Genomic DNA, 72,089 nt, shown 5'->3' with positions numbered 1-72,089 from the left:
TTTCAAATTTTTATTCTTCAAGCCTACATATTTGTTCCTCAAAATAGTAATTCTGATGACGATTACAAATCTGCCAAAGAGAGACGAGTTTGTTGATACCGTCACTGTGCAATGTTTGACTTTGTTGGCGGAGCCTCTGCTTGCGCTGCTTCATCCCTATCAAAGTGAAATGCTCGAAGTTTTGAAAACGGATAAACATCTGATGTGGCCCATTCGGGGCTTTCTGGTGGATGATCGATGACAGTGAACCCAAGGCGTCGGATTGTTGCAGATGTGTGTGGTTTGGCATTGACACGTTGAAGGAGAGGGTGGTCCGTGTATGGACGATCTCTTCGAATTCGAAAATCGATTACAGCACGCTGTTTCTCACGTACCGCCATAGTTGCGTTACACACTGCCACGTTACACACTACAATTCGAGGACCTCTGGCGGCAGAGGGCTGCAAATAGGTAGACTAAAGCATGAAGATGTAGAATGTTAATAATGCTTGTTTTATTTAAATAGCTTTGACAGTTTTCACAAAAATTCGGCGTTACTTTTCAGCACGCCTTTGGCTCATATGGCTCTGAGCACTATGGGACTTAACATCTGTGATGTCATCAGTCCCCTAGACTTAGAACTACTTAAACCTAACTAACCTAAGGACATCACACACATCCATGCCCGAGGTAGGATTCGAACCTGCGACCGTAGCAGCAGGGCGGCTCCGGACTTAAGCGCTTAGAACCGCTCGGTCACAGCGGCCGGCTGCACGCCTTTGCACAGTGCTACTTCTGCACGTTGCGTGTTACAATTTACAATACATTCGTACCTGTTAATGGGTGTGCTCCACGTGTCGTGCTCGCATTTGGATGCAATACTACAGTCGCCTCTGCAATGAGTAAGGAATTTTTTTTAGTGCTCGCAGATCATCTCGTAAATCTTGACAAAACTGTGCAATTCGCTACCCAAGTTCTTCAACCGTATCAACGGGAGTGCTACACACTTCATTTTTGAGATGATCCCAGACAGAAAAAACCAGCGCATTGGGGTCAGTTGATATTGGTGGCCAAGGTACAGACGCTGACCGAGATATCCATCAAGGACCACATCGGGGAGTTGGATATCGTCTTACATCGGCAGCAAAATGTGTTAGTACCCAACCATGTATCTATCATATTCTCCAACTAAGCGACGTGAATGCAATTAGATGTAGATTTCAAATATGTTGGTGCTAACTATTTTATACTGAAGTCAGTAACCATACACTGAGAATGATCTCGAAAGCGCCTCCTTTATTGAATATTGAACAATATTTACCGGAATGGGTTTGCTTCTATTGAATACTTCCATCATTGTCAGTTTTCGCTGTTAGTTAAGATATGAAGGGCTTTTTCAGTAGTGGTACAAGTACATTTTTGTTCATTGTGAGATAGAGAGTCCTAAAGTTAAATGAGAGGTGAAAAATCTGCAGTTGAGATATCCAAGCATATGGCTTCTTGCTAGAGATGAACCTCTCTTTCTGTTTGTTTGGATCATTAATTGCAGAAGCATCATAGGCAGAAAAGTGGAGGTAAGGGACTTGTACCACTATTGAAATAAGCCCTTCATATATTCCCTGTATGTTTTATCTAAATTGTGTCATTTTAAATATGAATTTGTGCCACTGACCTTTGGCGGAGACGACGAGCCAGCTCGCTCCTCTGACGGTCGGAAAAGTGATCGAAATCGCCGGTGACTGGAGCGGAGACTCGCACGGCACACACGTACAGGCGCAGGTGCGCTCGCTAGAGCGGCTGGCTGGAGGCCAGGCGAGCGACTGAGCTCCGGCAGCAGACAACGCGACACGGCACAGCAGCTCAATTACACAAAGGATACACGTCAAGGCAGACAAATGGAACCTGAAAATAGGAGGCCGCCAGACGGACAGTCGCCGGTGACAGGTAAAATATTGTGTACCATCAGCGTCAAAATAATTGCACCAGGCGGTCGCCGAGATCTGGGGCCGCTCCACTGACTGCGTCTGCCGGAACGCAGCGGGCCGACGCTGTGTCATCCCGCGTCTCCTCTGCTTCTGCTTCGTCGTCTAAACTGCAGCATCACTGAAAAAAGAAGATGTAGTAAACATCAGATCGATGACAATCGAAAAGTTTCGTACTAGACAATCAAAGAGTTTCATACTGAAACACGAATGCAAAATGAGGGAAAACATAAAATACCTAAAGTCTCTAGACTGTTCGAAAGAAAGAAAGTCGTAGAGTATTACGAGGATCATTCCAAAAGAAATGCACACTATTTTTGTAAAAATACAGTTTTCATTCTGCATGTGTGAAAGTTTTACAGTGTGTAGATACATCCTTCCCGCTTGTTTTCAATCTTAGTTCAACATGTTCCCGTGAGTGGCGCCGTCACAGCATGTCTTCCAGACGGCTGCTACACTTGACGTTCGTCAGAAACAACATGCTGTCATAGAATTCCTGTGCTGTGAAAACGAGACAGTGGGAGACATCCACCAGAGGTTGAAAAAAGTGTATGGAGATGCTGCTGTCGATCGCAGTTAGTCGGTGGGCAAGCAGGTTACGTGATGAAAGCGGGCTCGGCAATATTGAGGATTGTACTCGCAGCGGCAGGCCTCGTACTGCACACACTCCAGACAATGTGCAGAGAGTTAACGAATTGGTGACTGCTGACAGACGCATCACAGTGAACGAATTGTCACGCTACGTTGGGATAGGGGAAGGAAGTGTATGCAGAATACTGAAAGTGTTGGCGTTAAAAAAGGTTTGTGCCGGGTGGGTTCCCAGGATGTTGACAGTGGCTCACAAAACTCGGATGGACAACACTGAAACACCCGCCTTACAGTCTTGACCTGGCTCCATGTGACTATCATCTCTTTGGGAAACTGAAAGACTCTCTTCGTGGAACAAGGTTTGAAGATGATGACTCCCTTGTGCACGCTGCCAAACAGTGGCTCCAACAGGTTGATCCAGAATTTTACCGTACGGGTATACAGGCGCTGGTTCCAAGATGGCGTAAGGCAATGAGAGGGATGGAAATTATGTGGAAAAAAGAAAATATTGTTCCTAAAGGATGTATTTACACACTGTAAAACTTTCAAACATGTAGAATAAAAGAGGGGTTTAAAAAAAAATAGTGTGCATTTCTTTCGGAGTGACCCTCGTACAATGAATTTTCACTCTGAGGAGGAGGGTGCGCTGATTTGAAAGTTCCTGGCAGATTATGTTGTGCCGGACTGGGAATCGAACACAGAACCTTTGCTTTTCTGGGGAAAATGCTCTACCGATTGAGCTATCCAGACTCGATTCACAATACGCCTACACAGACCGGTCCAGGTCACAGTTTGATCCAGCGGGAAATTTCAAATCAGCTCAAACGCCGCCGCAGACTGAAAATTCGTTCTGGAACATAGGCTGGCGTTAAGCCAATTCTCCGCAATATCCTTTCGTCCAAGAGTTCATACTCCCGCGAAGTATGCAGGAGAACGTATGTGACGTTTGAAAAGGATGAGAGAAGTACTAGCGACAGTAAAACTGTGAGGGTGGGTCGAGAATCGTGCCTGAATAGCCAAGTCGATAGAGCATTCTCCCACGAAAGGCAATGGTTCCGCGTTCGAGCCCCGTTTCGAAAAACAATTTTAATATAGGAGGAAGTTCCAGTGGTATGATATTGATGGCTGACAGGTGCCAAGAGGTAGGTTCTGCCGCCTATTCGGAAAGAGTTTCTTCCTCTGCGCCCAATGGTCCATTTCTTCGCATTGTCCGTGTATGTGTCTCTGTTGAACGTACATCTACATCTACATGGATACTCTGCAAATCACATTTAAGTGCCTGGCAGAGGGTACATCGAACAACCTTCACAACTCTCCATTATTCCAATCCCGTATAGCGCGCGGAAAGAATGAACACCTATATCTTTCTGTACGAGCTCTGATTTCCCTTATTTTATCTTGGTGATCGTTCCTCCCTATGCAGGTCGGTGTCAACAAAATATTTTCGCATTCCGAGAAGAAAGCTGGTGATTGGAATTTCGTGAGAAGATTCCGACGAAACGAAAAATGATGTCCAGCCCAAATTCTGTGTCATTTCTGTGACACTCTCTCCCATATTTCGCGATAATACAAAACGTGCTGCCTTTCTTTGAACTTTCTCGATGTACTCCGTCAGTCCTATCTGGTAAGGATCCCACACCGTGGAGCAGTATTCTAAAAGAGGACGGACAAGCGTAGTGCAGGCAGTCTCCTTAGTAGATCTGTTGCGTTTTCTAAGTGTCCTGCCAATAAAACGCAATCTTTGGTTAGCCTTCCCCACAACATTTTCTATGTGTTTCTTCCAATTTAAGTTGTTCGTAATTGTAATACCTAGGTATTTAGTTGTATTTACGGTTTTTAGTTTAGACTGATTTATCGTGTAACCGAAGTTTAACGAGTTCCTTTTAACACTCATGTGGATGACCTCACACTTTTCGTTATTTAGGGTCAACTGCCACTTTTCGCACCATTCAGATATCTTTTGTAAATCGTTTTGCAGTTCTTTTTTTTATTTTCTGATGACTTAATAAGTCGATAAATGCAGCGTCATCTGCAAACAACCGAAGACGGCTGCTCAGATTGTCTCCCAAATCGTAGGTAACTGTAATGGACGTATGTACTGTGTTGACTTGTTTGCGTTGTGTGATGAGAGGGGGGGGATATGAGAAGCACAGTGCCAGCACATAGCTTACGCCTGCCGAATAGCACCAAGAAGCTTAAAATTCCACCGGACAAATGGATTACCATTAACAGCCTCCCATATCCTCATTCTATTATATCATGCGCACAGGTTTAGAATTTAAACCACGGCATTAGCGCAAAGTCTGGTGATCGGGAACTTTATATCACCAACTCACTTTTCCCCGTTCGCCAGATATTGGTGGAGAAAATTTCTCTCATCACCCCGAATTCGCACCTTTCGGGTTAAAGTAATGCAGAGGGCAGAGGATCGTAAACTGGCTACTTTTAGAGAAGGGACTAATGGTCGTATATTAATGATTAGTTGTCTGTAGCTGAGCGGTAAAGGCGTTGACTGCCATGCTGAGGATTTGGGTTCAACTCCCACTTGGTGGAAGGGATGTTTCCTCGTTGGGGGACAGGAACGGAATGTATTCAGTCTCGTGACACCAGGTGGAGAGCTACTTGAGCGAAAAGCAGCTGAAAGTTAACAACGGCTGGGAGAGCGATGTGTTGCTGCTAACTGCATCAACATGACGTCTTCTCGTAGAGGATGATACTGTGATCAGCCAGCATTACGTGATCTACTGGGCGTTATCATGGAGCTACTTCACGTTTAAAGTCATAAACGACTTGCACCTTATGGGGTCAACTTCAGCTCATATTAACTGTTCGAAGTGACGATTGCTGATCTCTTAGCTTGGGTTATAAGAAAATCGTTGACAGAACAGAGCTCTGAGATCGCAATATTTATAGTGTGGCCATACGGGCACCCTGACGATCCAAGATGTTGATGGAGTGATCGAGTTCTAACTACCTGGACGTGGAAAAAAAATTGTTTCAAATGGCTCTGAGCAGTATGGGACTTGACATCTGAGGTCATCAGTCCCCTAGAACTTAGAACTACTTAAACCTAACTAACCTAAGGACATCACACACATCGATGCCCGAGGCAGGATTCGAACCTGCGACCGTAGCAGTCGCACGGTTCCGGACTGAAGAGCCTAGAATCGCTCGGCCACTGTGGCCGTCCCTGGACGTGGAGTAAGAGAGAGAGTGGCCAATGAAGTATTGAAATGAGGACCTCCAAGTGTCATTGTGTGACAAGATCGGACAGATCCCCACCCAAAATGTGTTTTATCTAGCTACAAGATTCAGACATATGCATAATAAATGTATTTATCGAAGTCAGTTGATCAATGGACACGATGCCTGCAGATACGAAAGAAGTTAAACGCACCTGAATGATGGAATTATTTTAAAGAGAGAGATCTTGACGCTTCTGTGGATCCTTTAGCATGGGAAAAAAGATATTGTGGAATAGTTATGAAAGCTGCTGTTGGCTAATTCGATTTTCGTGACGAAGAACCTAAGCTGATCCGACGTATGGACAAGCCCATGGCAAACTTTGCAGGATGCCAGGAGTGCGATTCCCCCCGTGAATAAAACTTCAGCTCAAGTCTTCATAAGAGACGTCCACTATGCTCATAAATCGCTCAGAGCTTTGCTGCAGAGCGCAGTGACTGTTCAGTGGGAGTCATTAACGCTAATACAGGCAGCAGCAGCTCCCGCCTTCTGCCGCCGCCCGGACATCTTGTCCTACAGCGCACAGCGTAAGCTGCCCAGCCCACTGACCGACCGATTATCACCTGACAACGACCTGGACTTCAGCAATCCCCTTATCGTCCATCCGCCAGTGTACCGTGTATCTAAGCGTAACCAGAACAAAGACCTGCAAGTGACACTAAAAATTCTCATTAATATAATGGTCGTAATGGTCAACGGCCTTGCCGCAGTGGATATACCGGTTCCCGTGAGATCACCGAAGTTAAGGGCTGTCGGGCGTGGCCGGCACTTGGATGGGTGACCATCCAGGCCGCCATGCGCTGTTGCCATTTTTCGGGGTGCACTCAACCTCGTGATGCCAATTGAGGAGCTACTCGACCGAATAGTCGCGGCTTCGGGCAAGAACACCATCTCACGACCGGGAGAGCAGTGTGCTGACCCCACGCCCCTTCTATCCTCATCCTCCGCCGAGGATGACACGGCGGTCGGATGGCCCCGGTAGGCCACTCGTGGCCTGAAGACGTAGTGCTTATTATTATTATTATGGCCGTAATACTGTTATCTTATTTCATTCACAGTAGTAGTAAAAAATTATTAGTTTTGTAATTGTTTTTTCCAAAGCGTAAATGATATTAGCTGTCCACGATCGAAAAATAATGTTTTGTGGTAAACAAAACTGTTGAGATGTACTCTTTACTTTCCTGCAGGTGGTGCGCCTAATCCATTTATTTATTAAAATATTATGGTGCTGCATAAGTTCGTAACGTTTTTGTTTTTCATGTTGGTAATCCGTTTGCTGTTGGTTTATTCATCGATGGTCATTTTTATTTGTAGTTCACTGTTGCTATTTGAATTTACGTATTGTCTTTTTGTCATGTTAAAATAATGAGTGGAGCTGTGGAAGCTAGAAAACAGAGTACCAAGTGCATCAATCGGAACATTTCTTACATATTGTTCTTTTTTAGTTCAATAGAGGAGAGACAGCAGCGGAGGCAGTCAGAAACATTTGTGCCGTGTATAGGGATAGTGCCATTGAACATATCGCGGCAAGAAGATGGTTTTCTCGTTTTAAGGAGGACTGTTTTGATATTAGTGACTCTCCACGTTCAGGAAGACCTTTAAGATCGCTTAAACGCATTAATCCACAACGATCCTCGTCATTGCATTCGAGAACTGGCAAATACTGTGAACTCTAATCATTCCTCCATCGTGCGACGTTTGCATGCAATGGGGAACTTTCAAAAATCATATACTTATGTGGAGATGGTGTCTGTTCTTTCGGACATGTCCGAAAGAACAGACACCATTAATGACCTGCAGCCATCTAGAACGAAATTAGAATTAATTTAATACCTTCAGCTGCTGACGAGCGTTGATATATATCAACGGGGACAGGTGGAAATGTGTGCCCCGACTGGGACTCGAACCCGGGATCTGCTGCTTACATGGCAGACGCTATATCCATCTGAGCCATCGAGGGCACAGAGGATAGAGCAGGGAATATCTCGCGCACGCCTCCCACGAGACCCACATTCTCACCTTGTATGTCCACACACTACATTCGTAGTGTCCCACCCCAACACACTCATTACTCGTGGAAGACATTCTTACCAAGTCCCGTGAGAGTTCAGGGAATATGTATGCATCCGCACAGAAGAAGTAGGTCATGGCCAGTATTGCCAGAGCTATATACTTATATGAATTTGGTGTCTGTTCTTTCGGACTTGTCCGAAAGACAGACACCATTGATGACCTGCAGCCGTCTGGAACGAAATTAGAATTAATTTAATACCTTCAGCTGCTGACGGGGATAGGTGAAAATGTGTGCCCCGACCGGGACTCGAACCATATCCATATAAGTATATAGTTCTGGCAACACCGGCCATGACCTTCTTCTGTGCGGATGCACACATATTCCCCGAACTCTTACGGGACTTGGTGAGAATGTCTTCCATGAATAATGAGTGTGTTGGGGTGGGACACTATGAATGTAGTGTGTGGACATATAAGGTGAGAATGTGGGTCTTGCGGGAGGCGTGCGCGAGGTAGTCCCTGCAGTCGCGCTATCCTCTGTACCCTCGGTGGTTCAGATAGATAGAGCGTCTGTCATGTAAGCAGGATATCCCGGTCGGGGCACACATTTTCACCTGTCCCCGTTGATATACACTCCTGGAAATGGAAAAAAGAACACATTGACACCGGTGTGTCAGACCCACCATACTTGCTCCGGACACTGCGAGAGGGCTGTACAAGCAATGATCACACGCACGGCACAGCGGACACACCAGGAACCGCGGTGTTGGCCGTCGAATGGCGCTAGCTGCGCAGCATTTGTGCACCGCCGCCGTCAGTGTCAGCCAGTTTGCCGTGGCATACGGAGCTCCATCGCAGTCTTTAACACTGGTAGCATGCCGCGACAGCGTGGACGTGAACCGTATGTGCAGTTGACGGACTTTGAGCGAGGGCGTATAGTGGGCATGCGGGAGGCCGGGTGGACGTACCGCCGAATTGCTCAACACGTGGGGCGTGAGGTCTCCACAGTACATCGATGTTGTCGCCAGTGGTCGGCGGAAGGTGCACGTGCCCGTCGACCTGGGACCGGACCGCAGCGACGCACGGATGCACGCCAAGACCGTAGGATCCTACGCAGTGCCGTAGGGGACCGCACCGCCACTTCCCAGCAAATTAGGGACACTGTTGCTCCTGAGGTATCGGCGAGGACCATTCGCAACCGTCTCCATGAAGCTGGGCTACGGTCCCGCACACCGTTAGGCCTTCTTCCGCTCACGCCCCAACATCGTGCAGCCCGCCTCCAATGGTGTCGCGACAGGCGTGAATGGAGAGACGAATGGAGACGTGTCGTCTTCAGCGATGAGAGTCGCTTCTGCCTTGGTGCCAAAGATGGTCGTATGCGTGTTTGGCGCCGTGCAGGTGAGCGCCACAATCAGGACTGCATACGACCGAGGCACACAGGGCCAACACCCGGCATCATGGTGTGGGGAGCGATCTCCTTCACTGGCCGTACACCACTGGTGATCGTCGAGGGGACACTGAATAGTGCACGGTACATCCAAAACGTCATCGAACCCATCGTTCTACCATTCCTAGACCGGCAAGGGAACTTGCTGTTCCAACAGGACAATGCACGTCCGCATGTATCCCGTGCCACCCAACGTGCTCTAGAAGGTGTAAGTCAACTACCCTGGCCAGCAAGATCTCCGGATCTGTAACCCATTGAGCATGTTTGGGACTGGATGAAGCGTCGTCTCACGCGGTCTGCACGTCCAGCACGAACGCTGGTCCAATTGAGGCGCCAGGTGGAAATGGCATGGCAAGCCGTTCCACAGGACTACATCCAGCATCTCTACGATCGTCTCCATGGGAGAATAGCAGCCTTCATTGCTGCGAAAGGTGGATATACACTGTACTAGTGCCGACATTGTGCATGCTCTGTTGCCTGTGTCTATGTGCCTGTGGTTCTGTCAGTGTGATCATGTGATGTATCTGACCCCAGGAATGTGTCAATGAAGTTTCCCCTTCCTGGGACAATGAGTTCACGGTGTTCTTATTTCAGTTTCCAGGAGTGTATATCAACGCCCGTCAGCAACTGCAGGTATTAAATTAATTCTAATTTCTTCAAAAATTGGTTGTATAGGTACTACATGATCTAAGCCAAATCATAAAAATCAGTTGGGGCCATACGTGCATCTCTGCTTGTGCGTCATCACTTGGCTTGTGAACAATACCGACCATTCCTATCCTATATCGTTATTGCTGACGAGAAATGGTCTCTTCATGCTAACACAAAGAAAAGAAAGGATGATTGAGCACAAACACCTGCGAGCATCCACAAATGATTATGTTATACACCTGGAGTGGTGGAACAGTGACGGTGTGGTGTTCTACGAATTGCTTCCCCAAGGTGTAACCATCACTGCTGACATTTATTGTCAACAACCGCGACGTGTTGCAGATGCTGTCCAAGAACAACGACCAGGAAGACGGCGCGAAGTGATGTAACTCCATGATAACGTCCGCCCGCATTCTGTATATACAGGAATTGGGTTCGGAAATCATTCCGCACCCACCTTATTCACCTGATCTTGCGCCCTCAGATTTTCACATTTTGCGCTCTCTATCGAATGACCTTCATGGAAATTCCTTTCCGGATAAAAATGCACTGTAAACATGGCTCATCGAGTTCTTCGCCTCAAAACCATGTGATTTCTACAGTCGTGGAATCGAAATGTTACTCCAGCGTTGGCACATGGTTGTAAACAGTGAAGGAGAAAACATTATTGATGACTAAAGTCTTTGTTTTGTGTATCTGTTGTGCTTATCAAACTGATGAAAAAGCGCTACGCCGACCGCGGTGGCCACGCGGTTTAGGCGCTGCAGTCCGGAACCGCGCGACTGCTACGGTCGCAGGTTCGAATCCTGCCTCGGGCATGGATATGTGTGATGTCCTTAGGTTAGTTAGGTTTAAGTAGTTCTAAGTTCTAGGGGACTGATGACCTCAGATGTTAAGTCCCATAGCGCTCAGAGCCATTTGAACCATTTTTGAAAAAGCGCTACGAACCTATCCACCAAACCAATTACTGGAACTGCAGCACTCAAGTACTTTCAGGCCTATCTCATAATTGTTGTGGTCTTCAGTCCGCCGATTTGTTTGATGCAGCTGGCTATGCTAGTCTATTCTCTGCATGCCTCTCCATCTCTGCATAGCTACTGTGACCTATATCTATGAGAATCTGCTTACTGTTTTCAAGACTTAGTCTTCTGTACAGTTTTTACCCCCCCCCCCCCCCAAAAAAAAAAAATAACGAAGCTGACGGTTCATTGATGCCTCAGAATGATCCTATCAATCAATCTCTTCTTTTAGTCAAGTTATGTCATAAATTTCTGTTTTTAATACTGTGTTACAAGGCTACACTCCATACAAATACCTTCAGAAAAGATTTCCAACATTCACTGTCATAAAATTTCTCTTTTCACAAGCGCTTTTCTTGCTATTGTCTGTTTCCATTTCACATACTCTCAACTTCTACTATTGTCAATTACTTTGCTGCCCAAATACCAGAACTCATCTGCTACTTTTAGTACCTCATTTCCTAATCTAATTGGACTACATTCCACTGCCCTTTTTTGATATTCGTCTTGCAACCTCTTTGAATACACGACCCATTCCGTTTAAGTACTGTTGCAATTCCTTGCCGTCTCTGACAGCATCATAATGTAATCGACGTTTTTATTTCTTCTCCGTGTACTTTAACTCCTTTTCCAATTTTTTTTTATTAATTCGTTTTACTGCTTGCTCAATTCGCAGGTTGAGTAACATCAGGGGCAGCCTACAACCCTGCCGCATTCTCTTGTCAGCTACTCCTTCCGCTTCGGTCCATTAAGTCTTATAAGTGCCTCTATTTCCTGTATAATCATCTACACACATCAAAAAAAGGTTTGCATCATCCCAGTTCCCAGAACTCCTGAAGATACAAGTTGACTGTGGATATTGTATCACAGACACAGTCCCTTTGACTATTCAGAGATGTCACTAAACCCGCCCAAAGATGTAAACAACCATGCGTGAGCGGCCGATCAGTTCCAGTCATTCCACCAGGAAGGAGGTACACGGCTCGTGTTATCTGTAGTTCAACTAGACGCTCAATACCACGGTTCGATCGCGTCAGCATTGTTACTTTGTGCCAGGAAGGGCTCTCAGTTAGGGAAGTGTCCAGTCGCCTCGGGGTGAACCAAAGCGATGTTGTTTGGACGTGGAGGAGATACAGAGAGACGGTAACTGTCGATGACATGCCTCGCTCATGTCGTCCAAGGACTACTACTGCAGTGGATGACCGCTACTTACGGATTATGGCTCAGAGGAACCCTAACAGCAACGCCACCATGTTGAATAATGCTTTTCGTTCAGCGACAGGACGTCGTGTTACGACTGAAACTGTGCGCAATAGGCCGCATAATGCGCAACTTCACTCCCGATGTCAGTGGCGAGGTCCAGCTTTGCACGCACGACACCATGCAATAGGCCGCATGATGCGCAACTTCACTCCCGATGTCAGTGGCGAGGTCCAGCTTTGCACGCACGACACCATGCAGCGCAGTACAGTTGGGCCCAACAACATGCCTAATAGACCGCTCAGGATTGGCATCACTTTCTCTTCACCGATGAGTGTCGCATATGCCTTCAACCAGACAATCGTTGGAGGCAACCCGGTCAGGCTGAATCCTTTGATTCACTGGCCAGCGAGTGCAGCAAGGTGGAGGTTTCCTGCTGTTTTGGGGTAGCATTATGTGCGGCCAACGTACACAGCTGGCGGTCATGGAAGGCGCCGTAACGGCTGTACGACACGTTAATGCCACCATACCGGCAGCATTTTGGCGAAGCATTCCTCTTCATGGACGACAATTCGCGCACCCATCGTGCACATGTTGTGAATGACTTCCTTCAGGATAACCACATCGCTCGTCTAGAGTGGCCATCATGTTCTCCAGACAAAAAACCTGTCGAACATGCCTGGGATGGATTGAAAAGGGCTGTTTATGAACGACGTGACCCATCAACCACTCTGAGGGATCTACGGCGAATCGCCGCTGAGGAGGGGACAATCTGGACCAACAGCCCTTGATGAACTTGTGGATAGTATGCCACGACGAATACACACATGCATCAATGTAAGAGGACGAGCTATTAGAGCTACCGGTGTATACAGCAGTCTGGACCACAACCTCAGAAGGTCTCGCTGTAAGGTGTACAAGATGCAATGTGTGGTTTTCATGAGCAATAAAAAGGGCGGAAATGATGTTTATGTTTATCTCTATTCCAATATTCTGTCCAGGTTCCGGAACTCAGGAACCGAGGTGATGGAAAACTTCTTTTGATGTGCGTATTTTACGCCTACTACCAGAGTGTAATTCTGGGCCGGCCGCTGTGGCCAGCGGTTCTAGGCGCTTCAGTCCGGAACCGCGCTGCTGCTACGGTCATAGGTTCGAATCCTGCCTCGGGCATGGATGCGTGTGATGTCTTTAGGTTAGTGACGTTTAAGTAGTTCTAAGATCTAGGGGACTGATGACCTCAGATGTTAAGTCCCATAGTGCTCAGAGCCATTTGAACCATTTTGTAATTCTGGCAATATTTTGAAAAACTGTTTCTGTATCTACAAATTCTGTGAACATAGGATTTCCTTTCTTCAGTCTGTCTTTTAAAATAATGCACAGTGCCAGTATGGACTCGTGTCTTCATTCCTTTAACCGGGCTCCAAACTGATCCGCCCAGAGATCGACTTTTAACAGTTTTCCCGTTTTTCTGCAAATAATTCGTGTTATTGTTTTGAAAATATGACTTATTGAACTGATTATTCGGTAATATTCACACCTGTTAAGACATATCTTGTTTGGAATAGGAATTATTAGGTTCTTTTGGAGTCTCAGGGTATTTTGCCACTCTGATATATCTTTCAATACCAGCTAGAATATTTTGACGATGCTGCCTCTCCCTAGGATCTCAAAACTCTGGGGAATATAAACTACTCCACGAGTGTTGTTTCGACTTGGGTCTTTCAGAACTGTCACATTCTTCTCGCAATCTCACACGTCCCATCTCATTTCATTTACTTCCTCTTTGGTTACCATTCAATATCATTTTCTTCAGGATTGTAATCTTATGTAGATCATATACGTATTCCTACCACCATTCAACCTTTCTTTCTTTGCCAAACGTCTTGCCATCGCATAGTCACACATTCTTCTACAGCCTTTCATTTCTCTTCTAGTCATTCCTAATTTGCCAGTTTGCACTTTCCTTCAGTCTCTTTTTCAGACAACTGTGTTCCATTTTGCCTGCTTCATTTGCTGACTTTTTATAGTTTTTCTTTACGTTAATTAGATTCAGTATCTGATGCATTATTCCTCAGGGCCTTAACGAAAACCCCCATTAAAAAGTATTTCAGCTCATTGCTTGCACACTTTGCATATGGTAGTGGCGTAATTGCCGCACCATTAGTAGTTCCACACTATATTCTTGGAAGTGTGCATTTCACAGGCTAGTTGATGGGTGCTTCTTGATGGATCTTCTCCTACTCAATTCAACACTATCTCATCAAATTATAATGAGGGATCAATTCCTTGTCGAGTAATTTGCCTGATTTCCTGTGGCTTGAACGACTCAAAGTTTCTGTTCACAGTGGCAAATCTTTACCATTTAAATGAGGTGATACTTTCTGCAAAATGTTTCACCATACAGTCGTTAGCCAAATCGAGGGTTACATAAGGGTCCAACAAATAATAAATGTATATCAATACATTCATGTAATAAGCAGTGTTCTGATTTCCACAACCAGTCAGGCACTGTTTACCAGTGATAAACACCATGGAAGTAGTAGGGCAATGTATGTCCTGGTGCATTTTGCTAGTGCAGATTGCTTACATCAGGAGCAAGCATACGTTCAGGGGCAAACCTATTGTTCTGCCCCATATCAGTCCTTAACCTATTGTTCTCTCATGACTGACAGTTCCTTAACCTGTTATTATATATCACTTCGTATTAAACTGATGTCAAATTAATTAATTAGTCACCTCCATCTCCTGATGATGTTAAGGGGATTTCCCCAGCTGGCACATGAGTCCCTTCCCTCCCCTCCCTTCCCCTACTCATCCCTACCTATGGAAATGCAAAGAAATTGAAGTTTTATCAGAGATTCAAAAAATAGTGGGAAATTATAATTTATTGGCAAGAACATCAAATTTTGTGTGTTAACTGTGAGCTTCAGGGACCAAGTGACCTAGTTCACACCACCACCACCACCACCAGCAGAGGCTGCTGTTGACCCTCCCCCACTCCCCTCTCTCTCCTGACCCCTCCACATCTAGAAATTGTTGGCAAAAGGACTCAGTCTGTGCTGGACTTCTGGGTAGGACAGATGAAATTCTTTATTTTGTATGTAGTGCAGTATATTGTTTATTTAAACACTTTGAGATGCCATTGATCAAGCATTAGACAGTAGCTCCATCCAGTTTCGTCAATAACTGTTACATGTGGAGTGGATATTCTTGTTATTAGTTTGGCACTGGAGAGTTCCTCCAGCTAGTCTAGCTAATAGGCCTATATGGGTAGGATAGGTAATAATGATCAGACAGCAAGCTATCACTGAAGTACTGCAGAGTAGCCTCCTGCTGATCTACAGGTGAATAGCTGCTGCTGGGAGGAACAAAAATACGTGTAATAATCGTATTATTTTTTTTAAGAGTGACCCACTGTTCCACTGAGCATCTAACATCCTGCCTCTAGATGCAGGACTCTTGTAGCAACATCATTTGGGAATGAAACAAACTTACACCTATTTACGAGTTGCGCAAAACCATCCTAGGCAACAGGAACATGGAAAATATATCGTATGATATTTTTACAAATGTAGTGCTTATTAACTTACCTGAACGCGGAGCCTCAAGACGCAGAAAAAAATTCACCTGTCACCTCCTGTCTAGTCCAGCACCATCTACCGAGTGCATTGTGTATCTCAAGAGACAGCCAGCTGGGAAACTGCAGCTCGCGATGGCCTTCTTAAGCCTCTACTTAGGGCCACTCTTACCGCTGACCGTGGCACAATGCAGTGCAACTCAGACCGACTGCAGCTCCACCCCTGACATAGACTCCTCAGTTTAAGAAATCGGAAACAAGGATGTTCTTTTGTCAATACACCTCGAATTTCTCCAGTGGAATGCAGATTCTTCGCTTTCATGCAAGTTATTTTCGAGAATAGATGAAATCAGACCACACATGCGTTTTCACATCCCTGAAGTAACTTTACTTGTTTTGAAAATCCTGTACAACACTGTGGCATAGGCTATTTTTCGTCTAAGTATTTTCTCATCGTGTAGAAAAATATATTTGATTACTTGTGATGTCCTGGATCAAAGGACTAGAATATTAAACTCATTTTTGGCTCATGATGGACTGATAAGAGCCTGCTCTACCTCTGTAACAGGATGCCTCCTCATTTTCGAACTCTCTTTAATTGAACAAATGTCTTATCACATATGAAGTCTCCCAAGGTAACAGCACAGAGAAGTTGTAAATATCAGGTTTATACTATGTATCACTTTATACATTTGATAACATAGCTGCTTCTATTACGATGACCATCTCTCCCTGTGTAGATGGGAGATTGAAATTCCATTAAAAGATCTCGCCACAACAGAGAAACGCCTGATTACCGCTACAACTCCTGAATCATACCCATGGTACTCTCGCCCTCGCCTCCACCCACCCAGCAGCACGACATTGATAGTCTAATTTATTACTTTGACCGTGAAAGTCCCTTCGCATGGTGAGTAATTTTTTCCAGAAATCGGATTACACTCGTCAGATAACCTTTACAGAGGCTTCCGTGACGTCTCTGGAAGCTTCGCACAGGCTAGGTTGTCACTTCCTCTAATACCGATATGGGTGTTAACCGTCATCAAATAACTGAACACGTCCAATGCTAACTCTCTTCTGTTTCTCAGTTGTCTTGTCACGCTAGTATAAGTTAATCACTTAGAATCCCAATATACTGCTACCGAACTAATACTGCTGAGAACTATCAGTCTATCGGGCAGTAGGATGTTGCACTCTCTTCTCCACCCCCGTGCAATGTACATTTCGAATGAGGACCACAAAAATAAGATAAGCATAATAAGATAAGCATATAGATGTAAATGTAAATTTAGTCTACCTATTAAGATGTCAGTCCATCCATTTGTAGGCACACAAATTTCACAGAAGAATATTGTCTCTTATTTATTGAGAAAACAAATGCCGGAACATCTGCTGCTGATTCTCTCCATGCAGAAATCTTCGTATTACTCTTATTTTCTCATTGCAGTCACTTAACGACACGTACGTGAGAGGTTGTAATATATTTGCCCACAATACTTAGAAGTATAGAGCTCACCTTTCAGCTCCCCTTTCGACAGAGTATCGCTGTCGTATTCTCACTAATCTTCCAGTCTTCGATATATAACATTTGAATCCATCTGATTTTGTTGAGTAGGGAATGTCCTCAGCCAATTAAAGACCCCTGATAACTCTCTCGAAATCCCATCACGTTCTGAAAGCACTGCTCCATTAGTTAGAAAACGATGGATAGATAGCTACCACAACAAGAAAAATAACACACTAACATACAACAGGAAATTTATAAACATGCAGAATATAAACTGCTTGCACAAAGAAGTTCAGAAGCATTACACCTAAAATTCATCGACATCGAATGACAGTCTATAAACATAACTCTGTACATGTCGTAATATGCTTCATTGTATTCCTATGATTATCACACCAGAAATATGACCGTGTTATGGTGCCTGAGTCTTCATCGGCAGCACAGTCTCTCTCTCTCTCTCTCTCTCTCTCTCTCCTCGTTATCTTTGTAACATCCAACGGAGTAAATTTACGAACTATAAAAACTTCGCTAATGTCACCTGACAGAGAGCTCAATAAGATTTTACCACGTCTGTCTCTTCCAATATAACGAGAAACAAATACCGTCTGCGTCGATCATATGTGGTGATGCCATAAAATATACGTGCAATGGAAAATGCATCTTATGAGGAAACCGACAAATGCATAGCAACGGTGTTTAACATGTGAAATTACACAGCCGGCCGGTGTGGCCGAGCGGTTCTAGGCGCTGCAGTCTGGAACCGCGTGACCGCTACGGTCGCAGGTTCGAATCCTGCCTTGGGCGTGGATGTGTGTGATGTCCTTAGGTCAGTTAGGTTTAAGTAGTTCTACGTTCTAGGGGACTGATGACCTCAGATGTTAAGTCCCATAGTGCTCAGAACCATTTGAGCCATTTAGTCAAAGAAGTGATATGCCACACATACAGGGTTTCCAGTGCCTCACAAACCTCTGTGAGTGACTTAGAAAAGGAGTGTCATACATTTTATGTAAATCACTTGTGCTATAAATTCTGAAGTATTGTTCCGGTGTTTGGTATCCACACCAAAAGGATATCGGAAAGAGAGAAATGATCGTGGAAAAACACATTCCAAGGGCTGCACGGTTATGTGCTGTGCGATTCTGGCCTGTTAGTCATGTGGAATACATCGCTGTTAATATTCGAATGTAAGAAATATATTTCCAGTGCATGACATATATTCTCCTTGCAAGTTTCTCTCCGATAAACTATGATGACAAACTAAGGTGATAAAACAACTACCTTTGACACCAAAGAAAACGTCGCTTCTTTGTAACACTAACACTACATAGGTTCCCAGAGGTGTATGATGCCTCTTGTTTACGAAGTTCAAGCCCGATTATGGATAGGAAATTATGATTTGTTCACAACAGCCCTGTGTAATGATCATCGGTAGCCGAAAATGCATACGAAGAAACAGAGACACCATGCGAGGAAATTAAGACCGCGATTGGTAGCTAGAGGGGATGTAACAGTTTTATCACAGTTTACCACCGATCCTGGTAACCTTCATCTTGCACACAAAAGTCGTTGTCTGATGTTAGGTCGTATTGCTCATGTGCGGGATAATGTTGCTATTTCGCCTTGATACCACGTCTCTAGAATGCCTCCTCTTGCCACTGTTAAGGTATGTATATGTAAAATCATTCTACTCTCCTCCTCCAAAACACGCAGTTTTGTTGATTTCGCTCAGTGTTTATTTCATGGTATTTTTCTCTCTAATTTTACGTATTTGCAGTCGATTTCCGTAATTTTATTAGATTTTGTTGATTTTACACGTATTTAATCGTATGTCACTCAGTTTTTACGTGTTTCACATAAAGTTTTCGTGATTATACCAGTTTATCGTCGAATTGTACCGATTTAATGCCATTTTCATACTTTTTCGATAGTTTTCCCTACGTATATAGCCATATTGCTGACATACACTTGTGTTGTTTGATTTTCTAATAGAATATTTACGTGTCTTATACACCAACCTTCTAAAATATCCTAAGACTTGCCGTCTACCCGATGACCTACATTCATGCAGTTTGGATAGGATTATCATGAAAAGTATAGTAGCACTCACTTCGTACTTATATGACACTCAACGAGTGGTGCAGACGATGGCTGTATTGGAAATTCAATGTGTGGAAGCAATTTAAGATCTTTCAATATCGAACTTTATCCTATGAATGCAGAATACTTTGTGACTCCCATCCACATAGGGAAAGATGGGCAATCGTAATCGTGAATTTCGAACTGTGATGGATGTGTTGGAAATATGCATATAATCTAACTGCATCGGTATAGGACACATCTGATATACTTTGGTGTAAATGTCCAAGAATTAGCAATGAGAGGACATGTGCAGTCATCTATCTACATTCGTAATTTACTATGTGGTACTCGCAAAGTAGTTGAGGCGTAGTTTAGCACTGACACAGAAATTGGGGAGCATGCAGCCGTGTCATTTATCGATGTTAAAATTAGGGAAAAACTGGTAAAATAACTAAAATTGATCGCACTATCAACTATGGTACTTATTACAGTACATTATTCCATATCGACGTGTCTTCTCCATCCCATCCTTCCACTGGTACGCTGTTGATTACCACATGATGATTGACTGTCACCACTTGTTTGAAATTGAGAGAGTCTTGGTGGGAGAAACACCTTCTGGGATTGGCTGGCACCGAAATAGTGACTACATACATGACTGCAATATGAGGAATCAACGCACTTTGTCTCTTTCAACCGGAACACCGGGACATATGTTACCCCATCACCATGAAAGATGAGATTAAACATAGAGGTCACTACCTTCAGACAGCTGTTTGGAAGTGCCCCACAATGTCCCAAAACTCTTCCCATTTCCATATGTTGCGATGCCTTCCACTTATTGTTAATAAGAAACACCGCCTGTGTCTTTTACTTCAACCATATTGCGTGTTATGGAGGGCAGCATAGTTCACACCATGCAATGCCCAGCTTTCTGTGGGAGACAATGTGGAGGTCTGACACAGACCTCAAAGTCATGGAAGAGGAACAAAATGTATGGCTGTGTTCAGAACTGTAGTCATATATTGCTTCGATGTGTTACACCGAAAAGCGGTTTATCAAATTGCTTTTGAAACAAGAATACAGGAACCCTCTCCTTGTGTTTGATAGTCGATGTAGTCTTCCTCCAGTACACGCAACTAAACTTTACACAGGTACGTGGAAGTGACTTGATCGCTGCTCACCTGCTCCAATGAACTGATACATGTACATTTAATGGGATCACCACATACGGTCGATGTCAACATGCAGACGGTATTTGTTCCCGATATATCGGAAGATAGAGATGTGGTAAAATCTTATTGAGGTCTCTACCAGGTGACGTTAGCGAAGTTTATATCCGAGGGTTGGGACTTAAACAGTGGCAAATTTCACAACCGATACAAAAGAGTTGCATGTTTGCACCTGTTACTGTCCTTCAAAGTAGTGACCAGCGTGCAAACCCAACCAAGGGACAGTCACGGACCGACCAACCGCTTGCTTGCCACGACGGAGTGCACGAGAATTCAAGGCCCAAAAAAATTACAAGTATCATTATCCCCAAACAAACGCGTATGTGAACTGAGCTGCCAAAATTACATACCATGTTGGGCAGCAACAACAGGTAAGGAAAAGACACTGCCTAAAAACTACGTTAGCGCCCAGGGCAGGTAACCAGAACACTAACGGCCACAAGGCAGAAAATTCCGCTGGTGCACTTGACTATGGATAAATTAATTTGATCAATTCCACCTGACGGCGGCTATCTCGAACACTTCACCCGTTGTTGCTGACAGCCACAACAGCAACGCCGGAACTAACAACGAAATGCTCAAAATCACTCAATCTTGACGTCCTGGGTCGGTGAACCACGAAGCTCGTAGTGATCGGACAGCTCCACACACACTCTCCGACACTCTGCAGGGACTGCCAGCGGACCCAGCCGACTGCACCGCGCAAAGATATCTTCCCTGGTCCGCAGTAACCGACCGACTCCCGCAGAATGCCGACAACATCTAAAATAGTCGTCAGTGGAAATAAAGCCAACTACACACACAATCTGACAAACACATGCACAAAGACCTGAACGATATGCAACAATAACTAAGCACGCACGAAGACCAATCGGGAGTCGATGCACACAAACACAGCCCACTCATGAACGACCGGCGAGCCAAAACGCGTCGTCCGGTAGGACGACCGACCGTCGATCCACCAAGACCGTGGCCCGGCTCAAGTGATGCGCGGCGGCAATGGTCGGGTGAGGCACGTTGACGCAGACCTCACAGCTCCAACCCGACTGCACTAGTGCCGCATTGCAACTCCGCGACTTGCATGTTCGGACTGCGCTCCAGATGCGTTCCTAGTGACTGGCAGACCCGAACTCCCTTACGACAGACTACGACCGGGAAGTAATAGCAGTCGAGCAAGGATACTATGAGAGGGGATATATCGATGGCTAGCGCCGGTCACGGTCAGGCAAAGCAGCAGCTCAGTGACAGTAGTAATTTAAATTAACGTAGTGAGGGGGAAGTACGTAAAAACAGGGTGTAAAATACATGATGGCGGGAACACGAGCCGCGCACGGCTCAACAATGTTACAACATTACCATTTGCAAGAATTTAAAATGTTAACTATGTAATTCTGACAACAGTTACGTAAAAGCTAGTCCTATGAATAATTTGTTTGTCTTTAATGCAGTGGTTTCTGTTTCCTTTTGTACACTTGGGTTATTACTCTTTGCTGATTCTTCATTCTTTCTGTCCTACGTCAAAAAAAACGTGTGTGAAATCTTATGGGACTTAACTGCTAAGGTCATCAGTCCCTATGCTTACACACTATTTAACCTAAATTATCCTAGGGACAAACACACACACTCATGCCCGAGGGAGGACTCGAACCTCCTCCGGGACCAGCCGCACAGTCCATGACTGCAGCGCCCTAGACCGCTCGGCTGTCCTACGTCAGAATTTATCTATACTCTCCACAAGTCACTATACAGTGCATAGCGAAAGACACACAATGTACCACTACTAGTTAATTCGTGTCCTATTCCATTCGTATATGTCTATATGCCATTTTATGCGTCGCAATCTCTTTCATCTTTTTCTTGTGGTCTCTGCATTACACATACGATTGTATCAGAAGAACCGTCGCAGTCTTCCTCGAACATCTGACCTCTAAGTGTTTCGCGAGAGCAATATCGCATTTCTTCGCAAGTTAACTATATAAATCCATCTAGTATCTCTGGTACACTTCAGAACGTGCTATTCACACCTGTTTCGATCCTAACATCAGGCATTCCTACTTGATAAGGACTCCTAACATCGGAGAAAATGTCGCACTAGCGTACTGTAAGCGGTTACCTTTACAGTTGCACTGCGCTTTCTCAGATCCCTTCTAACAAGCTTAATTCTTCAGTTCGTCCCATTCAATAGACCTTTAAATATTTAATGTCTGTGACGGACTACTCCAGAAATTTACCACTAATCTCATAGTAGTGTATAATCACTCTTTCTCTTTGTAATGTCCATTATCTTGCGTTTATCCTTATTTAAAGGGACCTCCCATTAATTAGACGAAATGGAAATTTTGTCCAAGTCTTTTTGCATTTCCTTAGGATCATCCGGGGATGATGTCATCCTGTAGACAACAGTAACATAAGTTAACAATATGCTAGTGCTCCAGAACCTATATGATAGATCGTTTATGTACATTGAGAACACTGATCCTATTAATCTTCCCGACATACCGGATTTTACCTTTGTTTCTTTTGAGCATTCGACGACCACTATTACGTGCTGAGTTCTTTTACTCAGAAATCCTTCGAGCCACTAGCATATCTGTGAGCAAACTCCGTACGATGCAAAAGCTCCACAATGACTTGAAACTATACAGTACGTCCCGTTTAGGTTTGTGGGTACCTCTGATGAACTTCTGAATCAGAATATTTCTATGACACAGAACCACCCCTCAGTTACACCACTGTAAAATTAAATGCAGCAGAATCTAAACGCGAATGACAAAAGTATTTGGTCCCGAGCAGTGAAACTGAAGTTAACATGATGTACAATGAAATGAATACCCCTAGCTGCATACAGGCGTTGATGTAAGTCAACGGGGACAGTTGAAAATGTGTGCCCCGCCCGAGACTCGAAGCCGGGATCTCCTGCTTACATGGCAGACGCTCTATCCATCTTTTTTCCATTTTGTTCGATATAGTTCGTTGCGTTTGGTCTGGGCGGACGTCACAAAACATCCGTTCAAGTTGATCGTTGATTCCTTGACTCAGTTTTTTTTTATTAGAGAGAGCACACAGTCCTCTGACCGAACACGTTTTTTTTAATGCAATGATCTTTATTGAACAAGCTAACAGAACATATATATAGTACATATATATAGTTAAGGCTCACCGGCCATTTGACCATCTTCTTCTGTGCGGATGCACAAACAGTGCCCGAACTCTTGCGGGAATCGGCATAAAGCTGCGAGTAATGAGTATAATGGGCAGGGGCACTATGAATATAGTGCGGGACAATAAGTTGGGAATGTGGGAATCACGGGAGGCGTGACAGAGATAAGTCCCTGCAGTCGCACTATCCTCTGTGTCCTCGGTGGCTCAGATGAATAGAGCGTCTGCCATGTAAGCAGGAGATTCCGGATTCGAGTCCCTGTCGGGGCACACATTTTCAACTGTCCCCGTTGACTTATATCAACGCCTGTATGCAGCTGCGGGTATTCATTTCATTGTAATTTCATTATAACAAGCTGCATGGTCACCGATGGTATCTGTTCTTTCAGACATGTCCATTTTCATATATATTAACATGATGTATTCTACTCCAAGATTACTCTTATGATTGCCTGCATAGGTTAATGAAATTAATAAAAGTGACCAAAGTAATGCTGTCTAATTCAGTAACAGATGACATTCACGGTAACGACATATTTATTTCCAAAAGATTTGAATGATATGGGCCATACATCAACGTAACCCATCGATTGCACTCATGCTCCCGTTTAGTAAAATGAAGAGTGTACTGATGAACAGTTGGCAAAGTTGGAAAGAGAATGGAAAATTGACTCTAACTCTGACATTAAATGGTTCAAATGGCTCTGAGCACTATGGGACTTAACTGAGGTCATCAGTCTCCTAGAACTTAGAACTACTTAAACCGAAGGACATCACACATATCCATGCCCGAGGCAGGATTCGAACCTGCGACCGTAGCGGTCGCTTGGTTCCAGACTGTAGCGCCTAGAACCGCTCGGCCACCCCGGCCGGCTAACTCTGACATTAATTACGAATATCGCGATCTGAGTTTAACTCGTATGACAGCGATTTTGAACTGCTAATCGGAAAGCTACGACAATATGCCTAAATCGGACAGCGATTACTGCTATTGTAAGAGCACACTGCAGTTGGTGTGATTCACCGTAAAGATTCCTAATGCCAATGCTGCGACCTGCTTACCACATGCATGTACCTGTCTAGAATGTAGTGACCCATGCTCCTCTGCATCAGCTCAGACAATGGCCCTCCATCTCCTTCTCTCGACGCGCCCTGCGACTGAATCGGCCTCTCCTCGTTTGCAGGCACCACCCGAACCTACTGTCCGACACTCCTTCCTTCTTCATGGCCGTCCTTGGCTTCCTCACTCTCCACTCGAGTCTTCAAGACACTCCAACTGGAGTACACGCCATAAAACTAAATCACAATCAAAAACGTAGATTTCTCGTCCGACAATCGCATGTCTCTCTACATACCGTACAGCCTCCCTCCACAAGATGGGCAAAATCCATTCCTCCAGTGCTAGTGCATCTCATGGCATCGAATATGCGTCCATCGGTACGCTTTACGATGTCGCAATCAAATTATTTTGCACGCACGGGAAGCAACGCGGCTTTGATGCCAATGTGACCCCGACAAACGGCAACAACTATGCCGACGACATGGTGTTGGGCGTCCAGCAGTGCCGGGTCGTTTCAGCCACTGAGGCAAAATGTTTTCACAAGCCTAACAGATACTGATCTCGCAGGAAGGACCACAGGAAACATCCTGGGGACACCTGCTGAGTCGGAGGAGTGCACAGTCCTTGGCCGAATACTCTGTCCATCGAGAGTCGGCAAAAGCAGTGGTAAAGAGCTCTGCCGTTGGCCGCCAGGACAGTGCGTTGTAGCCCACTACGAGCTCTCCTCTGTCTTTAGCTCGTGGACGCCTTGCCATGTCCTCCTTCCTTGCTTTCCGCTAAGTGGAGCGCCGGCCAAAGTCTCCCCTCGGGCAATATTCTTGCTCCTGCGTCGCTCCTAGGTCTCCGAACCAACAAAATGGCCCAGCACCAGCTGTACTGTCCGATGTAACATGCGATAAGTTCCACCACCTCTAATTCCTTCATGGAACTAGGTATCACTGAATTTAGTGTGACAACCACTGCCAACTTTTAGACAAAGAGCCTTCCTGACATAATGAAAATACCCTAGTAATAAGTGTTTCTCAGACCAAATAAAGTTGGATGATGGGGAGTCTAAAGCACTTGCTGCCTTCAGTTCTATTAACCACTTCGACGATTTTAAAAAGATCTTCAGCAGAATGTGGATGGCTGGTGTCAGAAGCGTTCTGTCATATGCTCACTATCCAATACTCTAAGACAGAATTAGAGAGATTTATTTTCCAAGACCCTTCAGATCATGGTTGCCCATAGGATATCACTCGGATAGAGCCACGCCAACTGCTTGTTTGACATTCTCAATCATCTGTAAGTCTATCTTCTTTTCATCTGGGATCAGGCTAAAAAGGTACTAGCTTGGTATGTACAGTGATCAGCCAGAACACTCTGACCGTCTACTCAATAGACGATATGTCTATCTATGGCATGGATAACAGCGGTGACGCGTCATGGCGTGGAAGCAGCGGAGCCTTAGTAAGTAGCTGGAGGGAATTGGCACCACATCTGCACACTCAAGTCACCTGATTAGCGTAAGTTACGGGGAGAGAGGCGATGAGCTCTGACGTCATGTTCAATCACACCCAAGAGAAGTTCGATTGGGTTCAGATCTGGAGAATAGGGGGGGGGGGGGAGGGGGGGCAGCACATCAGTTGTAGCTCGCCGCTGTGTTCCTCGAGCCACTTCATCACACTCCTGGCCTTGCGATAGGGCGCGTTATCTTGTTGGCAAATGCCACTTCCACTGGGAAACATGATGGTCATGAAGAGGTGTATGTTGTCTGCAGCCAGTGTAAGATATTCCTTGGCCATCATGGGGCCTTGCACGTGCTCCACTAGACCCATAGATGCTCACGTGGATGTTCCCCACAGAATGATAGAGCCACTGCCAACTTGTCTCCATCCCACACTATAGGTGACAAGGAGCTGCTGGCGTGGAAGATGACAGTTCGAGCCCTCCCACCACCATGGTGAAGAAGGTATCGGCATTCATCAGATCATGCAATGCTTTGCCACTGCGCGAACATCCAGTCTCGATCGTCAAGTGCCAATTTCAGTCGTAGTTGCTAATGTCGTGGTGTTAACATTGGCGCAGGCATAGGTCGTCAGCTGCGGAGGCCCATCGTTAGGAGTAATCGGTTCACTGTGTGTCCACACACACACACACACACACACACACACACACACACACACTCGTTTACTCCGCAAAGCATTTAAGTCTGATTTTAGTTCAGCCACAGTTCGCCACCTCTCCTGTTGTACCTGTCTGCCCAGCGTACGACGTCTACCTCTATTGAAGGGTGGCCACCCAACCCCACGACTTTTGGACGTGCTTTCACTTTGGCTTCGCCACGTGCTGAAGATACTCACCACAGCACTCCTCGAACACCCGACAAGTCGCGCAGATCTCGAAATGCCCATGCCAAGCCTCCGAGCCATCACAATCTGCTTTCGGTCTAACTCAGATAGATCGCGTGCCCCCATTTTACACACGGACAGCACATCCACTGGTATTAGACGCACTGTGCGTGAGTCTAACAGTTATTCCTCACCAGCTGGTGGTGCTATCACCTGAACTGGCATATGTCGATTCTAGGTCGGTAGTCATAATGTACTGAGTGGTCAGTGTGTATGCACTATACAACATTCATTCAACAAGAGTTAAAACCTAGACCGGTTTATATCAATAGTAGTTGGGTAGTCATAATGTCATAATGTTCTGTCTGGTCAGTGTGTATTCACTATACAACATTCATTAAACAAGAGTTAACAATGACCTTGGGAAGGATGCAGCAATGCAGTGCCCACCTAGGATGATCTCGGATGAGAGATAAACATGCCGACTGTTAATTTATTGCCGGCCGCTGTGGCTCAACGGTTCTAGGTGCTTAAGTCCGGAACCGCGGCCGGCCGGTGTGACCGAGCGGTTCTAGGCGCTACAGTCTGGAACCGCGCGATCGCTACGGTCGCAGGTTCGAATCCTGCCTCGTGCATGGGTGTGTGTGATGTCCTTAGGTTAGTTAGGTTTAAGTAGTTCTAAGTTCTATGGGACTGATGACCTCAGCAGTTAAGTCCCATAGTGCTCAGAGCCATTTGAACCAACGTCATGCTGGCGGTACTTCTATTAATTTCTTTCTTTTTTTTGGGGGGGGGGGGAGGGGGGCGGAGTTCTATAAATCATTCTGGTTACCATCAACATGAAGAAGGATATTTATGTCAACATCCTAGGTGACCAAGTGTTTCTATTTCCTCCACATCTTCATGATGAACATGTTTATGGACACTCCCATCTTCCATTAGCTATTTTCAGAGGACTATAATTCTCGTTTCACGATGAAATGTGGCCTCTTGATAGACAAAGTACTACAATGGAACAATCCTCAGCTGAACGACATTAATAAATACGATTAACTCGAAGTTTCGCATGCGTATTTTTATCGGGTCAATAAGGCATATTTTAACAGCGATATAATTTTAAGTGCATCCTACAGCTGGCATTATGGTCTTACATAAGTAACCTGTCGTAATTTAAAAAAATAAGAGATATCATTATTGGTTCCCATCGGTGAAAGAGGCAAAAGATAATTACATTTCAGGGCAACATGTTTTGGTTGCCTTCTGTCATTGTGAATTACTCTTGGCCGTAAAAATTTAATAAAATTCTTACACTAAAATAATTTGGGAATCATAGAAATCGGACTTTGATATTGACTAAGATATATCCTTTCTCTGTTAAGAGAACGATGAAAACTACTAGGAATGTTTTTTACCTTGATTTAAATTCCATATTTATCCACAAATGGGAATATTAATTAAAATGTTCAATCGTAATTTTTTAAATAAAAGCAACTTGTTTTATTATTATTTATAATCGCACGAAAATAAATAAATATCTGATACAGGTATACGGAATGCCGAATTGTTAGGTAAAAATTGTATACAGGGTGAAAAGTATTTAAACCGACAAATTCTGGGAGGTTGTAGGAGACATCAAAACAAATATTTTTCCCTAAAGTCATTTTTTCCTATGAGGAGTATTTAAGCCGGTAGAGGAAGATTTCTCTGGTGGCAAATTAATTAAACCAACAAATACTTTTCCATTTTCTTATGACCAAGAGACAACAACTAGGTAGCAGATACGGCCCAATTAAACAGTCCCCAACAACACCGACCCACACATTAACGAAGAACCGCACTTGATGAACGCTAGTAACTGCGGCATGTGAGTTATCCTCACTCGAAACATGCGAATTGTGCATGTTGAAGACTCCATCGCCCCCGAACGTTGCTTCATGGGTCAACAACACAGAGGGTGGAAATGTAGGATGCATTTCACACTGTTCCAGATACCACTGCGAAAACTGTGCTCTGGGTGGATAATCAACTGGTTCCAGGTTGTGGAGACGCTGTAAGTGACATGAACGTAACAATTGCTCTCGAAGAACTGTTCATAGTTTCGTCTGATTCGTTCCCATGTTACGTGCAATTGCACCAGTGTTGATTGAAGGATCCCGCTCCACATGCTGCGAGACAGCTTCCTCAACTTGCAGCGTTCTTACCGTGCGACGGCGTCCCTGTCCAGGTAATCTGCAAAATGAGCCGGTCTCATGCAAACGTTGGTACACAGCAGCAAAGGTAGTATGATGCGGGATACGGCTATTAGGATATTGTTGTTGATAAATCCGCTGTGCAGCTCGTCCGTTGTGGTGCGCTACATAGTACACACCAACCATATCAGTGTACTCACTCCAGGTGTATCGCTACATTAGTAAACAGAGACAATGCACTACTACACTGGTGGACAGCAGTTACCTACAACTGAAGAGCGTAATACGCCCTCTAATAACTGAAGATCGTAATGCGGCCTCTAACAACTGAAGAGCGTAATAAGGCCTCCACCGGTTTAAATAATCCTCATAGGAAAAATTGACATTAGGGAAAAATATTTGTTTTGATGTCCCCTACAACCTCCCAGAGTTTGTCGGCTTAAATACTTTTCACCCTGTATATCATTAATAAAAAATGGCTCTGAGCACTATGGGACTCAACATCTTAGGTCATAAGTCCCCTAGAACTTAGAACTACTTAAACCTAACTAACCTAAGGACATCACATACACCCATGCCCGAGGCAGGATTCGAACCTGCGACCGTAGCAGTCTATATCATTAATACTGTGCATTTTATTGTCTGTGTGATGTGCTGGATTTTTATACCGAATTTTAGTTTACTGGTAGAACTCGTATTAAAATGTCATTAGTAATCAGAAATAAAATTAGGTTATCTTTATTAAAAATCTGACGTGATTGTAGTTATCATTTAAATTTGGTAATAAATACAGACTTTAAACAAAAGTAAGAAACGGAGCCACTAGCAAAAATCAGACCAGTGACCGTACGATTGATGGACTAATACGCTACACTCAGCTATTACCAGATGCGTTAAATTGTGTGGAAAACTTTGTACCAAACACTGGTGGGAAATCCAATCTTTTAAGGTCTTTTTGAGCTTTTTTAAGAATATCATTGTGTTGCTTTAGGAAATCGATGTCCAGGCACTGCCCTTCAAAACTCTGCGACGGTCCAGTCCACGATGTCGATCGCGACGTGCGACGCGGCCAGCGGAGCTCGGTGGCCCGTCCCGCGGCCGCCAGACGGGCGCCACTGACCTCGCGCACCACCGGCCGAACCGCCTGCCGACTGTTTTGAGCGGCCCGCGGCCCGGACCGGGAACAATGAGCGGCCGATCCCATCTGCAGGCGGAGAGCGCCCGGAGCCGCAGCTTCGGACGCCGCCATTCATACGCCAATCACACGCGCCGCGCCGCGGTAAATTACCGCCGCAACGCAACAAAACTGTTTCTTGGGTCGGCGGGCGTCCGACTGCGTGGAAACGCGCTTTGTTGCACCACTACCTGTAGCTGCGCTGGCAGAGGCTTATTTATATCTTTCCAGCTGGCCCCACTCGCAGCCAGTACCAACAAAAACTGACCGGTGAGATATTTACGATACGATGACGGCTGCTTGTCATGACCTATCAATGCGCTGTCCCGTGTGTGAGCTAAAGTGTCAATGAAAAGTGTAACATCGTCACTAGGATGTAATGATTGCAATACTATACTAATTTACAAAATATTTCGTCTTAATGAAAAACTTTTTTTGTCAATGTATTTCCACAGAAGTATACAAACAGAAAAAAAGGATACGCATCCGATCTCTTGGAGACAGAGACTCCGCCAACGCCTTCGCATGCAACTGTATTAGATGGCCACTGGTTGGGCTCGCAGACACTAAACTACATCTTCTCAGAGGTCATGAAATACGATGATCCAGACTAATACATGTAAGTACGTACATGAAATAGCAGGTGTGATATGTAGGCCTATAAAAGTAGAACACAAAAATATCCAATAGGTTTATAATGTAGCCTTGAAACATACAAGTAACAGAACAGATTAAAGGCGGATACAGTGGAAACAGCAACTGTAGCAGCATTAACTATTATGCGCCATCTGGGAAATATGAATAGCTGAAACGTCAGCGCATCTGAATGACACGTCTCAATCAAGGAACTGCTCACAACGTCTAGTGGCTTTTACTTGTGGGCCACCAAACACCGTGATACTAGCTCAGGAGCTACTTGGTTGAGAAGCAGCGGATTCGACGTCAGAAATACCGACAACGGCCGGGAGAGCGGTGTCCTGACACCATGGTCCTCCACATTGCATCCAAGTGACGCAATATGATGACACGGCACATAGCCAGAAACACATGTTACAACGATATTAATAAAAATATGTAAAGGTTTTTTTAAATTACCGCTACCAGTCACAAACTTTGTCAACTATTGTATTACATATTTATTCAGCGACATGTTTAGAGGGTTATACCTTATCTTCAGGCTAAATGGCATTACAAAAACAACTTTACAATGAAGTCCTACTGATATTACATAGTCTTTTCGTAAATGCTCTGATCATCCTGTGGAAGAAGAGAAAACTTAGTAAGAGGCGACGTCAATTTGCAGCCTTGACTGATGTTTGCACGAAAATGTTTTGTAATGGTGACTCACTTTGTTCTTCTGGCGTGGCAGTCTCGTTGTGATGCGTTGTGGTGTTTCCATTTCCGTGGCTCTGTTGAAAACACGGCAACGCATCACAACGAGACTGCCACGCCAGAAGAACAAAGTGAGTGACCATTACAAAACATTTTCGTGCAAACATCAGTCAAGGCTGCAAATTGACATCGCCTCTTACTAAGTTTTCTCTTCTTCTACAGGATGACCACAGCATTTACGAAAAGACTATGTAACATCAGTAGGACATTATTGTAAAGTTGTTTTTGTAATGCCATTTAGCCTGAAAATGAGGTATTCCCTCGAAACATGTCGCTAAGTAAATAAGTAATACAATAGTTGGCAAAGTTTCTGACTGGTAGCGGTAATTTAAAAAAAAACCTTTAAATATTTCTTGAGACAGTCACGGTCGAAAAATAGTCAAAATGGCTTCAAATTCTTTAATAAAAATTCTTTGCTATCGAGACAGTAAATTTGTATTGATGAAGTGTGACTTAATCACTGTCAAATGTACAGTGACCCAATGTTTAAGAACTTGTGGAATCGAAAACAGTCTTTGATCGCCAGATTTTATCTTCGGTTTGAGCCCATTTCATACCATGCGTTCATATAACAGAGGCCTCTGTCTTCTTAAAAAAAATGGTTCAAATGGCTCTGAGCACTATGGGACTTAACAGCTATGGTCATCAGTCCCCTATAATTAGAACTACTTAAACCTAACTAACCTAAGGACATCACACAACACCCAGCCATCACGAGGCAGAGAAAATCCCTGACTCCGCCGGGAATCGAACCCGGGAACCCGGGCGTGGGAAGCGAAACGCTACCGCACGACCACGAGCTGCGGGCTGTCTTCTTAAACTACTAAAAAAAAGAACCCTTACAGTACCGTGATACAAATGACCCAATGTCAGCATTTACGGTGGCCATTGACATAAATGTAACCACCCGTCAAAAGCGCTGAACACTGCAAGGTGTCCAAAAAAAGTCAGTGACTCTCTGGAAGGCACCGAGAGGGATGTGAAGCCAGTGCTGAGGCCAGCTGCGCCAAGTTACTCACTTGAGTAGCTGCACGTCTATTCGCCTCTACACATTTCCGCAGCCATCGTTCAACTCTGTCATCTATGGTCTGTGGCCCACCACAGTTGCCACGGCACCGCTGCATGGTATCCCTCAACCACGGCGGCATGCTAGCAGTTCACAAATTTAGCCGTTTTGGAAATGTTTCCACCCTTGGCCCGAAGGCCAATCATCATGCACTTTTGGACGTCAGATAAATCGCTTATTTTCTGCATTATGACAGCGACTGCATGTTTTTTGTGCCATTTGACACGCTTTATTTACCCTCCACTGCGAGTGCTGCCAATTGTCCTCTATGAGTTGTTTACTGGACGCTGACGTCGAACATAAGCGGTTATCAAATTAATGTGACTAGACCAAATGGCTAGGTCTGTTTCCTTCGCCATTCGTCCCCAATCTGAGCTTGTGCTCCTTCTGTGATCTCATCATCGACGAGGTGTACAACTCAAACCTTGCTGTCTCTTGAGGCGACACCCATCAGTAACTACTTCTTTACCGGAACATTCAAAAATCATAGTCACATCAGGCTCCTCTTCATAATACGCAAGAAATTCAGTAAAATATCACTAACTGTATTAAAAAAAGAATGAACTGCTCATGTAGCTTACTGCACAGGGTACATCGGCTAGCCTGAGTGCTGTTTTTAGACATCTTCCTATAGCCATTTAAAATGGCTTGTCCTCAAGCTTTGCCTTAGGAAATACTACACGCAAACAGTTAAAATACGATACCACATCGAACAAAGTTTGCACGGGTCACAGAGAAATGGCCCAAATGGCCACGATGTGGATACGAAAGGCAACCGGCCACGAAGCTAAATAAAATAAATTTGCCAAATTATGACAATAGTAGACCCCACACTACGTGTTAAAGGCTAAGACAGAAAGGGAGACCACAGAAAAACGATATTATAGAATGAAGCAAAGATAAATTTAAATAAAACACATTATTGTGCTAGTCACTCGTTTATTTTCCCACCATGCATTTCGATAGTTCACACCATCATCTTCAGGTGTTCATTCTTGATATGAGTGAATCATAGGCGGATTTTCACAGCGGCAGACTAAGTGCAAGCCAGGCTACGTTTCGTCTTTTGCAGATGATAAAACTGGTTTTTCAGAAAACACATTGTTAAAGTGTTAAAGAAATGAATTTGTAAATGTAATGTGTACTTACAAGGGAAGCAGGGTCGAAGGGATGCTGCATGCTGTCACTTGCTGCATGTACTCTTCACTGTACTTTATGTTTACACTGTCACTTAAGTGATGTTATATATGCTCAAGACACGCTTGTTTACGATGAGTACAAAGATAATTGAAAGGTGCAGTTGCTGGAACTTGGCTATTTGTGTAATTTGCATCACAATACAATTTTTATATGGTTTAAATGGCTCTAAGCACTATGGGACTTAACATCTGAGGTCATCAGCCCCCTACACTTAGAACTACTTAAACCTAACTAACCTAAGGACCTTACACACATCCATGCCCGAGGCAGGATTCGAACCTGCGACCATAGCAGCGGCGCGATTCCAGACTGAAGCGCCTAGAACCGCTAGGGCACAGCGGCCGGCTCAATTTTTAAAATGGTTATATACACATTGCACGTTTTTCTTGCAATGAAAAAAATGTGGATGTCTTAATCATCGTATTTCATGGTCTTTCAAAAGCATATGTGCCTAAGCAGGACAGAATGTTATTGATGGCCGGCCGGGTTGGCCGAGCGGTTCTAGGCGCTACAGTCTGGAACCGTGCGATCGCTACGGTCGCAGGTTCGAATCCTGCCTCGGGAATGGATGTGTGTGATGTCCTTAGGTTAGTTAGGTTTAAGTAGTTCTAAGTTCTAGGGGACTGATGACCACAGAAGCTAAGTCCCATAGTGCTCAGAGCCATTTGAACCATTTTTATTATTAATGGGAAGAGCAAAACCAATATTGTTTAGTGAATTGTTACTGCGTTTAAACTTCTTGTTAATTATGAATGTAATATGGACTTACAAAACACAAACTAATAAACTAACAACTTAATGTTGCAGGTGCCAGATTTTAGTTGTTTATATTGTAGTGTTAACAAAAATTTGCATTATATACTTGTTTATAAGCTCTTTCTTGTTTTATAAGGGCCCTCATGAGCTCATCATTCGTTTGCTGGGTACGGATTTTGCGACCTCGGGGTACCTGAGCTAGAGACCGGTAAGCACTGCCAGTCTTTTGTCGCTCTGGGCATGCTTCGGCGACCACCGTACGGCGTGTCACAGGAAATGAGGATCTTGACCGCCTGAATCGCGAGAGTGGTAAAAACCTCTATATACAAAATTCCCTAGTCTCAAATGAGCTGCGCGCCGGTGAGATGCATGGCTCTCGAGGGGGAACAGTCATTAGCGGGCAGTCTCTAGAGAAACTGCCGAACCTAAGGTTGTGCAAGGCTTACCTAGGCACGCAGGGCTCTGTCTAGGTGGACGTTTATTTTCCTACGTGTTCGTGGGACCGAGATGGAACTCTCGAAATACACTCCTCCTCCTTCCAGCAGAAAGGGCGGGCTGCTGGTAGGTAACAACCAAACAAGAGGGCTCATCTAGCCAGTCCTCCAGACACAGAGTCTTTCATCTTGAGTAATAGAACACAAAGTGGTGTCCAAAATGTGTTTCTCATAGTTAAACAGAAAGGGGGGAGCTTTGAGAAAGTTTCACGTTTCTACGTACAAAAAGGTTTAGAGGGCATAGCTGGAGCTTTAAAATCCGTCAAGCGCTTGCGAACCGGGACCCTATTGGTGGAGACCCGTAAGTCCCAACAAGTGAAGAACGTACAGAAAGCTGAATGCTTCGGAGAGTATGCAACAGAATGTGAACTGCACAACATTTTGAGCTACAGCAACGATGTTGTGACTTCAGGCATCTGGTTGACATTCCCCGAGAAGCACTGAAAGCTAAGTGGTCCCAGGAAGGAACTGTTGACGTACAAAACATAATGTAAAGGATGGCTGGCGATCTAGTGAAATCAAACTTGTTTTTACTAACATCCAGCAAAACGAAACTTCCAGATCCCGTTAAGGCCAGTTTCCTAAACCTTATTATGCAGCCTTGTTTTCCCAAGCCAATGTGCTGTTTTACGTGGCAGCGCCTTGGGTAAACCACCTTAGGTTGTGTCACAGAGTGATGTACTTCTCGCAAGTGAGAGACTGTTTGTTTACTCTTTGGACAATGTATCTTTGACTTGTTGTATTGTATGATCTGTGACTATGTAATAAAGTGTTGTTGGACTGCTAATCGCTGCTCTATTGTGATTCACGACATATTTTGGTGCCGAAACCCGGGACTGACTTTGCCGGAGACAATTTCCACGATTGCCGTTGTGAAACACGAATTCTGGACGCACGTCACGCGGCAATACTACGACGGGGTTTACTGCAGCGATTTGTTACACCACGCAACAAGCACTTCGACGACAACCGCCATCATACACAGCTAAGTTCAACTGAATTATCACGCAACATGTTTTGTAGTGCCATTTGTAAAGGCAACTGATTACATTATTGCCGCTGTGTACTGCTATTGTAGCTGTTCGATTAGCGCTTTAACGAATTATCAGATCCTACGCTACGCCTACATATTGTTTATGACTAGTGCTGCCATCTAGCGACCATCAATTGAACTACTTCGACTAGCGATCCAAAGATAACGACTTACTAGGACCAGCTGATCGCTAGCCGACACTGCTTTAAACTTTGGAGTAATCGGACGGAATGGACGTGCCAGACCATAAACCAGAAGCGCAATTACACTCTCTAAAGAGAAAACGTATGAGAGAAAGAGCAAACATTACGCGACTCGTGGCGGAAGTTGCAAGGTTGCCCGACACATCAGAAATCGCGGATTATAAATATTACAATGACAGATTGGGAAGCGTTCTGGACCGCCTCGTTAAATTAGATGAGGATATTCACGAGTTGTTAGACGATGGCGAATACGAAGAAGATGTTCCTAAATGCGAAGATTATATAGACACCGCGAAACTCACAATTTCCCGATTGTCTCACGAAATAGAGAAACAGCTTGCGAAATCGGTAGCAGACATAAAGATTCCCGACAATCCGCCGGCACAATCTGTAACAATGAGTGTTCCCACAGCTTCAGTAAAACTTCCGCCGATCAAACTTGAGCCTTTTTCAGGCGATATTGAAACATGGGCGCGATTCTGGGAGCAGTTTGAGCAGTCGGTTGACAAAGATCCGACGGTAACTACAATCAATAAACACATTTTTCTTCGCGGCTATCTCTCCGGAGAACCAAAGCATTTAGTGGACGGTATTGCGGTGACGGCCGAGACGTACGCAGAAACGAAGAGGATTCTCCGAGCGCGTTATGGCAACAAGGATCGAATAATTCAAGCCCACTTAGATTATCTCGAAGCCATAAAACCAATTAAGCTGTCCACCCCAGAGGAACTTAATTCAACATTCATTGAATGCCAGCGACGTATTCAAGCTCTTCGGGCACTTGGGGAAGACGTGAACGGATACGGCCGAGTCCTCGCGCCGAAAATTTTACGCGCTTTTCCGGATGACATATGCCGCCGCTGGATAATTCACGCCAAGCGTACAGGAATATCCGAAGGGGACATTTTGCAACTGATGGAGTTTCTGAACGAGGAAGTCGTCGGGGTGCTTACCACGCAGAAGATACGCGGTGAATTTTCAAGCACTTCTAGTAACCTTCCCACAGCGTCCACACTTCATGTACACGCGAAATCTAAAAGATCGACTCCGAAGGATACCAGCATAAAGGAACCATTCTGCGTCTTTTGTGAATCTGACGGTCATTGGGCGCAAGACTGTAAGAAGATCTTACGCGTTAATGATCGAATAGATAAATTGAAACTAGCAAACAGATGCTTTCTTTGTCTTCAACGTGGCCATAAAGTGTCAAATTGCAAAAGGAAAGAAAAGGCTCGGTGTGTTAACTGTAAAAGACTGCATCATAAGTCCATTTGTGAGAAACGAAAGGATATTAGGGGTCCTGCGGGTGAGACAAACGTTACCTCCGTGGGAAAGGTATCTGTCGCCCCTCACGGATATACGTACCTTCAGACAGCTCAAGTATGCGTCTCAGGACCTACAGGATTGAGCAGGACAACGCGATGTCTACTGGACGCAGGTAGTCAGTCCAGCTTCATAGCAAAATCGCTGATTGATGATCTGAAACTGCAAACGGTAGACCGACAAGAACTAACCGTTTGTTCCTTTGAATCAAACCCTACACGCCCACGCCACCGCAGGCTTGTTCAGTTTAATATGAAGGGGCTTTGGCAGGATTCTTCAGTGCCACTTACTGCCTTCGAAAGTACTCACGTTATTTCTCACCAGCCTTCAGTTCCACAACATATAAAGAGTTTACCAGATGCCCGTAAGATTACGCTAGCAGATCCGAAAACCGATTCAACAGAAGATCTTCCCGTGGAGATTCTTATAGGAGGCGATTTTTATTGGAAGATAGTGAAGCACAATTCGCCCATACGCATCTCTGAAACCTTAGTGTTAGTTCCTTCTCTGTTTGGCTGGATACTTAGTGGTAACAAGTCACAAGCCTGTGTGCATGCAACCGTGGTAAATTTTGCTCAGACTGACCGATCTCCTCTGCACTCTGACAATGATTTCAGACGCTTTTGGGACTTGGAAACTATAGGGATTACTGCCGATCAGGATCTACCTGTGAACAACAAGGATACGAGACTTCTTGAAGAGTTTAGAGCATCTTTCTCTATAAAGGATCATCGAGCAGTCGTTACACTTCCCAAAATGCAACATAAAGTGCTTTCGAGTAACAGACCTATCGCGGAAAAACGATTCAAGCACCTCAGGGAAAGATTTCAACGTCAAGAGACATTTAAGCAAATGTATTTCGATCTTATGCTAGACTACATTACGAAGGGGCAAGTAGAGGTCGCTCCCACCCCACTCTCAGGAAAGGAGCTATTTTATCTCCCTCATCATGCAGTGAGGAAGGAGAAATACGGAACCACTAAGTGGAGAATAGTCTTTGACGCCTCATCTCACGAAAACAATGCACCTTCTCTGAATGAGGTATTAGAAGCAGGACCGAACCTATTACCAGAGATTCTGGAAATTTTACTGCGTTTCAGATTATATTCTACGGCTATCGTCGCGGACATCACACAAGCTTTCCTTCAATTAACCTTGAGCGAAAAGGACAAAGACTTGACCAGATTTTTCTGGTTCAAGATTAGCCAGGATCAAACAGGAAATCTTCAAACGACGGACGAACTAACAGAATACCGTTTTAACAGACTCCCATTCGGCCTGACCTGCAGCCCATTTTTACTTTCTGCAACACTAAGAGAACTTGCCGACAAGTGTATGACAGCATTTCCCACCGTAGCGCCACTTATAAACAAGACTGCATACATGGACGATTTTGTGATCTCAGTAGAAGGTGATAAGTTGGGGATAACTATATACTATGAACTTGTAACCCTAATGAAATTGATCAGTCTCCCCTTATCAAAATGGGCTACCAACTGTGAACAACTCCACACTATCTGGAGGGCAGAAGGGCGAGAACTCCACACCCAGACTCAAGTTTTAGGTGTAGACTGGAACACCGCAGGTGACTACTTCTGTATCGATCCTAGCGAAATCATCAGAAGGTCGTCAGAAGAGCCAGCCACCAAACGACTCCTTTTACAATGTACGGCTAAATTCTATGACCCACTCGGACTGTTTTCCCCAGTTTCTCTTGTTGGGAAATTGCTATTCCAGGACACATGGTGCCGAGGAATTGGCTGGGATGAACTTATGCCCTGGGGCTTAGGGGCACGATGGCGCGCTTGGATATCTAGCTTACCTTCATTGTCACATATACGTGTCCCTAGATGGATTGCTACAGCTCATGGAAGAGACTCTCAGCTGCACGTATTCTGTGACGCCTCGGAAAAGGCATATGGAGCAGCTTTGTACATTCGTACTGTCTTAGATGATGACGTCGTAACCCATTTAGTCTGTAGCAAGAACAGACTTGCTCCTATTAAGAAGGTGACATTGCCTCGACTCGAACTTTTAGCGGCAGTAGTTGGGACCAGACTATTGTGTTACTTTTGCCGTGCAACAGACTTTAAAATTGCCCATGCGATATTGTGGACGGATTCTACAATAACACTAAGTTGGATTCGCTGTGATCCTAACAGATGGAAGACCTTTGTTTGTAATCGGGTAACTGAGATTCAAACACACACGACTCCCACGCAATGGAAACACTGCCCAGGACCAGACAATCCTGCTGACCACCTCTCACGTGGACTCCTCGGCTACCAAATGAATTCTCTGGATATTTGGTGGCATGGGCCGCCTTGGCTTACACGCCCTCCTGAATGCTGGCCAAACAACGATACTCCAACGATGGTACGACTTCCTCCCGAAGAAAAGAGGAAGAAAACCCAGAGCCAAGTTTTGTCGATATCTACGCCAACCAGCCTTTTGAATTTACTTAAATTCAGCTCCTACTGGAAGCTCATTCGTATCACAGCATGGACTCTCCGTTTCCTACACAACATTCGTCAGAAGAATAAATCTTCAGGAGAACTTACAGCCACCGAATTATCAGCTGCCAAAATGTATTGGATTCGAGTGGGCCAGAGAGATTCCTTCCCCAACGAATTACATGCACTTCAGAATAACTTACCACTGCCAAGAGAGTCAAAAATCGCACGATACAATCCTTTCCTAGAAGGTGGACTGATACGTCTAGGAGGTCGACTGCAGTGCACTAGCCTAAATAGGGAACAAAAACATCCTGTACTCCTTGACGGTTCCCACCACTTCACACAATTGGTTATTCGAGAGACACACATCCGCCTTCATCACTTTGGTGTTCGTTCTGTACTATCCGAACTGCGAACCGAATTTTGGATCCTTAGAGCTCGTCAGGCCATCAAAAGAATCCTATACTCATGCCTCGCATGCAAGATCTTGAAGATTCCACGAGGGCAACAGATCGAAGCACCGCTGCCACCTGAACGAGTTTCACCTGCCAAACCATTTGCTGTAACCGGAATAGACTTTGCTGGCCCACTATTCATCAAAGTGGGGAAGGAAACGCACAAGTCATATATCACTCTTTTCACATGTGCTACCACACGAGCTGTACACCTCGAACTCTGTACAGACTTGTCAACGGACAAGTTTCTTATGGCACTTCAGCGATTCGCCGGAAGACGCGGACTACCCCACACGATATATACAGATAACGCGAAAACATTCCACGCCACGAATATGGAACTAGCCCAACTTTGGAAGGCATTAACCACCACAAATTCTTATCAGTTCCTCGCCCACCACGGTATTACTTGGAAATTCATTGTCTCCCGTGCGGCTTGGTGGGGAGGATGGTGGGAAAGAATGGTGGGCACTATAAAGCGTTGCCTACGGAAGGTATTGGGACTCGCAAAGCTCACTGAGGAACAACTGAACACCACCTTGATCAGTATTGAAGCCGCGGTGAACTCCAGGCCCATCACACCAGGAGATGATTGTGATGCACTCACACCATCCCATTTTCTGACGGGAGAAAAACTTACGACTATTCCGACGGGACCAGAGCCTTCAGCGAGCACAAATTTAACAAAGGAATTCCGACTGAGACAGCAACTCTGTGACAGTTTTTGGAACCGTTGGGTTAAAGAATACCTATTGGAGCTCCGGAACTACCATGAAGTTAAACGCCCATCGGGACGAGTCATCCCCTTTCGCCCTGGCGACATCGTGCTGATCCAAGAGGACCTTCGTCCGCGACATATGTGGAAGAAGGCCAGGATAGAAAAGGTACTACCAGGAAGAGACGGCAGGGTAAGGACGATAATACTCCAGACACCAGAAGGTCACATCATTAGTCGTCCTGTGCAGCTGGCCGTACCTTTGGAGGTCGACCAGGGTGGGGAGGATGTCACAGAGTGATGTACTTCTCGCAAGTGAGAGACTGTTTGTTTACTCTTTGGACAATGTATCTTTGACTTGTTGTATTGTATGATCTGTGACTATGTAATAAAGTGTTGTTGGACTGCTAATCGCTGCTCTATTGTGATTCACGACAGGTTGTAAGAGAGAGGCCACGTGTGGCAAATGCGGTAAGACCAACCATGAAGGAGTTGGTTATTCATCTCCACCAAAGCTTGCAAAGTACACTGGGGATCACCCTGTCTGGAGGAGGGACTGCAGTGTCTTCTTGAAGAAAGGAAGATACAGGAAATCAAAACAACTAAGCATATTTCGTGTGGTGAGGCAAAAAGATCTAAAAGGCCGTGCAGCCACCAAAGTTCGCAACCTCCTTTGCCTCTGTTCCTAGACAGCCAGTTCAGAAGAATTATGCTGTTATACAAACGGAGGTTACTAGTGTTAGCAATCGTACGTGCGTTTGTCAGTGTTCTCGTGCTGCTGCAGTTACTTCAAAGCCTGTACCTCCTCCCAGAACATCAGAGAAGGCTGTGGTTGCCCAAGTTGCTGAGCTCCCTGCTGCTCCATATGTTCAGAATGTTTCACCATCCAGCATTACGACAAGACCTCCGTGGCTGTGGCTCCGAAACCTCCCTAGTCATTATGAAGGCTAAAACAATCAGCTGCCTCTGGAGATGGGAAACAAGCAGTCTGACTATGTCGAGATCCCTGTCTATGACATGTCTCATGACTCATTTACAGAGCCGATGGACCTCAATGTAGGCCGGGGGCACACATCTCGACCCTACACTGAGCCTGCACCCAGTACAGGCTCACCTCTGAGGCGGAAAGACAGGGTGAAAGCGTAACTCCCATGACACATGGCTCCCATTTTACAGGTGTAACATTAATGCGTTCAGGATTCACGTGGAGGAAGTGAAACTGTTAGCACAGGAACGCCCCCTGTGCTTGTCTTTGCAGGAAATGCATTTTAAAGTGTCTGGTGCCCCTGTACTATGGTGCTATACACTTTATCGTGAGGATGACCTGAATGGGAAAGGGCCAAGGGAGGGGTCGCTTACTTTGTGGATAATGTGCACCATTCCTCTGCTCCTCCCCAACTACTGACCTGCTAGTGGTTGCAGCTGAACTTCATATGTGTCAGAGGATTACTGTTTGCTAGCTATATTTACCTCTGACAATGCAACTGACTCCAAGGCTCTAACAGATCTTATAGAACAACTACGCCAACCATTTCTCCTACTGAGAGACTTCAATGGCTATTATGTCTTGTGGGGATCGACCTCTACTGGCCCTCAGGGACATTTCACGAGCTGTACATCTTCAACACCGTTGCTCCCACTCATTTCTGTGCTGCTGCTGGGTCATTCTCTGCCAAAGACCTCTCTTTTTGTTCTCCATCCTTCGAAGACTTTTCAGTGGAAAGTCATTGACGACCTTCATTCCAGTGACCAGTTCCCACTCCGCATTCTTCTCCTGAATAGAGTATTACCTGTACAGAGGCCATCAAAATAGATGGTCAGCAGGGCAAACTAGACGCTGTTCAGACAGCTGTCTGTATTTGAACATCGTGACATTGTCCAGGAATGGGTGGACCCCAAGTGATCCATCATGTCACTGACTTACCGATACCGAAGTCTTCAGGTCATCTTAGAAGGCAAACTGTACTTTGGTGGACAGTTTAAATGCAGCGTAATGGCAGAAAACCTCACAGCCTTTTTAGTTGTTATATTCAAGGCTCTATGCGTAATTAAGGGGAGTAAGGAAAGGTCATGGCAACAGTTCCACTTGTTCTACAAAAGTATGGGAAGCCACCTTGAGGATTTTCAGTAAATACAATCGTTTACCTACAGCAGCAAAGCTGTAATAGTAGTGTCTCCAAACAATGCCTGGAGACATCGGTCAGACAATGGCAGAGCATTTTGCAAAGACTACTGCCAATGCAGCCAGGGTCTAGCGCTTCGCCACTGCCATGCAACTCTAGAGAGGGGCTAGTAGGACTTCAAATCCAATTGCTCTGAGTCCTATAACTGCTCGTTCTCCACGTGGGAGTTGGAATCGGTGCTCTCTGAGAATCATAATACTGCACACGGTCACGACCAAATGCGGTACTGCATGCTTTGATGTTTGCTTACAGCGTCAAAGGAAATCCTCTTCGAATCTTTTCACTTCGTATGGCAGATAGGTTACTTTCCCAACTCTTGCAGAGAGGCAATTTTGAACCCTCCCTCAAATCAGGAAAAGACCACACGTTTCCAGTAGTTACAGGAGTATCGCCTTAACGTGTTGGGAAGACCCTTAGTGAATGGTTAACCGTCGCCTGATCTGGTTGTCAGAGACCGGGCAACTTCTTAGCTGATCTCGTTATGGACTCCGGAGATTTCGGTCCACTGTCGACAACTTGACTGGGCTAGAGGTGGTTGTTCAGATGGCTTTCCTTCGTAAACATCAGCCTCTTTATTTCCTTCGACATCAGTAATGCAAACGATACTACTTGGAGGCAGTATTTTACGGCAACTTCATTAGTGGGGCTTTCGTTGCCACCTCCTCATCGTTATACGGTATTTCCTGCCAGAGCGGTTTCTTAGATCCCACGTTGATGACACGCTTTCGTATCGTTTCGAGCAGGAGAATGGTGTCCCTCAGGGCAGTGTTTTAATTTCTACCCTCTCTGCCGTAGCAATATTCATTGTCACATCCTGTAAATGTTCCTTATTTGTGGACGATTTTGCTGCATTCTGTTATTCCTCTGCTGTTGCAACAGCGACTCGCCAATTGCAATTTACAGTGCAGAGGTTAGAGGAGTGGGCTGCAAAGAAGGGTTTTCAATTTTTTCACATAAGTGTGTGTGTGTCCTTTTTAATCACTATCGTCATATTTCTAATATACCTGACTTGCATCTGAGGGACACCGTTCTACTTTCTAAAGACTCAGTGAGGTCTCTGGGCCTCAATTTTTTACTTAAAAGTTTCGTAGTTGCCACACCTGAGAGCTCTGAAAGCCAGAATCCTGAAGGCACTAAATATCGTAAATTGTTTAGCCACAGCTCTTAAACCGAGTAGAAAGGGCGCATTTGCACCAATTTTATAGGGCTTTCGTGCGTTCGCGGCTAGACTATGGATGCATAACGTATGGATCGCCGAGGCCTTCTTATCTGATGCAATCCACCATGAGGGGATTAATCTGGCCACAGGTGCTTATGGGATCAGCCCCATACCCTCTGTACTGAAGCTGGTGAACCGCCACCTACAATCCAACAACAACTCCTCATCGTGACTCAGGCATGTAGGCTCCTCGTAACTTCCAATTCTCCTGTATACCGTACTGTAGCTCGTCTGCCTCTGGAACACCGTTTCTCTAATCATTCATCAGCAACAAGGCCGTTTGGGATCCACGTGGAGCATGTGCTAGAGTTCCTTGGAGTGGAGCAGGTTCAATCCCAGATCCAGAGTTTTAACCATCTACCATTCTGGTTACTGCAGAGGCCCGGAGTAATTTTAGATTTAGTACAGTACAGGAGATGCTACACTCCTGTATATGTTTTTAATACATTACATAAGGACATTTTAACTGAACACTACACCTTTACAGCTGTCTTTAGGGATGGTTCGATCTTCCGAGTGCTGGAGCAGATGAGACGTGATTCGAGTTCTAAATTCCTTGTTTGTTCCGATTCTCTGAGTGCCCTTCACTATCTAAAATGCTTTTATCCAGCAGATAAATTAGTCCAGAATATCCATGATGCCCTCCTCCAACTACAACGGCTGAAGAGTGACTTTCTGCAGGGTGCCAGCTTACATGAGTATTGCGGGGAATGAAAAGGCAGATCTAGCAGCCAAGGAGGCGCGTCGCGATGCTCTGTTAGCTCGTGTGTCATCCCCGTGCATCCTATCGCCTCGCTCTTGAGATACACAGTCTTGCGCCGATGGGAGGATGGGTGTTTGGAAGTGAGAGACAATAAGCTCCGTCTAGTAAAGCCCACAACGCGGCCGTGGCGTATGTCCTTCCAATCACGTTGACTCGACGAGGTCCTCCTTACTCGTTCTCGCATAGTGCACAGCCGTATGACGCATGGCTTCTTTCTCCGGCGAGAGGACCCTCCAGTGTGTGGTGCTTGTTGCATTCAGGTCACTCTGCGCCACATTTTATTAGATTGTCTTTTGTTAAAAACAATTCAACAGCCAAGATCGCATAAAATGTTTCTTTATTTAGACGTACAGTGTCAATAGATATTGCTGTCATTTTCAGGTCAAACTCTTTTTGTTATAAAACGTGTTCATTTTACGCTGGACCTCACGCTCAAGATGTCAAGTGGATAAAATCCACATCTTGTGTATGAGATTCAGCGTAAAATGAACACATTTATAACAAAAAGAGTTTTAAGACCTGAAGATTACAGCGAAGTCTGTTAAAACCGGTTGCCTTAAATAAAGAAATATTTTATGCGATCTTGGTTGTTGAATGATTTTTAACAATTAAAACAGATCGCCCTTCACTATTCTCAAAACGGGAGAATTCAGTCAGATTGTGCTTTATTTTCCGACCAGCGGGCAGCGGCGGAACTGCCGACAGATATGCCCACTATTTTAGGTAATGTCCAAATGGAGGTGATGAGAGTTTCAAGGTTTTGTAGCTTGTCAAACATGTTTCCGAAAATTTTAGGAACACGTTTTTAACGTGTTAACAGGGTGACTGGCTCACCCACTTTTTTTTTTTAAGTGGTCAGGCGGCCACATTTCCCTTTGCCTCTCTTTTAGCTCCTCTGTCTTTTTATTACTATTTTAATTCCATGTATAGTCTCTTTTGCCCTTTCTCCGTTGTCTTAGGACATTTGAGACAGGGTGATTGTGTGTTCAACGCGAGGTAGGAGTGGGTTCATGAATGTCATTTTGTCGGTTTCCTCCTCACTGTATGATGACATTTTCGTAATTTTATCCACATTTGCCTCTTTTAACGTGCATAAGGGCGATAACCTCGCTCTTGAGCGCCCGTAAGCTCCGAACACACACACTGTTTTAGGAGGACGGATTAAAATTAGATGGTTAAAACCAGGTCATACATATATACTGTAGGTGAAACTTTTTGGGATTGAATGAAAGAGGTTAAATGAATTGCTGTGCATTGACATTCATTGTAAATGATGAAAAGCTTTGAGCACTTCGACAAAGCTCTTGAAAAAAAGTTGGTTGAGTATGTTTCATTACTGTCAGTGAGTAGATTGTCCCCAAGTTTCTTTCTGTGGATATAGATTTCTAGTTATTCATAAAGACACATCTTGTGTCCCCTGTTCATTGTGTGTAGGTAGTACCTTAAGGTTGATTTGTACACTGTCAATTGGATGGTTCAAATGGCTCTGAGCACTATGCGACTTAACTTCTGAGGTCATCAGTCGCCTAGAACTTAGAACTAATTAAACCTAACTAACCTAAGGACATCACACACATCCATGCCCGAGGCAGGATTCGAACCTGCGACCGTAGCGGTCGCCCGGCTCCAGACTGTAGCGCCTAGATCCGCACGGCCACTTCGGCCGGCGTCAATTGGATGTCCTGTGTCTTTTACGCTGATTTGTGTGGCATGCTGCGAAGGCATTGGTGTGTTCTTTGAGTCTATGTTGAAGTTACAGCCTGTTTCACTTATGTAATGAGGAGGTCATTAACTAAACAAGGTTTTTTTACAAACCAGAGGATGAAAATTCATCTTGGCTGCTTTTTCGTCTATGAGGCAATTTATGGAAAATCTTATAGTTTGAAGATATTAGTCAGTTTTTGGGAGATATTACGGAGGGAGCGGATGCTTATTGTTAACATATTTTTTTTCCTTGGTGGTTTCTGTTTTTTTAAATTTTTTTAGTTAAATTGTCTGTTAGTGTGTGCTCATGCTCTTTAGGTCCAGATATTTTATTATGATTCTCATTACAAAGATTTTCTTCAATCATTAGGTTTTTTAGAGCTCTATGAATTATCGAGAGGTCTCCTGCTAGTTTGTGCATGTTGGGTTGGCAGCAGGAATCGTGTACATTTCTGTCAGTGGTGGTTGGTTTCCTGTATGTTTGCAAAACATGAACTCGACGTCCCAGAATAATGGCTGAGCCACCAGAGGGAGGCGAGGAGCGCTGGCATGACCAATAAACGATCCCAAATTCGATCAGGCATCCAGAGCAACCACGCCATAGGCGCAGGTTCAGCTCTTTAAGTAACTGAGCTTTTGGAGCTCAAAGATTCACTCAGTCATTCTGTCTGTGTCGCTAAATCCATAGAAAATGACGCTCAATTGAGTTTCTGTAAGACCACGGAAAACTAACCGATGATGCTCCTCCTGCTGCCTTCTTACTGACTTCAACACTGAGATTCAGTCAATCTGACAAAACTACATTAGTAGTTTGCCATTGCTGCCAACTGTGACATCGAAAATGAGAGAAGACTGGTGTGCTGCCAACTGTCCTCCACGGAGCATCAATTGCAAATGATTAGCAAACTCTCTTCTCCAACCCATCCAGCTGTGGTGCATTCGCAGTCCCTGGTCATTTCGTGAACACCTGCTGCAGTCTCGGGCGACCCACAGTGGATGACCAGGATCTAGTCTTCACGACAATAGACAGCCTGGACCACGCAGACGACTATCCTCACCTACACATGTAGCAGGCTATCTATGAAAGTGCTAAGTTGTAAGGGATGCACTGTACCTCAGAAACGTTCGAAGCGAGTGGCACTTACCCATCTCCATGCTGCTTGCACAAAAACTCACAGCCACCATTCAGTGATATGCGGCTCCGACATCATGACTCAATGGGGCTTATCAGCTATCGCCGATGCCGTCCACAGTTCGATGCACTGGGAAACTTTGACTCTATAATCCCATCCCGTCAAATAAATGTTATTACGAATCCCGCAGTGTCACTAAAGGCATCAAACATACTCTGGACCACACTCTCATACTTCGTGCTTAGTCTCCTGCACACAAAGTGATCCCATCTCCCCAGCTCGTAACACTGGTGTCAGAACTGCCTGTCACCTCAGGCCTTTGGTGACAGTGTAACCACGCCTGCAGCATAATCTGTCGTCTAGCAGTACAGGCCCAATGTGGTGTGGTAAGCTTGCATTTTCTTTGTTGGTGGCCTTTTTAGTGTATATGTATATCCAGTTGGACCATGTTGAGTCGCAGAGACATCAATAGATCCATGAAGGTGTCATCTGTTAAGCCGCAGGAGCATATAGACTTGTCATTATTTAGAGAGAATGTCAACGTTACGTATTTAACGCCAGTGATGGGTAAGTTTTGTGACCCATCACGGAACGAACTGAAATGCAATGCAATGTGCGAAGACTGTGCCAGCCACATGTAGTATTTGAAGACGATTTGGGCGTTTGGCACAGGATTTTTCTGAACCCTGTTGGGTAAAAAGATTAGTGCATAATTATTTTTGTCTCTTTTGAGCACAGATGCTTTAGTTACACTTGTTGTTATAAATGACAGAGGTACACTACACACAGTTGCAGCCACACATGCTGCTACTACAGATGAGACTATTGCCGCTTTGGCAGAGTAGGTACCGATATCAGGTTTGAACTCTCAGCAACACAAGGAGAAAGAGGAGCGACAATGTCAGGCAGAAGCTTTACAAGCTGTGGTTTAGCATTAACAATTGAGATCAGAGGAAACTAAGGTAACTGTGTTTGTGCCTTTTCCTCCTCCTCTCGACCTATCAGTAGCTACCTCGATAACGCCTTTCTCTGGCAAATCAACAGGGAACGAAACTGCGTTCATTGACGATGTTAGGGCTATTGCCGCAATAAGTGGATGGTCAGATGAAACTTCTGTCCATGTCGTTAATTTACGGTTGACAGCCAAGGCTAAAACTTACATGTTATATGTCGTGAGACATTCCAATACCTCGCTGATAGCTTATGACAACGCTATCAGAAGCAAAATAACTCAATATTCTAACAATAAAAATTGAGTGCCTTAACACAGAAGCATAGGAAATCACTGGAGATCTTTTCAGATAGGATTCAGAAGATCAGAGCACAGAAGCCGATGGAGTTTTGTGGGGGGACGCTTCCCGCGCCCGGGTTCCTGGGTTCGATTCCAGGCGGGGTCAGGGATTTTCTCTGCCTCGTGATGACTGGGTGTTGTGTGCTGTCTTTAGGTTAGTTAGGTTTAAGTAGTTCTAAGTTCTAGGGGACTGATGACCATAGATGTTAAGTCCCATAGTGCTCAGAGCCATTTGAACCATTTTTTTTGTGGGGGGAAGCCGAGAACAGGGCTTTGGGTGTTTATCTAAGCGGTATTCTGGGGACTTGGCTGCGGCACTTAAGGTCACTACATAGCCGGCCGGAGTGGCCGAGCGATTAAAGGCGCTACAGTCTGGAACCGCACGACCGCTACGGTCGCAGGTTCGAATTCTGCCTCGGGCATGGATGTGTGTGATGTCCTTAGGTTAGTTAGGTTTAAGTAGTTCTAAGTTCTAGGGGATTTATGACCACAGCAGTTGAGTCCCATAGTGCTTAGAGCCATTTGAACGATTTCACTACATAATCAGAAGAGACTGACATTACCACAAGAATATTATGAAACATCACCTTAGAAAAATTATATACTTGACTGTGCTTAAACTGACACACAATATTTTTAGCGCAACGCAATCTGACTTTCAAAAATCCCTACAAAAGAATGGCCCTGACTAACATTAACCTATACCTTTCACAAATCACTTACCTCACCAAAAATCTTCGTTACTTGAACTACTGCAATACAGCGAGCGCCACTAGTGCCAGCTAAATAAAAGATTCAAACTACTGAAGGCACTAACTACTGATTGGCATAGTTAGCAAATGAAAGATTTTAATAGAGAACAAACAATGTATTTACCTTAATAATCATAATATATATGCCATCCAGTCTTACAAATTTCAAAACTCCACCATTTCTCTCCCCACATCCACCACTGCTGGCGGCTCACCTCCAACTGCGCAACGCTACGCGCTGTTCACATCCAGCTGCCCAACACTACAATGGCAGACAACAATGCAAACTAGCCACAGACTGCACACAGCACAGCCAGTGATTTTCATACAGCGCGCTACGTAACGTTGCCAATAAGAAAACATAAACAGCCTACTTACAATATGTATGGACCACGGCGTTTTTCCTGCAGAGGTAAAGAGTTTTACAAGTATGCATAAAAGATTATGTACAGAAGCAACGTTGGCAACCGGAATGCTGGAAGTGTGGATGAGTCGACCACTGAGCATAGGATTGCGGGGCTCAGAGGCAGGAAAAACAACGTCAGTGGAAGCAGCCATTAAATCCAAATGGGAGTGCTTCAAGTGTCAGAAGGCATTGTCAGCAGGACATAACACTGCAGAAGTAGATGCACAGCCAGAAAGATTCTTGGCTGGCTTTGTGGAAGGCAAGGAACATAAATTTCTGGTGGACACTGGTGCACACGTGTCAGTCATCAGTCTGGACATCATAGGCATGAGGAGATTTGGGCCTTCATGTTACAAATTATGTGGAGCTTGTGACAAAAACGTAGAGTCGTTAGTCACGAAACTGCTCAGTTTTAGAATCGCATGTATAGGTTTTGTGAGCATCTGGAACTGTTTATCATAAGTGGGTGAAGGGTATTCAGTTATTTTTGGGCTAGATTTTCTCAACGTACATCATACCAAAATCGATCTTCCGCAATATACATTAGAAGTCAGTAGGACTTTGATTCCATCAGGAGATACAACTGTAAGTGAGGCAATGTCGCAAGGCACACACATCTTGAAGGTGTTTCCGAATAAACTGCAAACATGCACTCTGAAGATTGGTTCCCATCATAAAATACAAGCAGATCCAGGGAAGTAAGTATGGGTTTTCGTTGACATTAATTTACAATTCGAAGTATTATATGTGATAAAGCCACTGGTGGAAAATAAAGAATTAGGCAAAGTGCATTTATTGTGTGCAGAAGAGTAGCTTGCATGAGTAGGATTAAAGGCGAATTTATGATTCCTGTAAGCTTGGTTGGTTGGTTGTTTCGGGGAAGGAGACCAGACAGCGAGGTCATCGGTCTCATCGGATTAGGGAAGGACGGGGAAGGAAGTCGGCCGTGCCCTTTGAAAGGAACCATCCTGGCATTTGCCTGGAGCGATTTAGGGAAATCACGGAAAACCTAAATCAGGATGGCCGGACGCGGGATTGAACCGTCGTCCTCCCGAATGCGAGTCCAGTGTCGAACCACTGCGCCACCTCGCTCGGTCCTGTAAGCTTGGATAACTGCAATATGGACATGGTTAATGTGTGAAAAGGCTAAATGATTGCCACACTAGACGTCATGTGATGACCAGAGCCACAAGCAAACCATTTATGCAGCAGTATTACGTAAGAAGGTGGGGTCATCTGCAAGGCAGTGATTGGCAAACAATGAAAACTTTGCTACTACAGTTTATAGATTTATTTAACACGGGGCCCTTTACCCATCACCGCCCATAGGTAATAATGTGCCATACCACATAGCGAAGCATCTCCAACCCGTAATGAAGAAGTTATAGACCAACAGTTGGTAGCGATAACCCATGGAGAACAAACATCATCATCACTCCAAAAAAGTCACCAAAAGGTACTCAGAAGTACGTATTCTGTTGTTATTACCGCTGCCTGAATGCAGAAACTGTCACTGATTCATACACCATCCCTAATATTATAGAAACCTTTAACACTTGTCGACAGTGCCATATTTTACAACAATGGATCTAAGAAGTGAGTGTCACCGACAAGAGGCAGTCTTAGAAGACAGACCAAAGACCACTTTCACGGTCCCACTGGGACATTACCAGTAAAGGAGGAGGCTGTTTGTGCATTGCGAAAACCACCTTCCAGATTTACTAGATAGGTGTGTTACACGTTTTAAACTAAAAAACTTGCATTGTGTACTTGGACAGTATCATCACATTCTTGAAGGATGCCAGATCATGTGAAATGCTTGGAATACATAAGCAGCATGCTACGATTAGCGCATCTAATGCTTAGCATAGACTAGTGCCATTTTGTGTAGTTGCGGGTGAACTACCTTGGGTATGTGTTTAACCGGAAAGGTCTTTAAAGAAGTTCTATGGCGTCAGAGAGTCGCAAGACATCCTTTGTTGGTGGCATAGGAGTCTCTATAGGCTGATTCGAACAAGAGAGGTGCAGAAAAAAAGCGTCTTCGGAAAGTTTCGTGACATCAGTGAGTCACGTGATGTGTTGAGAGACAAGTCCAGGCGAATCAGCCTCCTCTGGTTCAGACAGGAGGGATGCTGTCCCCTACTCGCCATTGTGGCTTTAGAGCATATCTAGACCAGCAGTTGTAGGACATCGAAATAGCACCGAAAATTTGAGCCATTTTTCTCGTCTGTTGGACAGCATTTTGAATTCTAGAGGACTCTTTTAGACATGCAATCTACTGTGTGTGTGTTTTTTTTTTTTTTCATGATCTGTTGTGGATTTCGAAATATGTCATGAACGTCTAGATATGTAATTGTTCTAATTTTTCCGTCTGTGTTTAGACATCAGTGTGGGTTTCCCATTGTAAAACCGTGTCTCAAGAAGTGATGAAAATAAAAAATAAGTGCCTTAACACCCTGAGTCCAGCAGCGAAAATAAACTAATCCCACTCAGCGTTTCAGGAAAGTGATGAACATCACAACAGCTGTAGGACTCTGCAATTTTTTTCTTTCTGACAGTGTCTCCAAACAAGCAACTGAAACTCGAAATGTGGGGGTGGAGGAGTGGCGGTAGGACACTTTCAAGCACTCTGTGTGGCGGTGTAGTGGGCTAGGGTAGTCCGTCTTCAAACCTCGAGGCGAAAATACACATGTGCGATCAGGAAATCTGGGGGCAGGGAGCGGCAGAAAGTAGTGGTTGGGTGTACGATAGTTTCAAGCACCCTCTGGTAGCGGTATTGTGGTCTAGGGCAGCGTGTCTTCAAACTTCGACATCAACTAATACACCCGCGATCGGAAAAAGTGGAGGTATGGGGCGGCGGAAAGTGTGTCGGGGAGCGATGGAGTGTGAAGGACAATACACCAGCAGGATAACACCACCAAAAACACATTTCCCGCCAAAAATAGTATCCTTCCTCTCTAGAAATTAGACATAGGCTGACCGTTTCCCGCCATTTCCAGGGGAAGCTTGGCGATGGTGGGTGGGTGTCATCGTAGGAGGGGGGAGGTAGTTAGGTTAGTGGAGGTACGACAATTTCCCTATTTCCCATCAAAATTTGAATTTCCCATCATGACGTCCGTGCAACATTGCCACAGCTATGGCCGCCATTGTTGATCAGCCGTCTTGGATTTATCTGGCAACAATGGAAGCTGTCCCAGAAATCGCCTAGCCCCGCCTAGCCCCACTAATAAAGCAGACTGTGCGACTGTTATGCTGCCACCAAAGTATATCTATTGAAGAGGTTGAAGACTGGTTTCATGCAGCTCTCCAAGCAACTCTATCCTGAGCAAGCATACTGTGGCATACATCCCTCTGGTCTGCTTACTATATTCATTTCTCTGTCTCTCTCGACGATTTTTATCCCCCACACTTCCCTCCAATATTAAATAGGTGGTCCCTTGATGTCTCAAAATGTGTCCGATCCCTTCTTTAAGTCAAGTTGTGCCGCAAATTTCTTGTTTCCCCAATTCCATTCATAACCTCCTCTTTAGTTACGAATCTACCCCTCTAATCTTCAGCATTCCTCTGTAGCGCCATAGTTCAAAAATTTCTATTTTCTTCTTGTTGTACATTCTTTATCGTCCATATTTCATTTCCATACATGGCTACACTCCAGACAAATCCCTTCAGAAAAGATTTCCAAACTTTTAAATCTATATTCGATGTTAGCAAATTTCTCTTCTTTAGAAACACTTTTCTTGCCGTTTCCAGTCTAAATTTTATATCTTCTCTATTTTGGCCATCACCAGTTATTTCGCAGCCCAAATAGCAAAACTCGTCTACTACTCGTTTCCTAATCTAATTCCCTCTGATCACCTGATTTAATTCGACTGAATTATATAATCCATGTTCTGCTTTTGTTGAAGTGTATCTTATACCTTCCTTTCAAGAAACTGTCCATTACATTCAACTTCTCTTCCAAGTCCTGTGCTGCGTCTGACATAATTACGAGTACAGTGCCATCAGCAAACCTCAATGTTTTTATTTCTTCTCCCTGTAATTTAATTCCTACTTCAAATTTTTCTTTTCTTTCTTTTACTGCTTGCTCGGTGTTCAGATTGAATAACATCAGGGATAGGCTACATCCCTGTCTCATTCCCCTCTCACTCAGTGCTTCCCTTTTATGCCCCTCGACCCATATAACTGCCGTCTGGTTTCTGTTCAGATTGTGACTACCCATTATCTCGCTGCAATTTACCCCTGCTACCTTCAGAATTTCAAAGAGAATCTTCTAGTCAACATTTTCAAAAGCTTCCTCTAAGACTACAGAAGCAACAAATGTAGGTTTGCGTTTCCTTAGCCTGTATTCCAAGAGAATTCATAGGGTTTGTACTGTCTCGCCTTTTCCTACATTTCTCCGGAATCCAAACTGATCTCCCCCGAGGTTGCCTTCTATCTGTTTTTCGATTGTTGTGTAAGGAATAAAGGAATAAGTGTTAGTATTTTACAAGCATGACTTACTAAACTGATATTTCGGTAATATTCAAACCTTTCAGCACCTGATTTCTTTGGAATTGTAATTATTACATTCTTCTTGAAGTCTGAGGGTATTTCGCCTGTCTCATACATTCAGCAGTCACTTTTACCTCGATCAGAATGAGAATTGAACATGCAGGAAAGTCGATAATGTTGGTACAATGTATCTTCCGCCATGCTTTGTGCACTGGCTTGCATGGTATTTATGTAGATGTAGACGTAGCAATGTGGTATTCTGCATTACACACACGCATTCTTCATTCGTTTCTCGTTAGCACGCGGTCTTATTATGATATATTATCAGCTGCTATGTGATCTACACGCACTTATATAAAGACTTTGAAGCTATAGGGAGCTAATTTGGTGACTGTTAAGGTGCTGGATCAAATAAATTGATATATTTTCAATTAGTATATTTAACAATATGATCAAACACCGAAAACTACAAGTAGTTATAGCCCCTCATTGTTCCAGACGGACATTTTAGAAAAGCAACTTACACCTTAACGAATTTTCAGCTCTAGTAAACACTCAAAATACTGAGGGCACAGGCTATTAAACGTGAAAAACATTTGAAACTATTGGCCGTCTTGGAATATAGTAAAGAAACACTTTAATTAATGGAAAAACTTAGCAATAAGAATTTAAATATAATTTTAATAAAACTGTTACAGTTAGTAGCTCACCTTAGTTGGCAACCAAGATAAGTAAAATAAAAAAAAAACAAACACAAATAGCATTTGGAAACTAGCAGTGACAACAGTCAGATTAAATTACAAAGCAAAGGACATTAGATTTTAAGTACCCGCCAAAGGTGGCCAACTAAGTTTCAAATGAGTTACTAAAAGTTCAGATCCTGAACAGAAACCTTTAGGCAACAAGGCCCTTCGCTGGATTATCTTTTAGGATTCTAAATTTCTTACAGTGTCAAGCCCATAAACGTCGGAATTCTTTAAGCTTTTATATATTACTTCGACAGTAAAAATACATAAAGCAGATTAAATATTTCGTCTTCAGACAGTAAAACAAAAAATAAAGGATGCATCAAAGAAAATTCAGAAAATGGCCTCCAGTGTGAGGGGCCACAAGAATTTAAATATAAATACCAGTTAACGCCGAAATGGCACAGAACGAGTCGAAAGGCAAGTAACAATAAACGTGCCCGCTCGGTTGGCCGTGCGGTCTAACGCACGGCTTTCGGGGCGGGAAGGAGCGCCTGGTCCCCGGCACGAATCCGCCCGGCGGATTTGTGTCGAGGTCCGGTGAACCGGCCAGTCTGTGGATGGTTTTTAGGCGGTTTTCCATCTGCCTAGGCGAATGCGGACTGGTTCGCCTTATTCCGCCTCAGTTACACTATGTCGGCTATTGCTACACAAAGAAGTTCTCCATGTACGCGTGCACCACCATTACTCTACCACGCAAACATAGGGGTTACACTAGTCTGGTGTGAGATATTCCCTGGGGGGTCCACCGGGGACCGAACTGCACAATAACCCTGGGTTCGGTGTGGGGCGGCGGAGGGGTGAAGTGGACTGCGGTAGTCGTCGTGCGGTTGTGGACCACTGCGGCTGCGGCGGGGACGGAGCCTCTCCGTCGTTTCTAGGTCCCCGGTTAACATACAATACATACAACACAATAATATACGTAAGAAGTACTTCAGTCAGTGCCACCGGCCTCACACAGTTTTATTTACGATGTAAGAATAAATAAAGTAGATTACATACGGACGATGTCCAACCGCCAGCCCTCTGCATGTACAAGGCAACCCTCCGCCAAATTAGAGCCAGAATTTAATAAAAATTTAATAAGAAGTAGCGCTCTTGCTTATTACAAAAACAGAGCATAGCCAATGCGCTCACACTAGTCGATGAGCAACATGGCGGAATCTTATGGCAGAACACAGGAATTTTCCTAAATTCTCCTTCCTGGTATCCGATGCTGTAAAGCAGATGCTTGTCGTAGTTCTTCCTGGACGAAATTAAAACCTCCGCAAGTCATCTATCCACTAGTACGACTCGCCGCTGCATAAGCAGGGAACAAACAGGAGCTTCCAACAGCGTGGTCGCCCCATTATAACGGTCAACACCTACGCCTCGATACTCCAAGCGGAACCAAATGCCGAACCCAGTCCCGCAGTCGTTTGATATGGCGTCGCCAGTGAATTGTCGCCCACAAGCCGCAGGGCTGCAGTGAATGCCTAACAGACTTCCTTGCCGTAGCTCATGCGCAATCCTTTATCCTCGCCAAGCCCAACCTCCCTGACCGCTAAGGGGACGCCGAGCTGCAGTTACCTAGCAGCGGCCCAAAGACGTTACGCTAGAGCAGCAGGTGTCGACAAAGGCTGCCGCACGGCTCATTTTTAATGGTCATTTATACACTACTGGCCATTAAAATTGCTACACCACGAAGATGTTGTGCTACAGACGCGAAATTTAACCGACAGGAAGAAGATGCTGTGATATGCAAATGATTAGCTTTTCTGAGCATTCACGCAAAGTTGGCGCCGGTGGCGACACCTACAACATGCTGACATGAGGAAAGTTTCCAACCGATTTCTCACACACAAACAGCAGTTGACCGGCGTTGCCTGGTGAAACGTTGTTGTGATGCCCCGTGTAAAGGGGAGAAACGCGTACCATCACGTTTCCGGTTTGATAAAGGTCGGATTGTAGCCTATCGCGATTGCGGTTTATCGTATCGCGACAATGCTGCTCGCGTTGGTCGAGATCCAATGACTGTTAGCAGAATATGGAATCGGTGGGTTCAGGAGGGTAATACGAAACGCCGTGCTGGATCCCAACGGCCGCGTATCACTAGCAGTCGAGATGACAGGCATCTTATCCGCATGGCTGTGACGGATCGTGCAGCCACGTCTCGATCCCTGAGTCAACAAATGGGGACGTTTGCAAGACAACGACCATCTAAACGAACAGTTCGACGACGTTTGCAGCAGCTCGGAGACCATGACTGCGGTTACCCTTGACGCTGCATCACAGACAGGAGCGTCTGCGATGGAGTACTCAACGACGAACCTGTGTGCACGAATGGCGAAACGTCATTTTTTCGGATGAATCCAGGTTCTGTTTACAGCATCATGATAGTCGCACCCGTGTTTGGCGACATCGCGGTCAACGCACATTGGAAGCGTGTATTCGTCATCGCCATACTGGCGTATCACCCGGCGTGATGGTATGGGGTGCCATTGGTTACACGTCTCGTTCACCTCTTGTTCGCATTGACGGCACTTTGAACAGTGGACGTTACATTTCAGATGTGTTACGACCCGTGGCTCTACGCTTCATTCGATCCCTGCGAAACCCTACATTTCAGCAGGATAATGCACGACAGCACGTTGCGGGTACTGTACGGGCCTTTCTGGATATAGAAAATGTACGACTGCTGCCCTGGCCAACACATTCTCCAGATCTCTCACCAATTGAAAACGTCTGGTCGATGGTGGTCGAGCAACTGGCTCGTCACAATACGCCAGTCACTACTCTTGATGAACTGTGGTATCGTGTTGAAGCTGCTTGGGCAGCTGTACCTGTACGCGCCATCCAAGCTCTGTTTGACTCAAGGCCGTTATTACGGCAAGAGGTGGTTGTTCTGGGTACTGATTTCTCGGGATCTATGCACCCAAATTGCGTGAAAATGTAATCACATGTCAGTTCTAGTATAATATATTTGTGCAATTAATGCCCGTTGTTTATCATCCGCATTAGAAACTGGTATAGGCATGCGTATTCAAATACAGAGATATGTAACAGGTAGAATATGGCGCTGCTGTCGGCAACACCTATATAAGACACGTGTCTGGCTACAATGGCAGATTAATCAGATTTAAGTGAGTTTGAACGTGGTGCTAAAGTCGGAGCGCGAGCGATGGGACACAGCATCTCCGAGGTAGCGATGATGTGTGGATTTTCCCGTACGACCATTTTACGATTGTACCGTGAATATTGGGAATCCGGTAAAACATCAACTCTCCGACATCGCTGCGGACGGACAAAGATCCTGCAAAAACAGGACCAACGACGACTGAAGAGAATCGTTCAACGTGACAGAAGCGCAATCCTTCCGCAAATTGCTGCAGATTTCAATGCGGGTCATCAACAGTGTCAGCATGCTGTACATTCAACGAAACATCATCGATATGGGCTTTCGGAGCAAAAGGCCCACCCGTGTACCCTTAATGACTGCACGATACAAAGCTTTACACCTCGCCTGAGCCCGTCAACACCGACATTTGATTGTTGATGACTGGAAACGTGTTGCCTGGTCGGATGAGTCTCGTTTCAAATTGTGTCGAGCGGATGGACGTGTAATGGTATGGAAACAACCTCATGAGTCCATGGACCCTGCATGTCAGCAGAGGACTGTTCAAGCTGGTGGAGGTTCTGTATGGTGTGGGGCGTATGCAGTTGGAGTGATATGGGACCCCTGATACGTGTAGATACGGCTTTGACGGGTGATACGTACGTAAGCATATTGTCTTATTACCTACATCCATTCGTGTCCATTGTGCATTCCGACGAACTTTGGCAATTCCAGCATGACAATGCGACATCCGCAATTGGTACAGAGTGGCTCCAGGAACACTCTTCTCAGTTTAAACACTTCCGCTGACCACCAAACTCCGTAGACGTGGACATTATTTAGCATATTTGGGAAGCCTTGCAACTTGCTGTTCAGAAGAGATCTCCACCCCCTCGTACTCTTACATATTTATGGACAGCCCTGCAGGGTTCTTGGTGTCAGTTCCCTCCAACACTACTTCAGACATTAGTCGAGTCCATGACACGTCGTGTTGCGGCACTTCTGCGTGCTCGCTGGGGCCCTACAAGGTATTAGGTAGGTGTACCAGTTTCTTTGAATCTTCAGTGTATATAGTATTAGCATTTTGTATCTAGAGAAACAGGCAATTCGTGATGTCTTTGCAGTCAACATACTGCCAGCACAAATTAAGTTGAAACTCGGTGCGGTGGCTGATGGGAGCGACAGTAATGGAATTTTTCATGTACGGTTAGTCCCATCAGCCACTGCGTCCTATAGAGTGAGCGTCCATAGAAGATACTGCGGACTGCTCTTTCACTCGTCTCTACATTCACTAGAAATTAAATGTACTGAGCGCTTGTGGGGTTTAATGTAACAGTACATCAGGTAATTCGTTATACCCCCCCCCCCCCCCCCCGCCTCACCATTCCCTCCATGCCTGAATCGGCAGTGTCAGTTTCATCAATAATTAGAATATATTTGTAATTCTAAGTCGGACAACAGGGAAAACCGGTATGAATATGCTACTGTCATTATAATCCATGGTGACTGGCAGTAGTGTGCCCTGTGTAAGATGCAAGTGTCTCTGTTAACTCGGTGACGGTTTTTACTGGCTTATGAATGTTTCTGGGGCATGTGCGAATGTGCAGCACATTGAACTTGAGACAGAGCAACAGGAAACGCTTCGGCCAAGTAGGTCAGTGACAGGTGGATGGGACCGCGGTCTGGGTGGCGTAAGGTTCTTGGAAGTGAGGTAGGACCAGAACCCACAGGGGGCGGCAAACATAGTCTTTCCACGCGACAGCTTTCGTCTAGTGTCCTACCGGTGCCCAGAACCACCCCATGTGCGGGATTCGGGGGCGGCTATCCATGTATTGTGAATTCTTTTGAAGATAAGCATCTGTCGCTTGTAGAAATTGAGGGCCACAGAAATAAATTCTAGTCTCATAGCGTTCCTCTGCGAATTTCTCGAACACAGTTGCACGGCTGTGGACATTGGCGGGAGAAAATTTGGTTTGCATAAAGATGTGTGACGTAAGATCGTAGCACTGAACTGCAAACTTTTTGGCAGTAGATGAGAGTGTCTTGTTGTCATTGGAGGCTGAAAATCACGCTCTGTTTTTGGCGGGATTCTATTTAGGAGGGATCCTCGTGATTGGACCACGACAGTTCGTAATTCTGCTCTTGGCGACTGGCAACTTTTGGCGGTAAGGGATAAGCAGGGAGTAAGTGAGCACCACGAGGTAAGCATATCAGGATAGGACGTGAGAGTGTTCGCACCGCATTCGGGTTAGGACGCTGTTATGTTCAGATTCACTGGCGTAGCAGCGCGGTTGAGGGTGCCTCATCTTGGCGTCCAGGAAAGGTGCTGCCGATTCTGTCTCCGTGAAGGTGCTAGCACGTCTGCAGCGCAAAGCGCGGTGCCACGTTCTTGCATACGATGATCATAATTCGCAGCATTGGCAGAATAGTTCAGTGTGATTTCACGCTTTTGGAATCCACGACGATCACCTGTCTCATCTCCTTTCGCACTGTTAAATGACTGTGTGGACATCTGAGTCTTAGGCACCAACTTCCAGTTGAAACGCGTACGTTTCATATGTATTCATTACCAGCGATGGCGAGGCATGACAGAATCTCTGACCAGAGAGTTATTTATCGTTGCTAGTCTGCGCTTGACCGCGCGAGAGTTCAGTTCAGTAGTAGTAGCGCGCGGGAGACGATGGTAGTAGCGTGTTGCGAGTCGGCAAGAGCAGTTGCGAGATGCACTCTGTCGGTAGTAGTTGTAGCGAGTTGACGGTTGTACTGAGCGGGCGTCGACATGGGTCGGAGGCGTGCTCTCCCTCCATCTCTGGTCACGATTCAGGACGAGGTATATTGTTATCGAAGGTAATGAAACAGCATTGCGCTCAGCTAATAACATATGTTAAATTGTAATTAATTTGTTCAAGAATTGCCCCAATAATAATTTTCTATTAAGTAAATCTTTTAAAGAAAAGAAATTATTTCAATTTAAAGAATTTTTCCACCCTTTTGAAGAAAAAGCATTCATTTCAATTCAAAGAATATTTCCTATGCATTTCCTCCAAGAATCAGAATTAAATATACGCCAGCATCGCACGAAGCTGTGCCAAAAATAAGAGCAGATAGACCTACATTTTTACTGAGGTAAGAATTTATCAGGTTTGATTATTTCACAGGGCCATAGGTCAGTGCTGCTGTGCCTATAAAATTTGTCAGGTTTAATTATTGCTGTTCAGATGTTACATTCAGTTCATGCTTCATTATTTAATTAACATTATTGTGTGGGTTTGTGATCAATCTTCATTCCTTAACGTTAATTTTGTGGGGAGTTTACATTTGGGCCATTATTATTCTTTAATTTTGCAACGAGGTTACGCTTGGGTCACTTTATTATTCAGTTAATATTGACAAAATTTTATTCCGGGGAGGTTACACAGTCACTTTTCCAATTGAGAATTACAGGGTTAAATAGTTGCCAGTTGTCGTTGAACTTCCGGAGAGAGTGGATTCCTGAGACGGCAAGAAGTAACTTAACTGGTAGGAAAGTGACAGTTCATTCAATTTAATCTTCTTGCAAATTTGGGTAGATATAATTGCCACACGGTTCTCATTATTCATTTTATATGTTGATCCTGTATACGGTTTATGAATAAATGTGAGTCATCATCATCATCATCATCATCATTTAAGACTGATTATGCCTTTCAGCGTTCAGTCTGGAGCATAGCCCCCCTTATACAGTTCCTCCATGATCCCCTATTCAGTGCTAACATTGGTGCCTCTTCTGATGTTAAACCTATTACTTCAAAATCATTCTTAACCGAATCCAGGTACCTTCTCCTCGGTCTGCCCCGACTCCTCCTACCCTCTACTGCTGAATCCATGAGTATAAATGAGTATAAATGAGTATAAATTTTAATCATTGAAACGTCCTGGCAGATTAAAACTGTGTGCCGGACCGAGACTCGAACTCGGGACCTTTGCCTTTCGCGGGCAAGTGCTCTACCAACTGAGCACGACTAACAGAGTGAAAATCTCATTCTGAAAACATCCCCTAGGCTGTGGCTAAGCCATGTCTCCGCAATATCCTTTCTTTCAGGAATGCTAGTTCTGCATGGTTCGCAGGAGAGCTTGTGTAAAGTTTGGAAAGTAGGAGACGAGATACTGGCGGAAGTAAAGCTGTGAGGAGGCGGAGTGAGTCGTGCTTGGGTAGCACAGTTGCTAGAGCACTTGCCCGCGAAAGACGAAGGTCCCGAGTTCGAGTCTCGGTCCGGCACAGAGTTTTAATCTGCCAGGAAGTTTCATGTCAGCGCACGCTCCGCTGCAGAGTGAAAATCTCATTCTGGAATTTTAATCATTGTTTCTGTTCGATACCTTCGTTTACTTTAAGTTGTAGGCTTTTAATCTGCGTCTAGGAAAATATTAGCAGTCAAGTCAAAATCATAACAAACGTACCAGTCCAGTCAATAGCGTGAGTCAAGATGAAATTTTATGCCAACTCCCCACTTTAAAAGCTATGTCTAGGGCCGTGATTTTGCTTTATCCATTTAACTTCGCGCCCAAAAATTTAGAGCGTTGTTGTTAAAGACGTGGTCTGTCCACAACTAGTTTTGAGGGTTAAGGAAAATTCTACACCCTGGGGTTTAGCAAACTGGAAATAGAAGTCCGCAAGGGGTGTGGGGGGACGGGATCTGGCAAAAGTGGTAACTACCCCCACCTGGAAGCGGGGGTTACAGACTTCACATATGTTATAAGAGCCTCATGGTTTACTAGGAATGCTTGTTGCGATTACCATTGCCAAGTGCAATGGGAAATACTTTGTTTGTTTGTTTTTTTATTTATTTCTGTTTACCGCTTTGAGGAGTATTAATTTGGTATCTTTTATTGACTATTTGTGCTTCTATCTAATAAACTTTTTCCAGATGTTCAGAATTTTTTCCCATTACAATTTCTCTTATTTTCAATGACGACCTAAATAACAATATTTATTATAACTCGTCGAATACCCTGCATTTAATCATAAATAGGATGTAATTTCGCCCACATCTCGTGGTCGTGCGGTAGCGTTCTCGCTTCCCACGCCCGGGTTCCCGGGTTCGATTCCCGGCGGGGTCAGGGATTTTCTCTGCCTCGTGATGGCTGGGTGTTGTGTGGTGTCCTTAGGTTAGTTAGGTTTAAGTAGTTCTAAGTTCTAGGGGACTTATGACCACAGCAGTTGAGTCCCATAGTGCTCAGAGCCATTTGAACCATTTGATGTAATTTCAGATCCTTAAACAAATTCTGCTAGTAACACAGAAATATGAACTTGGCATGCGCTAATGGAATGTTTACCATTTCACTATCAAAGCAATTAAAAACATTGAGTGAATACCATCTTCGTTTAAGATACAATACGTTTTATGTAATTCCTGTAAAATTAATTTCTCAGCCTTCTATACGGACACGTTCACAAAATCGCCGAATCGGTTAAGATAGCATTTTATAAACAGCCCCCTCTTGGATAAATTTCTGGGGACGCCTTTGAACGTACACGCATCCTTGTCTCTGATAATACAACATAGTCATAATACAGCGTCACAAACTCGGAAGACCTTAAGCGAAAACCGTGTATCGCTTTGCTGATAAAGCCCGTTAGCCAGACGGGATAGGTCCGTCGGCTACTAGAGGGATGGGAGCCGCTCGCTGCCCTCATTAACACCGACAGTCCTCTGTTGTTCCCCACCTGTCAAGCGCACAGTTTTTTTCCTCTGCGGAAAATACGAGAACAAAAGCTTCATTATTCCGGCACAAACAAAAAACCCGCCAGTAGCTGCAGCCTCTCTTGCACGTACAGCCTTTTTTCGACCGAATGCGAGCAAAAAGACACGTGAAACGAGACGCGGTACATTTCCTGAAGTGGCGCGAGATCAGGTGACAGGAGTCCATTTCCCCGGGCTGGGGGGATCCCCGGCGCGGCGTGGTGTGGCCGGCGGCCACTGACCGGCGCTGCTGCTGCTGCCACTGACGGATGCTCCGCCGACAGCTGAAATACGAGGAGCGCAGCCGGCGCGCACGCGCATCCGATATTTTGCATTACATACGACAGTGCGCGTAATTTTTTTGTTGTGCTTTTTCCCGTCGTCGTTTCTGAGCGAAACACTCGTCCTTTTTCCCCCCAGTTTTGGGTGTCTGCTCTTCTGACGCTCCGGATATCACGAAAATAAATACTAACAGCACGGAAAAATTAATTCTTTTATTTCAAAAAAAGGCTTCATATAGAAGGCTTAGGGTTCATGACATTCGTTCTGTATTTTGCACTTCGAGTAATACGGACAGAGCGTGGGCACGTGGCTGTGGGTCATCCTGTCTGCACCAGAACTTACTTTCTGCTACAACTCACAGCATTTCGCGTAATTAACTGGTCGCAGTTTGCCTTGTAGAGACCTTTTTGAAGGCTACCACGAAGGGTAAGTGGTTGTTGGTTGCCGGCGTCAGGAGCAGAAGATGACGTGATTGGAATATATGAAAGAACTTAACGAATATTTCAGTATGCAAAAGGAGATAAATAAAACTCATCGGGAGCTGGAATGCTTTAGTAGGGGGAGGAATAGAAGGCACAGTCACACGAAAATAAGGGCTCGGTAGTATGTGGAATCCTTAAGAAGGGTACTCACAGAAGGTGCACAGATTATATAGGTTTTAGTTAGATAGCTGCGAAAAAACCTAGGATGACACAGGAAATACTGCAACTGGTCTTTGAAAGAAGGAGATACAAGCTGCTCGAAGAAAGAAATATCGCTCAGGAATGAAATCAGTGGGAAGGGACAGAAGCTAAAGTGAAATGTCTGCAGGAAAAATGTGAACAAATCCAAAGGTAAATGATTGTCGGAAGGACAGATTCAGTATTTAGAAAAGTCAAAATAACTTTCGGAAAATTTAAAAACAAAAGCGACAATATTAAGAATTCGGAAACAACTCCACTATTAAATGCAAAAGAGAGAGTGGGTAGCTGGAAAAAGTACATTGATGGCCGTCTGATAAAATACTAGAGGATGAAATGGGTGTCGATTAAGAGGACATGGGAGGGTCCAGTGTTTGATAGAGCTCTGGAAGACTTGCAGTCAGATAAGGAAGCGGGTATAGATAACATTCCTGAAGAATTTCTAAAATTATTGCGAGATGCGGCTACCAACCGATTATTCAAATCAGTGTGTAGAATCTACGGATGTATGACAGTTGGGACGTACCATCGGACTTTGGTAGAATGCCATCGACACAAGATAGCAAGGGCAGATGAATCCGAGAAATACCACACGATCAGCTTGGCACCATATACATCCGAGTGGCTTACCAGAATAATGTATAGCATAATGGAAAATAAAACTAAGGATCTGCTAGACAACGATCAGTTGGGTATCAGGGAGGCAATTCTAACGTTTTTCTTGTTAACGGAAGCAAGAGTTACGAGAAATCAAGACACCTTCATAGACTATGTCCACCTGGAAAAATAGTTTGTCAATGTAAAGCGATTCAAGATGTTTGATATCCTCAGGAAAATGGGCATACGCTATAGGTGAAGATGGATAATGTGCAATGTGTACATTGAGGAGCAATAAAAATCTAGAACCAAGAGAGAATTGTTCGGTTTAACATGGGCGCAAAGGTTTTCTCCTCTACTGGCCAACTCGAAAATCGAATAATGAAAGAAAGGATTAGGACTGGGAGAAAGGATTAGGACTGGGATTGCAGTTCAGGGTGAAACAATATTAGTAACCAGATTCGTTGACGACATTGTTGTTTTCTGTTAAAGAGAAGACGAATTATGTTGAGTGAATTTATCAGGCTTCTGAGTACAGAATACGGATTGAGAGTAAATCGAGGATAGACAAACTTATTGATGACCAGCTTAAATAAAACTAGAACTTTAACACCAAAACCAGGGACCCCGCAGTAGACGAAGGAAGGAATTCTGGTGTCTCAGAAGCAACATACCTCTTAACGGGCGCACCAAGTTGGGCTTAGCAAGCAGAACAGCACAGACGACAGTTCTTCCTTGACAAAAGAAATCTAGCACTATTAAATGTAGGTCTTAACTCGAAAAAGAAATTTCTGAGAATGAACGGAATACGCTACGGTCGCAGGTCCGAATCCTGCCTCGGGCATGGATGTGTGTGATGTCCTAAGGTTAGTTAGGTTTAAGTAGTTCTAAGTTCTAGGGGACTGATGACCTCAGAAGTTAAGTCCCATAGTGCTCAGAGCCATTTGCACCATTTGAACGGAATATTTAGAAAATATGAACCGGAAGAGTGGACAGTGTGACAGGGCATGTCATAAGACACTGTGGAACAAGTTCGTGGTACTAGAGGGAGTCTTAGAGTACAAGCACTGTTAGAAAAGACAGAGATTGGAATACACACAGAAAACAATTACAGATGTTATACATATGGCTCTGAGATGAACACATTGACGAAGGACAGAAATTCGTGGGGAGTTTTCTCAAAATAGGTACTCTATGGACATTTAATACCCTGAGACCTGTGAATATGGAGTCCCCGTCACGATAATCTCGTATGTGTCATGATGTCGGCCATTGTTGCTTGGCATACAATGAATTCAACACTGGTGACCTGGAAGGACGGATGTAAATAAATTATCGTCATAAATGTGGTCGCCACTTAGTACGGATGCTAAGAATTATTACTTGACCGGCGTCCTCGGTTTTCTGATTATGACTTCTTGCATCAGACTTGGCAGCCAAAAAAAAATACACTACTGGCCATTAAAATTGCTACACCACGAAGATGCTGTGCTACAGAGGCGCAATTTAACCGACAGGAAGAAGATGCAGTGATATGCAAATGATTAGCGTGTCAGAGCTTTCACAGCAGGTTGGCGCCGGTGGCGAGACATACAACGTGCTGACATGGGGAAAGTTTCCAACCGATTTCTCATACACAAACAGGGAGTTGACCGGCGTTGTCTGGTGAAACGTTGTTGTGATGCCTCATGTAATGGAGGAGAAATGCGTACCATCACGTTTCCGGTTTGATAAAGGTCGGATTGTAGCCTATCGCGATTGCGGTTTACCGTATCGCGACATCGCTGCTCGCGTTGGTCGAGATCCAATGACTGTTAGCAGAATATGGAATCGGTGGGTTCAGGAGGGTAATACGGAATGCCGTGCTGGGTCACAACGGCCTCGTATCACTTGCAGTCGAGATGACACAGGCATCTTATCCGCATGGCTGTAACGGATCGTGCAGCCACGTCTCGATCCCTGAGTCAACAGATGGGGACGTTTGCAAGACAATAACCATTTGCACGGACAGTTCGACGACGTTCGCAGCAGTGTAGACTATCAGCTCGGAGACCATGACTGCGGTTACCCTTGACGCTGCATCACAGACAGGAGCGCCTGAGATGGTGTACTCAATGACGAACCTGGGTGCACGAATGGCAAAACGTCGTTTTTTCGGATGAATCCAGGTTCTGTTTACAGCATCATGATGATCGCATCCGTGTTTGGCGACATCGCGGTGAACGCACATTGGAAGCGTGTATTCGTCATCGCCATACTGGCGTATCACCCGGCGGGATGTTATAGGGTGCCATTGGTTACACGTCTCGGTCACCTCTTTTTCGCATTGACGGCACTTTGAACAGTGGACGTTACATTTCAGATGTGTTACGGCCCGTAGCCCTACCCTTCATTTGATCTCTGCGAAACCCTACATTTCAGCAGGATAATGCTCGACCGCATGTTGCAGGTCCTGTACTGGCCTTTCTGGATACAGAAAACGTTGACTGCTGCCCTGGCCAGCACATTATCCAGATCTCTCACCAATTGAAAACGTCTGGTCAGTGGTGGCCGAGCAACTGGCTCGTCACAATGCGCCAGTCACTACTCTTGATGAACAGTGGTATCGTGTTGAAGCTGCATGGGCAGCTGTACCTGTACACACCATCCAAGCTCTGTTTGACTCAATGCCCAGGCGTATGAAGGCCGTTATTACGGCCAGAGGTGGTTGTTCTGGGTACTGATTTCTCAGGATCTATGCACCCAAATTGCGTGAAAATGGAATCAGATGACAGTTCTAGTATAATATCTTTGTCCAATGAATACCCGTCTATCATCTGCATTTCTTCTTGGTGTATCAATTTTAATGTCCAGTAGTGCACCAGACGAACTACTCAGAACGTTATTAAAATACGCTGCTGACCCAGATACGTGGATGTCACTTTCGGTTTATGGACCAATAGTGAGCAGAGCTACCCAAGTTTCGTGAATTTTTGAACAAGACACACGAGAAGGTCCAGTTCACAGCCGAAATAGAAAAAAAAGCACTCCGTCTTCAGGCCACAAGTGGCAAATCGGGACCATCCGACCGCCGTATCAGCCTCAGCTGAGGATGCGGATAGGATGGGGGAGTGTGGTCAGCACACAGCTCTCCCGGTCGTTATGATGGTTTTCTTTGACCGGATCTGCTACTAGTCGGTCGAGTAGCTCCTGAATTGGCATCACGAGGCTGAGGGCACCCCGAAAAATGGCAACAGAGCATGGCGGCTGGATGGTCACCCATCCAAATGCCGGCCCCGCCCGACAGCGCTTAAATTCGGTGATCTCACGGAAACCGGTGTATACACTGTGGCAAGGCCGTTGCCACCGAAATAGAAAAGAGGGGTGCTATTTCATTCATAGACGTGGAGTTATAAAGAAGATTGGATGACATCCAAGGGCGCATATTACGTTGGAAGCCAATACACGGACAGATATTTTACACGCCGAATCCCACCACTAGGCAACACAGTAGAACTTAGTCGACCGTTCGCTGACCATTTGTATGAGCTCAGTGCTCACAGTATAGCACCTGAGCTTGTAAGTCTGCGAACAAAGTTCTTGGCCAGTGGTTGAAGGCTCACTTTCCTCATCATAACCATAGCAACAAATACGTGTAAAAGAAAGAAAGATGGCAGAACATCGATAAACTGGGGCCATCAGAATTCTAACATGGCATACTGTATTTTACCGAAATGGTGTGGAGCCCATCTTCTAGGCACCGGCAAGATCCAAGACGTGTTAGCCTCTGTAAAGGATAAGATAGTTGCTCAGCTCACTGCAGGTGTATACAAGGTGGACAGTGAGTCTTTAAAGTCCACTTCCACGAAATTGAAAGGCCAGACGCAACAAGCATCAGGGAGCACGAGCGCTACTTTCTACTTGGGCACCATACCAAATCTGCAGTGGCCGAAAGAATGGTTCAAATGGCTCTGAGCACTATGGGACTTAACATCTATGGTCATCAGTCCCCTAGAACTTAGAACTACTTAAACGTAACTAACCTAAGGACGTCACACACATCCATGCCCGAGGCAGGATTCGAAACTGCGACCGTAGCAGTCGCGCGGCTCCGGACTGAGCGCCTAGAACCGCTCGGCCGGCGGAAGTGGCCGAGCATCAGAAAGTCTGTAGTAAGAAAATAAAATACACCGAAATCAGCGTAGCCGCCAAGCAGCCAGGGATGATGAACCACAAGATAAGGGAGGTCATTGACATGTTAAAGCATTCGAACAATAAAAAGGATGGTCTTAGTCTTGAACTTGATGGCTGCCTGCCATCGGAGTCCGTTATAATGCCACAACACTTTACTGGGCAGCACTGTCTCGTTGCGTATGGTCCTTAACAATGACAGAGTGCTCGCTTGTCCAAATATGGGTGATTTTGGAAGAGGTCATGTGGCTGCATTCCCGTAAGATGTTTGGACAAAATAGAGAAAAAATCAAACTTCTGACATTTCCGTCTCCAAAATATGATTTTATTCGTACAGAGTTGCAGCGTTTAGCCATTTAAGAAGATCTGTAGCCCGTGACGTCCAGTACAGTTTCTTACTAGTACAAACACCTAAGAACTTAGATTAATCCATTTCATTTATTGATTTACCCTCGTCCGTTATTTCTGATGATGTGGTAAGTCCTTGTGCAGTACTGAAATGCGTGTAGTTGCTTTATCTAACTCAGGGGTTCCCAACAAAATTTTCTCGAGGACCCCCTCATCGAGCATGATTGGTACCTTGTCATATCACAGTACCAAGTACCTAAAAAATTAATAGTCTTTTTATGTTGTTGTTGTTGTGGTCTTCGGTCCTGAGACTGGTTTGACGCAGCTCTCCATGCTACCCTATCCTGTGCAATCTTCTTCATCCCCCGGTACTTACTGCAACCTGCATCCTTCTGAATCTGTTTACTGTATTCATCTCTTGGTCTCCCTCTACGATTTTTACCCTTCACGCTGCCCTCCAATACTAACTTGATGATCCCTTGATGCGAACCTCAAAGTTTTTATTTCTTCTCCATGGATTTTAATACCTATTCCGAACTTTTCTTTTGTTTCCTTTATTGCTTGCTCAATATACAGATTGAATAGCATCGGGGATAGGCTACAACCCTGTCTCACTCCCATCCCAACCACTGCTTCCCTTTCGTGCCCCTCGATTCTTATAACTGCCATCTGGTTTCTGTAGAAATTGTAAATAGCCTTTCGCTCCCTGTATTTTATCCATGCCACCTTCAGAATTTGAAAGAGAGTATTCCAATCAACATTGTCAAAAGCTTTCTCTAGGTCTACAAATGCTAGAAACGTAGGTTTGCCTTTCCTTAATCTTTCGTCTAAGGTAAGTCGTAAGGTCAGTATTGCCTCACGTGTTCCAACATTTCTACGGAATCCAAACTGATCTTTCCCGATGTCGGCTTCTACCAGTTTTTCCATTCGTGTGTAAAGAATTCGTGTTAGTATTTTGCAGCTGTGACTTATTAAACTGGTAGTTCGG

Source organism: Schistocerca cancellata, chromosome 5, assembly GCF_023864275.1.
Source record: "Schistocerca cancellata isolate TAMUIC-IGC-003103 chromosome 5, iqSchCanc2.1, whole genome shotgun sequence".
Lineage (NCBI taxonomy): Eukaryota > Metazoa > Arthropoda > Insecta > Orthoptera > Acrididae > Schistocerca > Schistocerca cancellata.
The sequence above is the reverse complement of the archived record's forward strand: the minus strand, read 5'-3'. Positions refer to the sequence as shown.